This window comes from Rhinolophus sinicus, chromosome 17, assembly GCF_057876585.1.
Source record: "Rhinolophus sinicus isolate RSI-liver-muscle chromosome 17, RSI-T2T, whole genome shotgun sequence".
Taxonomy (NCBI): domain Eukaryota; kingdom Metazoa; phylum Chordata; class Mammalia; order Chiroptera; family Rhinolophidae; genus Rhinolophus; species Rhinolophus sinicus.
The window spans coordinates 131,176,224-131,248,312 of record NC_142517.1 but is presented as its reverse complement, the minus strand read 5'-3'; positions in this window follow the sequence as shown (position 1 = coordinate 131,248,312).

Here is a 72,089-nt window from a genome sequence, read left to right as displayed (position 1 = left end):
GACTTACTAGAAATCTTGATATTAGGGACACTTCTCATGAGGGCTCAGAAAGAAATAAGGAATATTGGAAATTACAGGAAGAGGGACCTTATTACGTAGGAGCAGACAGTTTAGCAACACTGTTAGCTGCAGTTATGTGGAAAATAAAAAATATGCCTCATGAACTGGGTGATTGATTTAAAGAGTGTTTCCAAGTTGATGAAGTTGCTACCTGGTCTCTTTTTGCTGTTTATACGTAGTAAAATGCAAAAGGGGAGAAATAAATTGAGGAAAAGACTGTTATACACACAAAAAAAAATGTTTTGAAAATTTTCAACCTCTCCAGACAGCAAACAATGTGAAAATTAAAAAATGATTGCAAGCAAATGTCAAATCCAGAGCTGTGCCAGGAAAACAGGATCTAAAGGTAAAACTGAGGATGTGAAAGTAAAACTTTTTAAGACCTCAGAATGATCAAAGGTGTTGCCTAAGAGTCTCTACAGTCACGTAAAGGGCTCCTTAAAGAGGAAAAGAAAAACTCCTGTTTCCCTCTACTTACAACACTTCTGACACCAGATGTGTAGGTTTTTACACTGCACATTCTTGGAAGACACTGACTCGGTCTGCCACCATTTAACTCAGTTCTGACACTAACTGCCTGTAGTCAGGGCAGACCCCACCGGTTAAGGGCTGGGCCCCAAAAGGCTGCCTACCCACCCTCCACTTCAGGTACCAGTCACAGTGCCAGGGTGTCACCTGTACTTTTGAGAATCCAGCTATAAATTGGGGTTCCCACAACCCCTTACTCAGGTTCAGTAATTTTCCAGAATGGCTCAGAGATCTCTTGAAAGCACTTTACTTATTATTACCCATGTATTATAAAGGATACAACTCAGGAACAGCCAAACGGAAGAGATGCATAGAGCGAGGCATACGGGTATCACCTCCCAGCACCTCCATGTGTTCACCAACCCAGCAGCTCTCTGAAACCCTTTGGTTAAGGTTTCTATGAAGGCTTCATTACATAAGCAACGTTGATTAAGTTATTGGCCATGAGTGGCCCCTGGAGATTGGGAAGTAGGGCTGAAAGTTCCAACTCTACATAGTTGGTTCCCCCGCCAAAAGGCCCCCCCATCATTAGGGGCTTTCCAAAAGTCACCTTATTGACATAAACTTAGGTGTGATTGAAAGGGGCTTGTTATGAATACATGTTCCTTTTACTTTTATCACTCTGGAACTGTTTTAGGAGCCAGGGACAAAAAAAAAAAAAAAAAAAAAAAAAAAAAAAAAAAAAAAAACAAATATAATAAAGATGCCCCTATGCATCGCTCTGGCCAGGAGCTGGGGATAAAGCTGAAACACATGTTTCTTATAATATCACAAGAGATTAAGGTCACAAATCCTCTCAAACTATAGGGTCTCTAGGAAGTTAAGGCTATTGGACCTCAGCCATCTCAGTGACAGCAAAGGGGATTATCACAAATAAATTTGTAGGTATGGCTTTTACCTAATGGAGGGAACCCCAAAAGTATTCACAGGAGACTACAAGTTTCTTAAAAGACTTATATTTGTAGAAATGTTGCCAACTTAAACCGTGGGGGACAGAGATGGTATAAAATAAGGAAATGCTTTTCAACCACCAGAAATCTACTGGCAGGAAGCAGGCGGAGAAAATGCTGCTCAGCTGCAAAAAATGTGCGAAGTACTTCCATAACAAAGGAAAGATGACTAAGAGGGCAGAAATCACAGCCCAGGGAGTGGTGCCAAGAGCCATGGAGAATTAACCCCAGGCTTTGGGATCTCACTGAGGAACTTCTGACATTGCTTGGCTGGCTTTCAGCATTTCTATGGACCCATGAACCCTGTGCCTCTGATTTTCCACCTTGTTAAAGAGGAATGTCTTCCTGACCTACAACTCTATGTTGGGTAGATGCGGGCCAGATAATCTATCTCTTTAGCTCCATAGGTCTCGATCAAGAAGATCTGTATTTAAGGTACTATACTGGAGGCACCTCATCCACACCTGAACTTGATTTAGATGCAATTCCCAACTTTGAACTGATGCAGTGAGATGAGACTTTAGGGACCTTGGTATGGGAGGCGTGTATTGCACATGGGGGAGGGCTGTGAATCATTAGAGGTCAGAGGTGGACTGTGGTAAACAAGTCTACGACAGCTGAGCTGCCCTCTGCTATTCAGGCCCTTGTGTAATAACCTCCCCCATGAACGTGGGTTGGACCTAATGACTAGTTTCTAACAAATAGAACATGGGAACAGTGTTGTGATGTCACTTCTGAGATTGGATTATACAAAGACTGTGACTTCCATCTTGGATCCCTCTCTCTTGCTCTCTCATTCACTCTGAGGGAAGCCAACTGCTATATTGTGATTAGCCCTAAGGAGAAGCCCAGGTGGCAAGAAACTGATGTGTCCAGCCAAAAGCCAATGAGGACCCGAGGCTTGCAAACAGCCACATGAGAGAGCTGGCAGGTAGATCCTTTCCCAGTTGAACCTTGAGATGACTATAGCTTCAGCAACACTGTGATCATATCCTTGTGAGAAAAGCAGAGCTAGAGATCCCAGCTCAGCTGTACCTGGATTCCAGACCCCGAGCAACTGAGATAATAAATGTTTGTTGTTGTAAGTTAATGAGTTTTTGGATAATTTATTATGTAGTAAAGGATAACTGAGACAAATTTCATTCCCTAATACAGATTTGATTTCCTCAGGGGATTAAAAAAAATTGGTTTTTAATGTAGATTTCTTCATTATTCAGAAGAGTTGTCATCCTATTTATAATTACTTAATTGAGTGATTGTAAACAGCCAACTGCAGTTTCTCCAACTAAGCCCTCATTCTACAGAGCTTTTTGTCTGATTCTGGGCAAGGGTATGTGTGAGGTGTGGGGGTTTAAAAAGTTACACCCCTTGGTTTCTAAGAGTCGATGTCTCTTGGGGAGGCAGGCTCGTGGAGCAGGATAGTGTAGGGTGATCTGGACCACGACGAAGGCAAGTACAGGGAAGAATAGGAACCCAGGGGAGGACGTCATGAGGCCTGCCGGGCGTCACCGTGAGGATGTACTTAACTCGGGGCTCAGTGACACAAAAACATCTAATTCGCTTAAGCTCAATAACAAAAAGTTCCAGATGTTGCACATGTTTCCAGCACAGCTACATTTGGGGGAGCTCGGATGCTGTTATAGAAATCCAGTCCCCGCTACTCTGTCTCAGCTCTATTTCCTCTGTGTTAGCTCTATTCTCAAGAAGACAGTCAGGAGCTGAGCTGCCAGGTGTCAAAGTAGTAGATTAAGACACGAAGGCAAAGTGAAAGGAACAATGAAGCCTTTATTTACTTACTACCACAGCATAAGGAAAAGGCTCAAGTGCTGGCTCCCCCATGTTCCATTTTTCCCCATAGAACAGCAGCTGAGGAGGGTCAGATGTATCAGCACAGACGGGGCTAATCATCTCACTGCTGAGGGAGCCCCAAATAATAGGATCCTGTTTTTCAGTGGATCTAGGGTGAGAGGGAATGGGGATGCCCAGGAGTAGAAAAGTCCTGAGTACTGAGTCAGAGTGAAGAAAAGTGTCTTCGAGGTTCCCCACTTCCCCCATAGGAAGGTTTCAGCTGAGCACCCCACACACCCAATAAGTAGGCCTCTGAGGGGGATGCCTGGGCCAGGAATGCAGATATCCGTAACAGTACGGCTTGCCATGGGGGTCTGAGGCCTTGACTGCAATTACCATTAGAGGCTATGGTGTCCTGGCTGCGTACCAAGTCTGATGTGGGGAGAGCATACTTCCTCTGTGAGGTTTGCCAGTAGTGTTATACACTGTTTGTGTCCCCCCAAAATTCACATGTTGAAACCCTAACCCCCAACATGATAGGATTTAGAGGTAGGGCCACTGGGAGGTAATTAGGGTTAGATGAGGTCATGAGGGTGGGGCCCCATGGTGGGGTTAATGTCCTTATAAAGTGAGGAAGAGGTACCAAAGTCTTTCTCTACCTGTGCATATACACAAAAAGGGCGTGTGAGCATACAAGGAGATGGCAGCCGTCTGCAAGCCAGGAAGCAGACCAGAATAGAATCTGCTGGCACCTTGATCTTGGACATCCCAACCTCCACAACTGTGAGAAATAAATGTATGTTGTATAATCAACTTGTCCAATGGTATTCTGTTATAGCAGCTCGAGTTAACATAAAGCTTTTGTAATAATCAGTTATGGTCAGGTCTGAAAGATCACACATAGGTTTTTGGCGAGGAGTTGAACCCTCACTCTTCCTTTATGGTGGTAAGATGCCTATCAGCAGCTCCAGAATGACATCCTAGTCCTTTCAGAAATACCAGTGGAAAAAGAGTGCTCTGTCATAGTATTTCCAGCAGAAATTGTGGGACTAGTTCTTATGAGACTGGCATGGGTCCTGTACCATGCCTGAACCAATGACCTTGATCAAGTGGTATACTGTGGGTGACAGACAATAAACATGTCCAGCAGATAAAATATATAGGCTGTTAGTGATAAGGGCGAAAAATTAAAGCAAGAAAGGAGGATAGGAAGTATACTAAGTCTTCACTTAACGTTGATAGGTTCTTGGAACTGTGGCAAAATGACAAATAATGAAACCAATTTTACCATACACTAATTGATCTCAACAAGAATTAAGTTCCTAGGGCATCTCATCAATGTTATAACAAAATGGCGTGGAACAAAATGATTTTATCCGAGAGCCTGCCAGACGTGTACGAGGGAGGGGTACCCAGAAAGGCCTTGCTGAAGGCAGTCAGAAAATGAGCATTGCAGAGAGCTAGGGAAAGGAGATTCTGGACAGAGGGAACAGCCAAGACAAAGCCTCTGAGGTGGGAACATACTTCTTGTGCTCAAGGAACAAGAAGTACAGGTTGCCAGACAAAATATGGGATACTGAGTTAAATTTGAATTTAAAATATGTACATTTTTCATATATACAACATATGTATATACAACAGACACATGTTTTGCATAAGTATGTCTCAAATATTGATTGAGACATACTTACACTAAAAACTTATTCCACGCAACATTTATGACATATTCTTACTAAAAGAATTATTTGTTGAGGATATAGATCCACAATGGTGGATTAGGTAAACGCTATGCCTACTGAATCCCAGGATCACACCAAAATTTCAAATAGATTATAGAACAATCAACCTCAAGAATCATCTGAAGACTAGCTGAACAGAAACCTTATAACTAAGGACACAAAGAAGAGGCCACATTGAGGTGGGTAGGAGGGGCGCAGATGCGAAACAGGCTGACCCCAAGCCCACAGATAGTGGTTGAACACTGGAAGGGACTCCTTGGTGGTGGAGGTCCCCTCTGAAGAGGGAGGGGTCCCAGCCCCACACCGGGCTCCCCAGCCCAGGGATCTTGTGCTAGGAAGAGAAGTTCCCACAGGATCTGGCAATGAAAATCAGCAAGGACTCTGTCTGCCCATCCCAGGGAGATGGAAGGCGGCTGGAAACCCAGACATCCTATTACAGAGCCTGCACATGAACTTACTCACTTGCAAACACTCACCTGGTATCTAGTGAAAGGGTGACAACTTAAGAGGCCCAGAGATTTACAGGGAAAAACTGAGTTGTGTGGCTGTGGGGTGAGGGCTGGGGGTTCAGAAGCCATTACTGTGCCTGTGAGGAGCCTGACACACGTATAGCCTACACTATAGTGCCATCTTTTCAGTGTTGAGCCCTCCCCCAAAGGCCAAGTCTGGGACTGCATTGGTCTGGTGGAATCTGTGCATGAACACTGCCTTGGTGAAACCCTGAGTCCCAGCCCCTCCACAGAGCTGGTGCTGCTTCACCCGGGATACTCTTGTTTCTGAATTCTTACAGGAGAATTCACCCTCATGGACTCTTGTGCTTGTTGAGAGCCTCCTTGGGGTGTGCTGGTTGTGGGGTTAGCTAGGTAGTTCTCTGGTTTGGTCTGAAGCTGGCCTCTGGGTATGTTGTTTCTGGTGTCTCTTGGGTGGGGCTCCCATGCAGGCCAACTTAAGCCTTGCCTGTTACAGGTCTGTGGCTACCTGGTAGGAGCCACAAAGCCATGTCGTTGGCTGGTGCCTATGCTGGACTTCACGTAGTCACATAGTGGAGTCACATAGGTGTGGCCTTGCCATGAACCACTACCAGCTCTCACCAGTATTGGGCCTGAGGCAGCTCAGCAAAAGGCCCAGTGTTCCCCAAGCTCATTGCCGTGCACTGGCTGCCTGTAAGGCCCAGTCATTAAAAGAGCATTTTTAGGTGCACAGCCTGGGCTTGTTGACCCAGTGCTGAGAGTGCCCTTGCAGATGCAGCACTAGCTAGGTGGGGTGGAGCCCAGGGAGTCATGAGACATGGCTGGTAGTTTTTACAAAGTTAATGCAGCTTCAGTTCTTGCACCAAAGCCCGGCCTGTGACCACTTTGCACAGCGCCCTGAGAACACTGTATTTGCCTCAGGGCAGTGCTTGACCTGTGATAACTTTGAGAAATGCCCTTAGAACATTGCAGCCAGCCACCACTTGCCTCGGGCTCACAAATTCCCAAGAGCTGCCCAAGAGTGGCTGTTGAGCAGGTTTTGGGTCACTGTCAAGCTCTCTGGCTGTCATGGGCCTTCTATTATTGTAAAAGGCTTCTGCAGTTTGTAGGGTAGGGCTGTCCACCCAGGTGCCCAGAGTGCCCTTGGCAATCAGCTGTAGGTGGGTGGGGAAGGGTTCCAGGGAGCTAAGGAGTGTGGGTAGTGGTTTCTACAAAGTCAGTGCAGTCTCAGTTCCCACACTGGTTCTGGCCTGCGACCACCCCACAAAAATGCTCCAATAACACCACGGACAGCCACCACCTGCCTCAGGCCCACAGGTCCCCAAGAGCTGCCCAAGAGATGCTATGGTGCAGTCTTGTGTCACTGCCCATCAGCAAATATTTTCCAGGCCACCAAGGGCTGTCCACTGCTGTAAAACAGCTTCTGAAGCCTGTGGAGCAGGGCCAGCAGCCCAGCTTCAGACCAAACAAGAGAACTACCAGCTTCAGACCAAACCAGAGAACTACCTAGCTAGCGCCACAACCAGCACACCCCAAGAAGGGTCTCAACAAGCACAAGAGTCCATGAGGGTGAATTCTCCTGTGAGAATTCAGAAACAAGACAAAAATGCCCACTTTCACCACTTGTACTCAACATAGCACTGAAAATTCTAGCTACTGTAATCAGACAAGGAAAAGATATAAAAGGCATCCAAATTGGAAAGGAAGAAATAAAATTGTCATTATTTGCAGGTGATATGATACTATATAGGGAAAACCCCAAAGGTTCCACCAAAAAGCTATTAAAATTGATAAATGAATTTAGTAAAGTAGCAGGATACAAAATTAATATTCAGAAATTAGTTGCATTTGTATACACCAAAAAGAATTATCAGAAAGAGAAACTAAGAAAACAATCCCATTACAACTGCATCAAAATACATATTAAAAAAAAAAACCGAGGAATGAATTTAACCAAGAAAGTAAAATACCTATACTTAGGAAAGTATAACACATTGAAGAGAAATTAAAGAAGATACAAATAAATGGCAATGTATACCATGCTCATGGATAAGAATTAATATAGTTAAAATGTCCACACTACCCAAAGCAATATATAGATTCAATGCAATCCCTATCAAAATGCCAATGGCGTTTTTCACAGAACTAGAACAAATAATCTTAAAATTTATATGGAACCATAAAAGATCCCAAATAGCCACAGCAATCCTGAGAAATAAGAACAAAGTTGGAGGTATCACACTACCTGATATCAAATTATACTACAAAGTTATAGTAATCAAATAGTATAGTATTGGCATAAAAACAGACACATAGATCAACGGAACAGAACAGAGCCCATAAATAAATCCATTCTTATATGGTTATTTAATCTATGACAAAGGAATTGAAAATTTACATTGGGGTAAAGACAGTCTATTTAATAAATGGTGCTTGGAAAACTGGACAAATACATGCAAAAAAATGAAACTGGACCACCTTCTTACACCTTATACAAGAATAAACTCAAAATGAATTAAAGACTTAAATGTAAGACCTGAAACCATAAAAGTTATAGAAGACAATATAGGAAGTAAACTCTCAAAAATGACCCTTAATAATATTTTTACTGATACATCTCCTCGGGCAAGGGGAAAAAAAGACAAAATAAACAAGTGGGACTACGTCAAACCAAAAAAATTTTTTCACAGCAAAGGAAACCATCAAAACAAAAAGACTTTCTACTGAATGGGAGAAGATATTTGCCAATGATACACCTGCTAAGGAATAAACATTCAAAATTTATTTAAAAAACTCATACAAATATTCCAATGAAGAAGTGGGCAGAGGACCTGAATAGACATTTCTCCAAAGAGGACATACAGATGGCCAACAGACATCTGAAAGGATGTTCAATATCACTAATCATCAGAGAAAAGCAAATAAAACTACAATGAGATATGACCTTACATCTGTCAGAATGGCTGTCATCAATAAAACAAGAAACAACAAGTGTTGGTGAGAATGTGGAGAAAAGGGAATCCTAATGCCCTGTTGGTGAGACTGCAAATTGGTGCAGCCACTGTAAAAAACAGTATGGAGGTTATTCAAAAAATTAAAAATAGAACTACCTTATGACCCAGCAATTCCACTGCTGGGTATTTATCCAAAGACATCCAAAACACTAATTTGAAAAAAATACATGCACTCCTGTTTATTGCAGTACTATTCACAATAGCCAAGATATGGAAACAACCAAAATGCCCATCAATAGATGGTTGAATAAAGAAATTGTGGTACATTGATACAATGGAGTATTACTCGGCCATAAAAAAAGAATGAAATCTTACCATTTGCAACAACATGGATAGACCTAAAGGGTATTATGTTAAGTGAAATAAGTGAAACTGAGAAAGACAAATAACCATATGATCTCACTTACATGTGGAATCTAAAGACAGAATAAATGAACAAACAAAACAGAAATAGTCTCATAGATACAGAGAACAAACTGATGGTTGCTAGATGGGAGGGAGGTTGAAGAATGCACGAGAAAGGTGAAGATATTAGGTAGTACACAAAATAGTCACGGGGATGTGAAATACAGTATGGGGAATACAGTTAATAATGTTGTAAAGATTATGTAGGGTGTCAGATGTGTACTAGACTTCAGGGGGATCACTTCATAGATTACATAAATGCCTAACCACTGCACTGTACACCTGAAACTAATATAAAGTAATACTGAATGTCAACTATAAATATGGGAATCCTAGCAGACACAGGCGAAGTGCTTGCTTCTTTTCGTGGCTGCTCAGTGGCTGCTGCTTTTGTCAGCTATCGACCCCCCTTCCTCTGAGCTGCCTCCTCTTCCCCTCCACACCCTGGTAGCAGCACCTCCATCCCTCTGCTTTCTAGGGGCTGAATCCAACCCCTGTGAGGGGCCCCACCCAGGCCTGCCCTCCCCAGTGCACTTCATTCCTCATCAAAACCTTCTGGACAATGTCCCATGGTGGAATAGTGGCCAGAGCACTGAATTGGGAGTCCAACAACCTGGTCTTGAGTCTTGAATTACTCACTAGCTGTGGGATCTCAGGTTAGCCTGGAGACTCAGTATCATATATATATATATATATATATATATATATATATATATATATATATATATATATACATATATATATGAATATGGAATATAGTCAATGGTATTGTTAATAGCTATGCATGGTGTCAGATGGGTAGTAGACTTATTGGGGTATCACTTCGTGAGAAGTGTAAATATCTAATCATTATGTTGTTTTATATACCTGAAACTAATAAAATAAAAGAAAAATAAAATTATTTATTGTTTACCTGAAATTCAAATTTAACTGGGTGTCCTGTATTTTTACTTGGTAAATCTGTCATCTCTAGACCAGTGTGACTGAAACAAAAATGAAAAAAGGGTGGGGGGCAGTTATGGGTTGAATATATCCTCAAAAAGAAGGACTTCAAAATGGACAAAGGACCTGAATAGATATTTCTCCAAAGAGGACATACATACGGCCTCTTCGAAGTCCTAACTCTCAGTACCTCAGAATGTGACCTTTTTTGGAAACAGAGTTACAGCAGATGTCATTAGTTAATATTAGGTCATACTGGAGTGAGCCCTGATTCAACATGACTGGTGTCCTCTTAAGAAGGTGGCCATGTGACGACAGAGGCAGAGACAAGTGCTGCAGCTGCAAGGCAACAAATGCCAAAGATAGCAACAACCACCAGAAGTAAGAAAGAGGCAAGGAAGGATTCTGCCCCTTCAAGTTTCAGAGGGAGCACAGCCCGACCAACATCTTGTTTTCAGACTTCTAGCCCCAAGAACCATCAGAGAATAAATTTCTGTTGCCTTAAGCCACCATAAAGTTTGTGGTGCTTTGTTACAGCTCTCCCAGGAAACTAACACAGGGGAGTAGCAGATGAGGACAGAGAGGTAAGGAGGGTGGTGGAAGGGTCCTGTAGGGCCTTGGAGGCCATGTGAGGACTTGCTTGCACTCTGAGTCATCTGAGAGTTTGGGGGAGAGGAGTGACATCTGTAAAGAGATGTCTGAGCAATCCGGGAGGATACCTGGGAAAGGAAATGGCACATCATGCTCCGAGAACTACATGCAGTTTAGTCCTGCCAGATGGTGTATTGAGAGCCGTGGGGACGAAGACGGGAAAGGTGAGCTAGATTTTGAAGGGCTCTTGGTAACAAAAAACAGGGAAGTGCTTCCCCCTGTAGGCAATAGGAAGCCAAAGGAAAATTGAGCAGGGAGATGGAATCAAATAGGCCCACCCACTCTTCATGGTTTTTGTTATTCATCAGACTAGAGACGGGTGCAAAAAGTTCAAGAATAATGACTGAACAATGATGGATTTCCAAGTACCATGATTGGGGAGGGAAAGGGGGGACCTTTTCCTTAGATAAGGTACCTTAATCCAAGCCCTGAAATCACACTGTTGAGACCGCCCCATTTCCACACACCCCTAAAGTAACTTGGAAAATACCTAAGATTTCTCTGGAACATTAGAGATTCCACCCAAGATCACTGATATGTAGAGGGACATGGATTTCAACCTGCAGGGCAGGGTTTGGAAGAGCAAGTAGGTGGTCTAAGAGAGACAGCAACAGATTTGCTCCTGCACATTCTGAATCAAGAATCCAGGGGCCCAGAGATTGCAGACTGATGCAGCCACTATGGAAAACAGTATGGAGGTATCTCAAAAAATTGAAAATGGAACTACCTTATGACCCAGCAATTCCACTCAGGTATCTATCCAGAGAAATCCAAAACACTAATTTGAAAAAATATATGCACCCCTATGTTTATTGCAGCACTATTCACAATAGCCAAGACATGGAAACAATGGAAATGCCCATCAGTAGGTGACTGGATTAAGAAATTGTGGTACATTTATACAATGGAGTATTACTCGGCCATAAAGAAGAATGAAATCTTACCATTTGCAACAACATGGATGGACCTAGAAAATATTATGCTAAGTGAAATAAGTCAGACAGAGAAAGACAAATACCCCATGATCAAACTTATATGTGGAATCTAAAGAACAGAATAATTGAGCAAACTAAACAGAAATAGTCTCAGAGACACAGAGAGACATGGTTGCTAGATGGGACGGGGGTGGGGATAGGGGAGAAGGTAAAGGGACTAGAAAGTACAAAGTAGTAGCCATAATATCACCATAGGGATATGAAAGAGCTTCGGAAATATAATCAATAATGTTGTAAAGAGATTGTAGGGGGTCAGATGGGCACTTGTCTTATTAGGGAGACCACTTCATGGATGGTGTAGATGCCTGACCACTGCACTGTACACCTGAAGCCGAAGCTGAATAATAATGAATGTCAACTATAATCAAATATATATATATATATATATATATATATATATACATGTATATGTATATGTATATGTATATGTATATGTATATACACACACACACACATATTTCACGGAATGTAGAGTACAGCATAGGGAATAGAGTCAATGGAATTGTAACAGCTATATATGATGTCAGAGGGGTAGTAGATTGGGGGGGAAGGGTTATCACTTTGTGAGGGGTACAAATGTCTAACTATTACATTTTATACACCTCAAACTAATTTAAAAAAAGAAAAAGAAGAATCCAGGGTCCCAGCCCACTGACTCTCAAAGTTCAGCATTCCAAAGAAAGTCAGAGAGCTTCTGGAAAATTCAGATTCCTGGGTCCCCTTCGGGCATCTTAAATAAAGGTGGTCCTGGAACCAGTCTTTGAGAAACTCTGCCCTTGTGAGTGACTTGAGGATGTTCATGCAAATAGTGATGGAGGCAACAGAGAAAGTACAAAGTCGAGGAGCAGGGCAGGAATGTGTGTGGGTGAGGAGGGATGAAATGGTGCGACTTTGAATAAGGCAGCAGGTAATGTCACTAAGAAGGTGGCATTACAAGCTGAAGTTACATGCAAAATTTTGTGAGTATGTCCATTCCTAGGGAAATGAATACAAAACTTCCAGGAGATTCTTAAAGAGATTCCAACCCAAATTAGGACCGAGAACCACTGCAGGTTAGTTAGCAGACATTTTCTGTTTTTAGATGGAAAGCATTTTCTTTCACATAGAAATTTAGAATATGCTTTTATTTTAAGTGTCCATAATATCTTGACCTTAAACAGTGGTTCTCCACCTTGGCTGCACATTAGAATTACCTGAGGGGCTTTAAGGAGAAGAAAATACTAATACCTAGGTCTGAGTCCCAGAAAGTCTGATTTAATTGGTCGGTGGGTTTGACCTTGGAATTGGGATGTTAAAAGCTCCGTGGCAGATTCTAATTGCAAGAAAAGCTGGGAAAGACTGACCTAGGGTTACAGATGAGCCTTGTTTTGTGCTGGGAGAGCTGAGTGATTATTCTAGGTTACTGACTAAGAAATCGAGTGTCCAGAGTGTGCATGACTAACCTGAGATCCCACAGCTAGTGAGTAATTCAAGACTCAAGACCAGGTTGTTGGACTCCCAATTCAGTGCTCTGGCCACTATTCCACCATGGGACATTGTCCAGCAGGTTTTGATGAGGAATGAAGAGCACTGGGGAGGGCAGGCCTGGGTGGGGCCCCTCACAGGGGTTGGATTCAGCCCCTAGAAAGCAGAGGGATGGAGGTGCTGCTACCAGGGTGTGGAGGGGAAGAGGAGGCAGCTCAGAGGAAGGGGGGTCGATAGCTGACAAAAGCAGCAGCCACTGAGCAGCCACGAAAAGAAGCAAGCACTTCGCCTGTGTCTGCTAGGATTCCCATCGCTCAGACACCAACCCAGTCAGCACTGGCCTCAGCTGGGCCAGCGCTGAGCAAAACATCGATGAGAACAAAAACCTTCTGAGATAAATGACATTAAGTAGTTTGTGGCTTCCGATAATCCCATTCCTTCTTCAATCCGTTCTACCAGCCAGGATTGCTGATGTGGGTGGGGGGATGGGTGATAAGTATACCAGAAAGTAGTCACCATCCGAAAAGTACTGCCTCCATCAGCTCAGCAAAATCCTAAAATGCCTTCAACTAGAACAAAGCTTTCCATTGTCCAAGTGGTAATTAGTAATGACTTCAAAGGCAAATAAATGTCCCTAGGAGAGAGAAGACCTGGATTAATAACTCAAGGTCTTGGTTTTCAAACTTCTTTTTAAACAGAATCATTTTGACAAAAACATCTGTATATGTATAGTTATATATTAGGTTGGTGCAAAAGTAATTGCGGTTTAAAAGGTTAAAAATTGCAAACACTGCAATTACTTTTGCACCAACCTAATATGTATATATAGTATGCATGTATATGTCTTACCCTGTTTCCCCAAAAATAAGACTGGGTCTTATATTAATTTTGCTCCAAAAGACATTTTGGGCTTATGTTCAGGGGATGTCATCCTGAAAAATCATGCTAGGGCTTATTTTCCAGTTAGGTCTTATTTTCGGAGAAACATGGTATTACATTGTATGTATTATATGATATGCTATGTATGCAGATACAGGAATATAATGTATTTTATATTATGTGTATCACACATAATATGTATGATATATATATGTAGCCCAAAAATGTATACATGTTTTAAGAAAGGAAAAAACTATTAAAATTGTAATACTCAGTTTTATATCCCACATATCAGTGAAGTCATGTGGTTTTTGACTTCTTCTGTCTGATTTATTTCGCTTAGCATAATAATCTCAAGATCCATCCATGTTGTCACAAACAGCACTATTTCATCTTTCCTCATGGCAGAGTAGTATTCCATTGTGTATTTATACCACAACTTCTTTATCCAATCATCTATCGAAGGACACTTTGGTTGTTTCCATGTCTTGGCCACCATAAATAAAGCTGCAGTGAACATCGGAGCACATATATCTTTACAGATAAATCTTTTCAGGTTTTTGGGGTATGTATACCCAGGAGAGGGATTTCTGGGTCATATGGTAATTCTATTCTTAATTTTTTGAGGAACCTCCATACTGCCTTCTATAGCAGCTGCACCAATCTGCATTCCCACCAACCCTGTGATATGTGGGGATATAAAACTGAAAGCAACAAAGGAACAAGACAAACAAAGAAACAAAAACTCATAGACACAAACGATAGTTCAGTGGTTAGCAGAGAGTAAGCAGGGAGTGGGGATAGAAGAGGGTAAAGAGGGTCAAATATATGGTGATAAACAGAGAACAGAGTCTGGGTGGTGAACACCCAATGTGATATACAGATGATGTATTACAGAATTGTACACTTGAAACCTATGTAATTTAACTAACCATCATCACCCCAATAAATTTTAATTTAAAAAAAATTGTAATACTCAATATATACCAATAACAAAAGATGAATACAAGTCATGTTTGACTTCTGCAATTACAAGAGGTGCTCAAAGTGGTTACCATCAGCATCCAGACACTTCTGATTACGGCGAACTACTGCTTGAGCAACGTTGACCAACGTGTCCATTTGTATACATATTTTTGGCAACTCCTATATATATATATATATATATATATATATATATATATATATATATCACAGTATAAAACAGATAAAAGTAAACTTGCTGTGGACAAAGAAGAGCTGAATCTGGAAATTACCTGGTGGATGGGAGGTGGTTGAAAAGGTAAATGCCCCTCACTACACACCCTGCCCGCCCGTCTGCCCTGCAATTAAGCTGGATTGCCCCTGAGCCACCTCTGTCAAACCCTAGGACAGTTTGAAAGAGCTGCAGGAAAGAATTCCTTAATCCATTGGATACATGTTAACACCCTGTATGCTTGGCATTGTGCCAGATGCTAGGACCAGTGAAGAGGAATAACAGCTCCTTTCTTCAAGGACCTCAGCATCTCTTCAGGGTCATGGACCCGAAAAGGATAACTATGGAAAAAGTGATAGGAGCTGCACAGGGGAAGTTGCAGAGCACTATTAAATAGAATGGGAGCCCTGAGGAAGCACACCTCACTTTGGGTAGGAGGCAGGGAAGGCTCTTTTAAGGAGGAGACCCCCAAAGTTAAGGTCAGTTCCAGTTCTCAGAGTAGATTTTGATAAGACGAATGAGGACAGGGGAGCAGGAGAAATTTGGGGATCTCAGGAAAAATGGGGCAGAGCCAGACAGAGAAAAGGGTAAGATACCTCGAGGCACCAGAGACCAGGACCCCAGAGACAAACCCTGCTACCTCCCAAGCTACCCAGGAAACCCCAGTGCCAGGATCCCGGGCTGTCCGTGCAGGATGTAAAGAAACGACCTACAGCCTAAGGGGCAGGTCTGGGGCCGACAGCCTGGGGATCCGCGTGAAAAGAACTCCCTTTGAAGTAAAAAGATCAAAATGGCTTTGGAGAAATCAGATCTCCTTGGCTGGATTTCAGCCCTGAGAGCTGGCGCTGCCAAAGGCAGGCAATAAAAAGAGAGCAAACGTTCCATAAAATTCTGAGGGCCAAAGGGAAAGCGACTCATCAGACGCCTTCCTCGGGCAGACCCTCCCCCTACAAACATTCAAGCAAAGCCAAGCAGAAGGGGAAGGAAGGCCAGACCCTGAGCCAGGGGGTCCTGCAAGGCAGGAGAACCGGACCACAGACTTTCCCTCTGAACAAACAAACTCCTGGGGTAAGAATGAGGGTCGTGACAATTGTCGGCCGGAGGCAATGGAGACAAAAAGGAGAGAGTGGTGTGGGTGTTCCCGCAAACCTGCCACCCATCCTTCACAGTGTTCCTCTTTACTCCAAAAAGAAAACAAAATCACAGGGAATTTTAGAAGCTTTTGCTTTTCTCCCTGACCTCCTGTCTACTCAAAAACTGCTTTTTTCTCTCTCCTTTGCCCCTTCATTTTTCTCCTTCTTCTCTGGAACTGTCCTCTCTCCCATGACACCATGACAAAGAAAAATGCCTTCCTGGGCCTTGCTTTCAAGGTCCAATCAAGGCTCTATGCTTTTATCTTGTTCTTAATAGCACCTTGCACCGATAGAGCCCAGCAAGGCTTTGTGGGCCTTAATTATTTCCCAAAGATCGATGGGACCCCTCTGCCTCCCGGGCAGCAGGCCTCACCACAGCAGCTTTTCCAGATGGATGAGCTGTGTATGAAGCTGCCGAGCATACTCTACACCAGCTGCCTCACAGGCAGGCCGAGCTTCCCTATGTCTTGCAGACATCTATCTCCGTTTCCACCCCCAGGGGATTTTTCAATGAGACTCCAGACTTGATAAGGTACCCCCCAGTTCAGCGGAGAGGAAACCGAGGCTAGGGGACTTCCCGGTGGCCCAGCCCCAGCCTGTGGCAAGACAAGAGCCCAGCAAAAGGATTCCCCTGCCCGGTCTGTTATGTCTTCTTCTGGGGATTCTCAACACAGTGGGCTGTATTTATAAACAGCGTGGGACAGTCAAGGGTAGGACAATTTGTGGACAGAGGAATAGTTCCTTTTTCTGTTCCATTGCCTCCCTCTGCAGCCATCTGAAGCAGGAAAGCAAAGCTTCAGGGAGAGTTAGCTGATGAGCTTGCCATTCACACTAAAGAGTGTGTATCAAGCACCTCAAAGTGCCAGGTGCCATCTGGAGCAGACTGTAAGCCACAGACTGTAACACTGTGCCCAGACCTGGGGGAGGGTGCAAGAATGTGCGAAACTGGAGGGTGGGGGGAGGCCAGGCCTTTGATGATCTTTACTTGATAAGAAATCATTTAAGAGCATTAGAAGTTAGAAATAATAGCAGCTAACTTTCACTGAGCTCTTCTTCTGTGTTCTTAAAGACTCTCTTTCATTTAAACTCATAGCACCCCATCTATTCTCTGTGGGCACAGAGAATTGAGTATCTTGCCAGTAAGCAGAAAGCGATAGAGCTGAGATTTGAATCCAGGCAGTCTGGCACCAAGCCCATGCTCCTACTCCCTTCATCAGGACATTCAGCAAAGTTTTAGGCCCCCTGGGATTCATGGTAGAAGGCAGGAGAGTCTCAGGTACAAGGCACATGACAGCGCCTAATTTCCTTACCCTCCCAAAGGTGTCTTCCAAGCTGGACAAGAGACACACATTCTCCATGGCAACCCTCCAGAAAGGAGCAGGCTGTGTGCTCCCTGAGGGCAAGGACCAGATTTGATTCTTCTTTGCATCTTGAACATGTAAGTACAGTGCCTGGATCAAAGCAAATGCTCAAAAAGTCCTTGTTGACTCCTGACTTAGCCACATACAGACAGTGCCATCAGAGACAGGCTACTGAATTTTTCTGGGTTCCAGTTCCCCAATCTGTTAAATGGGGATAATCATGCAGCCCTCCCAGTGTTGCTGTATGATTAGAAGCCATATGTATAAAGTCCTTTCCACTCTGCCTAACATATAGTCGGTGCTCAATAAACAATGGCTGTCATAGCTATCTTCAAAGCCACAATGTCAAGGGCTCAGACTGGGATTGGACAGACCCATAGCTCTTCCATAAAAGCAGGATAGGGCAAGATGAGATAGCTCAAGTTATTCCCATAGGTGTTTTTCATAGCCTTCCCTAAAAGTTCTCTATTAGGATTTTAGAAAGCTCTGAGTCCTTCGCATCTCAAGGAAGGAAGACTCTTGGGAGACTTTACTATACTAAATACTTTAGGTGTCCCCCTCTCTTTCCTCCCAACAGGACCCCGAGGTTCTGCAGGTGGCTAAACTCCTCAGTAGGGTCCTCTGCTCCCAGGAAGTCTGGCTCCAGCCCCAGAGGATTAGACATGATTTGTCTAAACCTATCATGATGGTTTATGGCCACGTCAGGGATTAGTTTAGACATGGGCATAGGACATGGTACGGCTAATGAAAGATGAGAGAACATCAGTAAAAAGCTTCTGGAAAGAATTTTCCTTGTAAACCAAAGGGATGTATTCTTCTCTTTGCTCCTCTTGGACACTGTCATGATGATGTGACACCTGGAGCTATGGCAGCCATCTTGCACTTGTGAGGAAAGCTGATGCAAGGACAAAGCCAATATACTGAATATGGCAGAGAAGAAAAGAAAGAACTTGGTCCTTAATGAGAAGCTAGAGCTACTGAATTAACCAGCTCTGCAGATGCTATCTTAGGACTTCTTGTTCTATAAGATAATGACATTCCTTACTATTCAAACCAGTTGAGTCAGTGATTTCTATACCTAGCACCCAAGAGAATTCTGACAAACTTGCCATCTTACAAAGATAACCTCTGAGAGGAAGTAATCTTTAAGGTATCTTGGGAGAGAACCAAATAGCAGTTGAATGAGAACCCCTAGGCTGAAGGTCAAACACAGGTGAAGCCAATCACATTACACCTAAGTCCAAAAAGGTAACTGCGGTCTTAGGAGGGAGCAATCAAGGCTTCTGATTCTGCTACAATCCTGGCTTCTTGCCCAACAGTTCCAGAAACCTGAAGACAGCAGATCTGCAGAATCTGTCCAGATCAGAGCCACAGCCTGGCTCAGGAGGACTCCTGGTTTTCTCCCAACCAGTGGGCAGCCACTTTCCACCCTTCGTGAGCAGATCACAAAGGTTGCTACAGGGTTTAGGCAAAGTAACACTCAGAACCAAGAGAATAGCTTTAGGAAACATGCAAGAGGTCCCACATAGCCAAGAACCCCACAAGGCATGAAATATCTTCAAGTTCTCTACCTGCTGGGGTTCACCAGTGGGGAAGGAAATAAAGAAGGGCTCTCAGAGGGATATGTGAGGCATCCACTCAGACACCATATTATTTAATGCTGTGTAGCAGACACTGTTCTGGGTGCTGGCGGGAGATGAAGCAGTTGAAAGCCTGCTGCGCCTGCGCTCAAGGGGCTCTCAGAGTGGGTGTCGGTGTGTGGGAAGGAGGTGAGGGGGAACAGTCTGGGCACACAAGAGCACGTTAAATGATCCTTACAAATGCCAGGCAGTAAATGCTAACTGCCGAGAAGGTCCTGCTGGAGCTGTGGGCATTGCCAGGGGAACGGAGTTACCAGGGGCTGGAGAATCCGTCCGTCAGAGGATCCAAGGAGGTCATGTGACTCCTCAGTGCTGGTCCACATTTCCCAATAGGGCTACCCAGCTCTGGGACTCGCTGCTGGATGCCCACCGTCAGACCTCAGTGGCTTTAGTGCGGAGAGCAAAATAGTCCAGTATGTTGTCACCAAATACTTTACGCGAAGCAGGGATGGAGGGCAACAATGGTCCCAGGCCAAATCCAGCCTGAAGCCTGTTTTTTTACTCCCCATGAGCTAAGAATGATTTTTACCTTTTTAGCGTATTGCTAAGAAGGAAGAGAACACAAATAAGAAAAGAACAAGCAGCGGCAGCAACAGAGCAATCTGTGGCCTGCAAAGCCTAAAATATTTACGATCTGGTACTTTACAGAGTTTTTCAATGCTTGGACTCGACCACAGCGGCCGAGAGTGTAAGCCTTATTTCTCAAGGTTTACTTGAGGCTCTCTTGGGAAATTCTGAATGCCGTTGGCTGCTAAGACCCTCTCCTGGTCTATCCAGGTGCTCTGGATGTGAGAGTGGCCAGTTCAGGGGCTGAGAGGTCTGAGCGCCTGCTAATTTTCCTCTGGGTTAAACCATGCGGGTCTGTTCCAGCCTGCCACGACTGCCATGGTCATAATTCATGCATGACAAAAGGACATTCCAACGTACTCCTGGCATCCACCACCCCAAGTATCAGGCCTCAGGAAAGCCATGGACAATTCAGCCCAGCACACAGCCCACCAAACAGACATACACCTCCTTCTCCTCGTGGACCAGGCAGGTGAAGAGAAAAAGGGGCCTAGATACCTGGAGGTCTAGGGCACCCTCCAGCTGTTCATGTCAAGGGGACCTTCTGGGCTGGAGACTGCAGGCTTCCCAGCCCTGCTCTGTCCTTGTTCCTGGGGCACCAGCCCCACCTGCCCTGGCAGGAAGCCCTTCCAGAGAGACTGCCCCATGTTGGGACGAAAGATCTATTCTAGGGACCCTTATCACCCAAGAACAGAAGCAACAAAGGAGGCCAATCCTGTTACATATTCTAAATGCAGTTCGCACAATCTAAGTTTTTGAAGTCTTCCAGCTGGCTGGTATTCTGAGCAGTAACTGACAGAGGCAGTTATTATATCAGCTCAGAGAAGACACTTTTATAATCAGTGAAACTCATTATATTCAAATAGCCAATTCCTGCCAATGCACAATTTAAATAATCATTTCAAAGTAATTTATTATGTAATTGAGTCTTTTATATATTACACATATATAATTTATATAATTTGCTATATAATTGAGTCTCTTATAATTACAACCCCTTGAAGACGCAGCAGCAATTTTTATTTTTGGGATCTGAGGATCAGATTTGGCTGGCAAAGGGACTTTCAGTGGTCCCTGTACACCTGGTCACAGGCAAAATTGGTAACAAGAGGGAGGTGGAGTGGCCCTGTTTGAGGGTTTCCTGGCTATTCTGTCCCTTCGGCTTGAGGGGTCCACTATTAACCTAAGGGCACATTGAGAGAGAGATTTATTTTTGGCAAAATGTTAATAGCCTTTGAAGAGCATCTCTCTCAAAGACTCAATAATGGATATGTATTTTATAGTGGAAAAATATATAATTCAAATTTTTAAAGAGAAATAAAGGCGCTGTCTTGGTGTAAGAGGTATGTGATGTGAACCTCACTGACGAGAATGCCTTCTGCTGGGGTGGCAAGTGGCAGAGGACAAGGCAAGGCTGTTCCAGCACCAGTGACTTTGGCTACTTAGCTAAACCCCAGGGTCTATGAAAAAGGATCTTCTGGCCTTCAACCAAGGGGAATCCAATTCTTAAAAGGCCCATGTCAGAGCAGCAAGATATGGCAGAGTATGGAAGATTCATCTTTCCATCTGTTGAGCCATTTATTTTTGTCAAAGGAAAAACACAGATGTCCATAGGGGTCAGGCAGGTAACATAAATGAGGGAAATGAACAGGTACAAGGCAGTAGGAAGTTTGGGGAACTGTGACAAGTTGGAGAACTCTCCTCTCTAAAGGTGGCAGCTACTGTTCAGCCCCAAACCAATAATGACAAGAAAAAAGGGCCAAGGTTGCCGGATCATCTACCCTTTTAAATAAAAGTTAAAAATTCAGATTTTATGTATGTTGCCTCATTTTTGTAATTATTTCACAGGCCAATCAAAATATGTCAGTGGGCTCTCTACAGCTTCCTGTCTCCAAAAAACCTGACAGTGGTACCTGTCACATGAGAGTGAAAAGAAAGGGTACTGTCCTAGGTTGGGTCTTCAATAGCAGATGCGATGCTGAGACACAGTGTGAGGGACAAGATGTTTACTGGAAATCCACACGTGTGGAAGGAAGGAGGCAGAAGCAGGATTGGACAGAGACAGAGGGTAAACAGTGACACAGACCTGACTGAGCTCTGTCAGAGCTCTCCAGCATCCAGTACAAAATGGCTGGACTTTTATTACCCGTCTTGCTCAGTCATCAGATACAGGTTGTTTTAGGAAGGGTTTGACCTTGAGCGAGGCAGCTCTCAAAAGCTGAAGCAGACCCTGAAGGAGCAGAGTACTGGAGATTGCTTACAGAACGCACCCCTCACAGCTGGGTGGAAGTACCCCTCACCCCTTGAAGGACATCTGCACAATACATCCCATGTCTATCACAAGTACAGAATCAGAAACCCAAACACAACTGGCCAGGCCTATAGTAGCATCACAGGGTCCAAGCCCACCTTTTGAATGGTCATTGAGATGGCCTGGTCTGTAGGAACAAAATTTGAACTGATGACCAGAAGGCCTGAGAATCAATCCCAGGACTGACACTTCTCTGTTTTCTCGTCTTGGAAATATAGACAGTAACCTTTTCTTTTCCCCAGTTCTGCAGCGAAAATCAAATGCTATGAAAGTTCTCATAAGAGTTAAAAGCACTTTGCAGGAGTCTTTGAAAGACAGTTACTCTTAAGCTACCCCCAGGCCAAAGACTGTCATACTTTCCTTAACTGTGTATGGTAATCAGCAGATTGGGTTTTTTAGTAGAAAGTTCTCAAAGCCTAGGATTCTGGGTTCTGAACCAGCCAGACTTCTGAGTTCCAATTCAATATCCTTTATGGATACAGATAACAGGACTACCTTGGTCCATTTACTTAGATTGCTATTATCAAAAATAAGTCGTATATAGAATGTGGTTCTAAAGATTGCCTGCTCTGACCTGGGCACCAACCTTCAAATGCATAATCATGCCACCCTTGGCAACTCAAACTGGGTATCTCCAAAACACACACAGCAAGAGAATGAAGATGCCTAACAAACCTAAATTACAAACAAAGTCAAGCAGCTGACAGGCCCTAGGTCACACCCCATTGAGAATTCATGGCCCCAGGACCTTCATGCCAGCTCCTATATAACCCAGAAAGCAACAAAGATTTTCTGAGGACTTATATAAGACCTGGGCTCTGAGCTCTCTGGAGAGACACTAAGAAGCATAAAATCTGATCCCAGCTCGCAAAGAGCCATTCAGCTCATGGGGATGGCAAAACATGAATCCATGACAAGGATGTCAAGAATCAAAAGAATTAGAGGGATCACCTCTGAAGTCCCTTCCTCCTCTGAACTTCTGGAATCCAACAAGTCACTGTCCAATTTATTTAAATATCATTTCTCAATAAAGTTAATATTTAATAGTAATAGCACTTGCCTGTTTTCTCCTCCATATCAGTTATTTATTGCTACATACCAATTCCAAAATTTTGTGACTTAAAATTTTTCTTATTTGCTCATGATTCTCTGGGTTAACAATCTGAGGTGGGCTCAGCTGGGAGATTCTTCCTGTGATCTCACCTGTGGTCACTCATGTGGCTGCAGTTGTCTGGAGTTTGACTTGGGCTGGACATCCTCACATGACCCAAGAGAGCTTGCTCCCTTGTCTGCAGGTTGATGCTTGTTCTCAGCTGGTGGGTCCAGGAGGCCTCTGCTGGCATGGCTTAACTCTGCTCCATGTGGCTTCTTCATGTGGCCAACTCACAGCAGCATTCCAAGAAGACAGAGCAGAAGGCTTCTCAAGAATTAGGTTCCAGGAGAGAGATCCAAGATGGTGGAGTAGATAAACACTGTGTCTGCATCCTTCTGTGAACACATTAAAATTACAACCAAATTATAGAACAATCAACCTGAAGAACCATCTGAAGTCTAGCTGAACAAAAGTTTATAACTAAGGATATAAAGAAGAAGCTACATAGAGACTGGTAGGTGGGGTGGAGATGCGGAATCGGCTGGCCCCAAACCTCCATGTCATGGATAAAAATTGGGAGGGATATCTTGGCCATGAGGTTACCCTCCAGAGGAGTGAGGGACCTGGCCGTACACCAGGCTTCCCAGCCTGGAGTACCAGTGTGGGGAAGAGAAGCCCCCACAATATCTCACAGTGAAACAGCAGGGAGTCCAATGGTCCCACTGAAACAGAAGACTGTGGGAAACCCAGACATCCCCTTAAAGGACCCATGCACAGACTTACTCACAGATACTCACCCTGGGCTCTGGTGGAGGGACAGTGACTCAGAGGGCATCAGAGCCATACGAGGGGGAAACTAAGGTGTTTGGCCTTGGGATGAAGGCTGGAGGACATCACCATTTTCCCTGTGTGGGGCCCTTGACCCAATTGGAAGGAAGTCACCATCTTTCCTGGGTGGGACCCGCCCCCACACAGCCAAATCTGAATCTGAATTGGTCTGGTGAACTCTGTTGGGACCCTCCCTACCCAACTTCCCCAATGCCAGAGGCACTTACTCTGGGAGCAGCTATCCCCACCTACACAACTGCATTCTTTCTTGGAAAACTATAAGGATCCACAGGCCCTAGACGGGTGGCGACTGGCCTCAGTGAGCTATGAGACTTTTGCTAAGGAGCTCCAGGCTCAGCACTGGCACCAAATTGGAATCTACATTAACCTGGTGACCACAACTCTTCCACTCCAGTGACTCCCTGAGACTGCTCCTCACTCAACTCACAGACCGCATGAGGCTGTATCAGTGGCTGAACATTAAGGAAGTCAGCAGGTTGCAGCAGGCCTTGGGTTGTGGAGCTACCCCAGGCCTGGTACTGGTGGCAGCTGTCCTCATTCATAGTGTGGCCTCTCCCATGCACCTCCAGGTTTAGCACAGGCAGCAAACAACTGTGGATTGCTTTGTAGCTCCTAATAAGTAGTCTCCTTCCAGTTACAGGTAGTGGTTGACCTGGGCCTGCATCAGAAGGTCCCAGAAACAACATACTTGGAGGTTGGCTTCAGACCACAGCAGAGCACCACCCAATTAGCCCCACAAGTGGCACACCAAAAGGGTAGTCTCAGCAGGTTCCAGAGCCCACAGGGGTAATTCCCACTCAGTGGGGTAAGTCCCCAACACAGCAGCCCATAAGCTGTGGATGTGGCCAAACCCCACAGCCAGTCAGCCTGAGGGTCAATCCCACCCACTGATGTGATAATAGCAATCGAGGCTCAACTCTAAAAGGAGGGCACACACTACCCACACAAGGGACACTCCTGGAGTACCTGACTCAGGTGACCAGGGAGACTGTGCCAGGGCACTACAAGGCACCTACTACATAAGGCCACCTGGCCAAAACTGTGAGATGTAGTAGATCTACTTAATACATAGATACAAACACAGGGAGGGAGCCAAAATGAGGAGACAAAGAAATACATCCCAAATGAAAGAACAGGAGAAAACTCCAGAAAAAGAATAAATGTAATGAAGGCAAGCAACCTACTAGAGACAGAGTTCATAACAATGGTTATACGGATGCTCAAAAAACTTAGTGAGAACTTCTACAAAGAGATAGCAAGCACTAAAAAAAAAGAACATAGAAACCATAACAAAGAACCAGTCAGCAGTGAAGAATATAATTACTGAATGAAGAATGTATTAGAAGGAATCACCAGCAGACCAGATGAAATAGGATCAAATCAGCGATTTGGAAGACAAAAGGTGGCAGAAAACACCCAATCTGAACAACGAAAAGAAAAAAAGAATAGAAAAAGAGGATAGTTTAAGAGACTTCTGGGACAACATTAAGCAAAACAATATTCACATCATAGGGGTACCAGAAGAAGAGAGAAAGCAAGAGATTAGGAACCTATTTGGAAAAATAATGACTGAAAACTTTCTTAACCTGGCAAAGAAAATAGATATACAAGTCCAGGAAACACAGAGAGTCCTACAAAGATGAACCCAAACAGGCCAACATTAAGACACATTATAAATAAAATTGCAAAGGTTAAGGACAAAGAGAGAATCCTAAAAGCAACAAGAGAAAAGCAACTAATAACTTATAAGGGATCTCTCATAAGATTGTCAACTGATTTCTCAACAGAACTTCGCAGGCCGGAAGGTATTGGCAGGAAACATTCAATGTAATGAAAAGCAAGGACCTACAACCAAGATTACTCTACCCAGCAAAGCTATCATGTAAAATTGACGGACAGATAAACAGCTTCCCAGACAAACAAACAAACAAACAAAACAAACACAACTAAATAAGTTCATCACCACAAAGCCAGTATTACAAGGAATATTTTAATATTAAAAAAAATCAAAATCATGAATAATAAAATGGCCATAGCTACATATCTATCAAAAATTAACTTTCAATGTAAATGGATTAAATGCTCCAATCAAACGACATAGGATAGCTGAATGGATAAGAAAACAAAACCCTTACATATGCTGCCTACAAGAGACTCACTTCAGATTGAAAGACACACACAGACTAAAAGTAAAGGGGTAGAAAAAGATATTTATACCAGACAAAATAGACTTTAAAACAAAAGCTATGACAAGAGACAAAGGAGGACCCAGTAATCCCACTTCTGGGTATTTATCGAAAGAAACAAAAAAATGCTACTTCAAGGGGACACGTGTATCCATATGTTCATTACAGCATTGTTTACAATGGCCAAGATGTGGAGGCAGCCTGGGTGTCCATCGATTGATGACTGGATAAAGAGGACGTGGTACATATATACAGTGGAATATTGTTCTACTATGTTCTTGCCATCTGTGGCAGTATAGAAGGACCTGGAGGGTATTGTGCTGAGTGGAATATATCAGAGAAAGACAGATGCAATGTGATTTCACTTATATTTGGAATATAAAGTACAAAGTAAACAAAACAAAAAAACTCATAGATACAGAAAACATTTTAATGGTTGCCAGATGAGAGGGGGATTTAGGGGTGGAAGGAAAAAGAGGAAGGGATTAAGAAGTATAAATTAAATGTTACAAAGTAGTCAAAAGGATGTACGGTATAGCATAGGGAATATAGTCAATAATATGGTAATAACTATGTATAGTGCCAGGTGGGTACTAGACTAGTGAGAGGGATCACATCTTAAATTCTGGATTTATCATGGTGATCACTTCTTTTTTTTTCCTTTCTTTGTTTTTGTTTTCTGGTGATTACTTCTTTAGGTATATAAATGTTGAATAACTATGGTGTACACCTGAAATTAATATAATATTGTATGTTAGCTATATTTTTAATAAAAATCTTAAAAAAAAAAAAGAATTAGGCTCCAAAGTTGTACAACTTCCACTACATTCTGTGGGTGAATAATGCCTAGTCACAGAGCCACACAGATTCAACGCATGAGATAATAAGTTTCATCTCTTGATGCAAGGAATAACAAAGGTCACTGAAACTGAACTTAAATTGTTTCCAGCTTATTTTGACATTATTTGCTCCGTAGCTCATTAGTCACCAATACCAAGGAATTATGTCTGTGTTATTGGAAGCCCACTCACACAGTAAAAATAAGATTATTTAACTACAATCACAAAATGTGATTAAGCTTAGTGAAGACGTTTTTAGAAAACTGCCTTTTGCTTTCCCGCACAGGAAACAAATATATATATCTACCATGTTTCCCCGAAAATAAGACCTACCCCAAAGATAAGCCCCAGTTAAGATCTCAGCCAGACAGACGCATTTAGTACATTATGACGATGTTCCAGAAGAAGATGACATGACTGTAACTGAATAAATGTAGATTGTTGTACATGAAAAAATAAGACATCCCATGAAATAAGCCCCAATGAAGCAAAAATTAATATAAGACCCGGTCTTATTTTCAGGGAAACACTGTATGTAAATATAGTCCACTTCCTCACTTTATACCACACTTGATCCAATACTTTTACAATGCCCACCAGAGTATTCCAAACAAAACAATCAGGCACTCTCTTTGCAATTCTGGAACCAAGTCCAATAAGCTTTGACTACAATGTTCCAAATCACTATTGGCAATTGAAAAGGTAAATTAAGAATAGTGCATGAAAGAAAGGCCAGCTGGTGTTCATAGTTCTTGAATAATCCTAGATGCATTTTAGTTCTCAAGGCCAAGTAATTTTTCACAGTTACACTAGAACATCATATTACAAGTAAGTCGCCTATAGGCCTGTCATGGGGACTGTCTGATTAGTGACCATATGCCTCAGGACTTTATCACTTTACAGCCCCCCAAATATTTGCAGGCAGTAATCCAAGTAGCAAGTCATGGATTAGGTTGCTGAGCAAATCACAGATCTGAAACAACTCATAAATCAAAATTGACAAGAAATATGTAGACTAGCTTAGACAGTAAAATTCTTATCGCATCTTCCAACTCAGAGGATTGCAAACACTTGATACCCTTTGATAAGATAGAACTTGGCCTTAACATGCAAAGCCTCGAACAGCAAAGGCACTCATTCAATCTTTGTACATCGCACTGAGCCAACCTTGTCAAAAATGAGACCCTTCCAATGACACCGCACCCAAAATACCTGCAGCTTCCCTCAGATTCTTGAGAAGGCACTCAGAAAGAAAAATAAGCTCAAATCTAGTTTGGTTGAAATTTGCCACTTCCTCAAAATTTACTCAAATCATCATTTAGGCAACTTCTCTTTCGAGTGTTTGGAATTTGTTCATTCTATCATTTTAGAAACATTTCCTCTGGGGGAATGAGAAAAAACAAAACAAAACCTAGACCCTGCCTTCAAAGAAGAGTGGAGCTGTGACAGTGAGCATTTTTATATACATTTTCTTGTTTAATGCTCACAGCACCCTTATGATACAGGCATTCTTACCCCCATTTTAAAGATTGAGAAACTGAGTCTTCAGTTAGCAAACAACAAAGCCAAGATTCAAATTCAGCGAAAAACAGAATGAAAGAAGCAGGGTTGGGAGGGCAATGGAACTCAAATGAAACATTGTCAGTAAAGCATTTTCTAAGCAATAAAGGACTTTGCAAATACTGTTGATGGCAATGACAGTGAGTACTGGGCATAGGTGGGACAACTGGTGGACAATATCCGGAAATGAAAAATCAAAACCTGAAGAAGAGTTGAGAGGTACTGAGAGAATGAAAATGAAGAAAGGGCCCAGGGATGAATCCTGGGTGAATCCGACATAGGTGGAAGGAAAAACACAAGTTAGAGAAAGAAAATCAGAGTGGCGGAAAGAGAACCAGGAGCATCTACTAGCCCAGAAGCCAGGAATGTCAAGCTTTAAGAAAGAGTTAAATGTATCCAAGAGGTTCAGTGAGGAAAGGCTTGGAAAAAGTCACTGAATTTCTGAAAGTGGGAGGCCACTGGAGACCATCGAGAGAGACTGAGGGTATATGACAGAACGTAGGGATTAGAGAGTGTGTCGGTGACGAGGAAGTGAGGACAGCAGTGTAGATTCCCCTTTCAGAAAGCTTCTCAAGGCAGGGATGAGGGAAACAGAATGCGAGGCTAGTGTAGCAGATGGGAAGATCAGAAGAAGGAAGGGCTCCTAATATCCAGGAACTATGGGGGAGGGAGGAGTGTGCGTGTGGAGATTTAGTATCATTCCCTACTTCCTCTTCTACAGAACTTTGGAATTGTTTGTGTAAAGAGAGATTTCTATCATTGCTGCCACACCTAATTAAAAAATATATTCCTACTTTTTCATTCCACCATGTTCCATTAATGCTTCCTGTTCAGTGTCTCTTGGGTTCATCTTCTCTTTTCTGCTCCTCCACCTGAGAACAGGCCTCTCGTCTAGAACATTTTGTCATCCGGTTGTCTGGCTTTCCGAGCTTCCCACGCCCCTCGATTTGAATCTGAACCAGATTTATCCTACCATAAAAGCTAGTTTGCAAAACATGAAAAGCACCCAACGGTGAAAGCACCCTAATATGCACTGGCTCAAGTCCAAACTTCCAGGCCCAAAATGGAAGAGATTCCATCAGGAGTCTCCATTCTTCAAACTCAGCCTTTATTTGTACCCCTTCTGAGTGACTTGACAATTCCAGGACTGCCCTCAGCCATGTTGCACGTTAGACTTGTCAGGGGAGTTTTAAAGTACCAAAGCCCAGGCCCATTCCAGACACTCTGATTCATTTGGTCTGCAATAAGGTCGAGGGAGGGTATATTTTAAATGCTCCCTCCTTGATTTTGTTTTTCCTGCAGCTCTTTCCTGTTCTGTGGGATACTCAGAAACCCTGTTTTGAGCCTTTTCTCAGCAATGCTACTCATGCCTGAAATGCTCTCCTTCTCCCTTCCCATGAATTTAACTATGCCGCATTTCCCAAAGGCCTAATACAAGCCTGACTCTTGTTTTAGGATGTTTTCCCAGCCCACCCCAGATCATTCATTCTTACCTCCAGGTCTGATAACAGCTTACAGATAGCCCTGTGAAATCCAGTTCTTAATTCAACAAACTTGTGCCAGGCCCTCACTTAGTTAATGGGGGTTCATACAGATGAAACGTGTTTGCAGCCCTCGATGAGTTTACCACTGAGGTAGGGTATGGTTTTGGGGGTGCTGCCTATGCACACAAAGCAGAGAGAACTGCTTGTGGAAAGGCAGGGCAGCACGGACACCCAGCAGTCAGGAAACCCCTGGAGGTTCAGGTGGCAGGACATGGGATCTGGACCTGCAGTCTGGGAGAAGATGGAGAAGTGCCTTGCACACCAGCAAAAGGTTGGGTCCTGCGGGCCTCAAACCCTTGTCTGCGCAAATGTCCTCTGAGGCTGTACCTGTGACCTGACCCCATGCTCACCTAGCTGCCTTTCCAGTTCCAATCCACCTCCCCTGGGCTGGGATAGAGGTTTCTTCCCAAATGGCAGCTGCAAACCTCCTTCCAGGAGAAGAAAGATCCCTCACTGCAAGTTACCAAGATTGTTAGTCACTTACGATTGTGTTTATCTCAAGGCACACAACTCTGTTCTGGTGATACCCTGCAGAACAACAGGTGGGCCTCCTGCTCACCACCCCACCCCTCAGGTAGGGCCAAGGGAGCATCACACAACAACTAGGGCTTCAGAAACCCAGTTTGAAAACCATTATCACAGGCCACTGAGGGGCTATCAAAGGTACGAGTATACGTTCTATATAATTATTTCATGTACACAAATCGCACCTCCAGCAGGTTTATAAACTCTTACGGGCAATAAACCTGCCTCGTATCTTTGCATCCTCTAGCATGACATTCAGAACATAGACGATAATAAGAGTTAATACATGAGCTTGAACAGAGGAGGCCATCCACAGTCAGAAAACATGGAAGACAGAATTTTCAAAGGGTTATTAATTATGTCAAGACAACTTAAACATCTAGATGTTACACAAAAAATAGAAGTGAAGTGACTTCCAGGAACCTGCAAATGCAGTTGCCCTTGGAAAATTAGGTTGGTGAACTTCACGCACAGAGGGTGAGGCTGCTGTTATACTAAAACAAAGGGGGAAGAATAACCTAAAAGTGCCTCTGCAAGTGTGTGTCCCAAGAGTTTGGGAACACCTAAGACTCCCTTCAAGGTGACAGGAATGAGATACCCGTAGAGCTAGCAAAAGGGGAGTTACTCAGCTGTTTTGTATACAGTCTGGGGAAAGAGAAACAGGAAGAGGGTGAGCTCATGGAGGAAGGGAAACTACAGGATCCCAGGTTGGCAGCGTTTACCCCTGACTCCCAGGGAAGAGGCAGACAATTAGATGGACACAGCCTCATCATTAGCGGGCTGTGTACCCTTTGTGAAGCAAGGAGGGCTCCACACGCCTAACTAGGACCTATGTCCATCAAGGTTTTTGATGGCATACACAGCAACTGACACGACTCTTTCAGGGAAAAGGGGGCTGGGGTGAGATATACTGTATTAGAAGGGAGAATAGACAAGCACAAAGGATCAACACAGGGGCTAGCAGATCAGGCTTGGAACAGATGAGACCCAGGCCACTCCTGGAGGTCTTGGTCACAGAAGGTGCTGTGTAGCCTCACCTGGGTGCTGTCCCCAGTATAAGCTCTGACCATTAGTCCTATTCAAGAAGCAAAGTCCTGGGAGAGAGAACAGGATGGAGCAAGTAGAGGTCACCTGTCGGCTTCTCAGCAGAAGGCTCCATTAGGGTATGTATTGGGCCAACCAGTCCCAAAGCCTAAACATGATGGAGGAGAGATATATCCCTAGAAGGGAACCAGGGTCCTATTGGGAAATGGGAATGGTCACTGGGCCATCAATAGCCACAACATGGTGGGAGGGGATGTCCTCTGAGTCCACCCCTGTGCCTGTGACCTGACCCCATGCTCACCTACCGTGTTTCCCCGAAAATAAGACCTAGCCGGACTATCAGCTCTAATGCGTCTTGTGGAGCAAAAATTAATATAAGATCCAGTATCATATTATATTATATAAGACCCGGACTTATATATTATATTAAAATAAGACTGGGTCTTATATTAATTTTTGCTCCAAAAGACCCATAAAGCTGATGGTCCAGCTAGGTCTTATTCTCAGGGAAACATGGTAGTCACCTTTCCAGTTCCAATCCACCTCCCCTGGGCTGTGGCAGAGGATTCTTCCCCAGTGGCAGATGTAAACTTTCTTTCCAAGGAAAGAAAGATCCCTCACTGTAAGCAAGCAAGATCATCAATCACTTCTGATTATCTCAAAACAGATCTCCTGAGTCGGGTCTTGGGACACACAGTGGAGAGTGCCAGGCTATGACAGACAGCTGGCCTTTCCCATAAGCTCCACCTAGCAGCATACCCCTCCAAGCTGCGGCCATGTCTAGTCCCACAATACCAATTTGGATCCAGAGAGCTAGCATGAGGTTGACTTTCTTTGCACATATTCTTTTTTATTTCAACTTTCATCCATACGTAGTTAAAATCTATATACAAATTCTACATTACATAATACAGCGTGTCTTTTCCAATTATTCCTGGACCACTTGTTGCTACTTGAGTGATTTGTCCAGTGTCTGAAGGTGATTGCTCCCTAATACATCGCTAACCATATTTTGGGAAAACTGGTCCTGCAAATATGATATTCAGGCAGGAACAAATGGACCCATGGCAAGAGACCAGCCTGCTGACATCTCAGAATCAGAAAGCCTGCTGTGACGATGTTTATCTTTTTTATTTAGAGCTGGAAAACCTTTTTACGAACACTTGGTTCAATTTCCTTCTTTCTCACATGAGGAAGCCCAGAGAGAGGAAGTGACTTGCTCAATGTCACACAGCTCAGAGATGGAAAAACTAAGATAAACCCTGATCTCATTTGTCCTTTTCATTATGTCATTACATTATCTGGAAAAATGAGAAATTTCATCAACTTTCCAGGTCTCCTAAAAGTAAAATGGGTGTTCTCCTCACTGTCTCCTCTGCCTTTCAGTTGAGGGCGGTAACAAAAGCAACTCTGACCCTTGGGACCCAAATACCAGATGGGATGCCTCATTTGCCTCAATATGAAACACTAATCCTCAGACAGCTCAAGAACTGTGGTGCCCAGAGAATTCAGATTTCTGGATATCAACTGACAAGGAATTGGTAAGACCTTTTTAAAAAAGCACTTACTGTTGAAAAGATTTCTAAATTGTATATGTAAGTTGAGAGAGAGAGAGAGAGAGAGAGAGAGAGAGAGAGAGAGAGAGAGAGATTTTCTACCTTACTAAATATCATCAATGCCAAGCTCAGCCTCTGAAGTGAGGGCCCCTGGAATTGCATTTCTGCTGCATTACCTTGGGCAAGTTCCTTAACCTCTTTGAAGGTCAGTTTCAACTTCTGTAAAATAAATAACCTACCTCGGCCTGCTGTTCTAAAACTTTTATTAGATAATCTACAAAAAACACTGGGACAGTGCCTGGCCTGTGATGAGCCCCCAAGTGTTCATACTGTTATTAGTAACAAAATGAAATTTTTGATGTTTGATATTTCTCCACAGGGCCCTAAGAATACATGGTCCTGTGAAAGGTGTATTTCCCTGACATTTCAAGGCAGGGCATTGGTTCTCAAACTTGGCTTGTTTAGAATCACCGGGGGAGTTTTAAAAAGTATAGATGCCTGGGTCCCACTCCCAACGATTCTGGTTCAATTAGTCTAAGATACACCTGGGACAAGGCTCCCATTACATAAAGCTCCCGCGCGATCCTATATGCAGCAAAACTTGACAATCACTAATCTGTAGAACTGAAACTATAACTAGAGAACAGGTGAGGCAAGGCCCATCAATCAAGCAGCAGAGCTCACAGCCACTGCAACATCACGTCCCCTCCCTATTTCGATCACCACTGAGGAAACCTACAGCTATAGTACCTCAGACTCGGCCATCTCAAGCTTCTCATTCTATAACAATTAGAATGAAAAAGATTAGGCTGAAGTTGAACTAATTCCAGACTTGCTTTGGCAGCTGATTTCTTTTTTTTCAACCAAATCCTTTATCATTTTCTCCAAAAAAACAAACCAAACAACAACAACAACAAAACAGCTAAACAATGAAAAAACCCAGCTCTTCTAAAGTACAGAGATAATGCTCCTAAAAACTAAGGTGGCCACTGCTTTGTTTGAAATATGAAGAATAGGCGTTATATAAGTTTTTTTCTACTTGTGAACCAGGCCTTGAATTTGGATACATGTTAACAAGACACAAGAGAATCAGAGGAAGCTTTTTTTAGTACCAGATTTTCTTTTAAAGACTAGGCAGGGCAGAGGGGAATCAGGCATGTGACCTCCTTTTCCAGCTGACTCCACAAAGGACAGGGAAGAGGAGGGCACCCTGGAGGGTCCCTGTGAGTCACTGACTCAGAGCCTGCCCTTCTGCTGGCCTTGCCTTTAAACATGCCAGGGTACTAGGGCCAGGCTGCTGCAACTGTTCACGTGCTCGCATTTGGGGAAGTGAGGCCTGGGAAAGCTGCAGTGCAGCGGCACAGTTTGCTACACATCAACGGAATTTTGCCATGAGAGCCGGGCTTCCTCCTCTCAGACCACCAGTCCTGGCAAGTCCCTTCCCAAACCAGCCCTTTCCAAAGAGGAACGCCTGAGGGCTGGCGCCAGCCCTGCAGCTTCCTCTTTCTTCCCTCCGTCTCCTTCAAAGCCGGCCCCAACGCCCCTGATTTCTAGCAGTTCCGAGATCCACTGTGGTGAGAATCTTGATGGTGGGAGGTCAGAACTGGGACCCATGCCTGACGCCAGCAGGAGGCCGATTTCAGTGTAGGCAATAACTTTCCAAGAGTTCCATTTGGGGGAAACCGCAGTAGTTAGAGATTCTGTGAGGGCAGGTCTTCAGACAGGGCCGTAGGCAAGTCGTAGACGATAGTCTGGAACCCGACAGAGGTTAACCAGATGTCGTCAAAGGCTCTATCCCTACTTGAACGTATATTTCTACGAATCATAGGTTGGCATCAGGTATCCAACACAGCAGTACGTCTAAATACAGTTTTCTTGTCAAATCTATAAATGTGAACTATTTCAATCATACTGAGTAGAGAAAATAATAAACTATATACCTTTATAAGCCCATCACCAAGATTAAACATATTTTACCATACTTGCTTCAGACCTCTCCCTCTTTCTCTCTCTCTCTCCTTTCAAAGAAACACAAATGTCCAGATACAGTTCCATTTCTTCGTCCTTTCCTCCTCCTTCCCCAAAGATAATCATTAGTCTGAAGTTGACCTATATCATTCTCATGTATGTTTTTGTTTTTTTAATAAGTATGAATGTATTAATAAAAATCATATTGTTTATATTATAATATAAATTGCATCTACATATTCTGTAGGTGTAAGTAACACACACGTATCCTTTCACAACTTGTTTTTTCACTTAACATTGTTTTAGAATTTGTGCATGTTGATAAAAAGCTGGTTCATGACATTTATATCACCTCCTGCATAGCGTCTTCAGTTCCATTAACACATGCCATAAACCAGCTTGTGGGCTATGTAATTGGCCTTCTTTTGTGTATGTATGTACATATATTAATACATGTATGCATGTATGTGTATATATACGTGTATATGTAGACACACAAACACAAATATGTACACCTATATGATCATGTCTCTGGACTATAGACCCAGAAGCAGAATTGATATTTCATAGCAGGAATACATCTTCAAATGCAATCAATATTGCCAAATCGTCCTCCAAAGCAACTGTACCAATTTACACTCCCACCAGAGTTCCCTTATGCCGACATCTCACCATCCCTGTTGTCCTCAGACTTAATTAATTTTTGCTAATCTGGTAGATATGAATGGTTTCAATTTGCATTTCCCTTATCATGGGGAACCAGTTATAGTTTTTGAGGCCAAGAATAGAGTCTAACCCCTCCCTACCCACCCACACATGCACACACTTGGTGGGGTGGGGGCTGGGGATGAGCCCAGATGGTGAGGTCCCAGAGACCCAGGGCTGGAGAGGGTCAAGCCCAGATGAGCATGAGAACACAAGGCTGAATACCAAAAAGACAGGCCAAGGAGTTGCTAAGAGAAGGGATAGAATCAGAACTTGGAAATCAGAGAGGTGGACAAGAGCAAAACACACTGGCGTTGATGGGAAAGGGTCCAAGTTATTTTCTGAGAACAAGGGCAGCTGTTTGCCTCTGGCAGCTGGAGAGAGAGCAAGATTGGGGTTGGGACAGCTGAGCAGAAAGGAAGGGTGAGTAATGAGCACCAAGATTCCAACAACTCAGCTTGCCACCGTCAGTGTCTTGGTCAGCATTAGTCTCCACTGTGAAGCCTGAGAGCCCTAAGTAACTCTGTGTACGTCCTTCTAAATGAAACTCTGCATGTCAGGCCACACAATGCGGGCCACTGTTTGAGGGTTTGGGCTTTTAATTTGTTAGCGTAAACAACAACAAAAACACTGCAATGGGTGAATGACTTATTTTTGGCACATTGCTTCTTCTAGTGGCTTCTTTACAAAACGTGTTTTAGAAACATTGAACAGTTCTTCCCATAGCACTGCTTCTCAAGGAAGCTAAATAAAGCCAGATTTACAGACTGACTTCAAGGCATGTGCACAAAAACATGTCTCCTATATTAAAGACACTCGAGTTTTGTGGGAATAACTCATTTCCTTGGGGGGTACTGGAGGGTGTGGGAATCCCGTATATCTCCATGTTCTTTTACCAGGCAAAACTCTGAGGAGCAGAGTCATCTATCAACGAACGTGACAGATATGATTCTTCTTAATGGGGACAGGAAACCACTCTAACCTCAATGGGTCCACAGTTTCAAAGCCAACTTTCCCTTCGGCTCGCTTTGCTTCAAGTAAGTCCAAACGCTAAGGACAACAGCCAAGGAAGCCTCCAGAGAGATGGGTGTTGAATAGTGTGTCGTGGCTGCACAATGGCATCTCAACGGGCTAAGAAACCAAAACTCTAATATCTCTTTTCCCTTACTAGACATCATGGAAGTATAAAGTGGGATGAAGTTCTTGATCCAAATTGGACAGGATTTAATAAAACCCTAGAAACACTGAGTATCTGGAATTACTCTATAAACCCAAGATATAACAAGGGTCAATCCTCACTATTCTGACCCTTTTTAAGATTAAATACATCCAAGAGACACTATATTTCTGATGACTTTTGAGTGATAAGGTCATGCATGACATTGTCAGTCATTTCTAATATTTCTTGGCCTTGAAATCTACCATAGAATGTCTTCCTCTTGGAAGTAAATTTTAGAGCCTGTTTACTAACGCATTTCTCACACACACACACACACACACACACACACACACACAATAGCATCGTTTTTACATAAGAACATTAGGCATGTCTGCTGGGACACCCAAATGCCACAGAGACATTCCATTTAAGATTCTTGGTTGAGTACCTTGTAGGTAGGGATGGATTAGAAGAGGTTATGAGTAAGTCAAGGTCAGCAAGTATGCAGTTTACAAACCATCACAGATGGTTTCTAATGAAAGGACCCCTGATAGAGGTGTGGGCCAGGTTATGGGAACAGACCGAGGATGGCAAGGCACCCAGGGACCAGCCACCAGTAGGAAGCCATAATCATACCTAGGGCAGAAGGGATTCAAGGAGGAAATAGCAGAATGACTGCCCAGTGGGAATTGTAGCCATGGAAGGATGCAGCCACTGCCTGCGACTTAGAACAGAAAAATAACCCAACCTCTCTCTCTTCCCACCCTGGGATCTCCTGGTGTGTTCTCCTATTTGTTGAACCCATCTGGAAGCCAGTAGGTCAGGGAACCTGGGTGATACAGTCCTTGGGAGTCAGCCCACTCTGAGCACAGAGTGGGGTAGAGAAGAGAGGACACTGGCTCAGGGGCTAGAGGGAGGTGGGGGTGCCAATCGAAAATAATCAGCATAGCAACTCTCTTTCCACGCCATGGTGTTTCCTGTTTGAATGGGCTGCACCCCTCCATCAGAAGTCACATGCGGGAAAACTCAGTACAAATCCCCTCTTGATTTCTTGATTAAACAATTCATAAATCCTCCTGATCCAGGGTCAGTCTCCACATTTCTGAGCAGAAAGATAGTCCAAGTCAGACTCATTTAACTAAGGAGTTAACCAAATGGGAGTTTCCCTCAGAACGTGAATATGGTCATAGCCAATTATGTGGGCGAGAACCCACACCAGGCTCAAGCAGCAAATTCCACTTCTCCAAAACAACTTGCCACTGGTTTTCAGCAGAGAGACAAGAACTCTCTATTCATTCTCTGGAGACACAGCCTCAGGCAAGCTCCAGGCCAATGGCCCCAGTTAACCATTATGTGAATAATAGCCAGCACTTAACTTAGCCTGTACTAGTGCCAGGCACCCACCTACAGGCTTTGGGTGTATGCTGGCGAGTCCTGTTTGCTGAGGCACAGCATCAGAGGGTGAGACAGAAGAAGTGGGGGAACTGATTCCCTGTTCCCCCTGCTGTTTTGGCAGGAAGTGCATGCTTCCACCTATGCTCAGAGCTCCTGTCTAGGAGCCCCTCACCCAGGACTGCAGTTCTCCTTGGGTTTGAGGAAAAACTCCCTCTGCTTGCCCCTCCAGGCCCAGACTGGTAACAGCTTCCTCTCCATCCCTCGTGTGTTCCCCAACCCTACCCACACCTCCGTAAATTGTGTATTCGCTAAGCTCTCCTTCATTATCCCTGTGAGGGTTCCTTCTGCCTCCTGGTGGGTCCCTGACTTGTAGCAGGCATGTAAACTCAGTTAATGATGCTGCAGCTCCCAGATTGAGAGTGTTTCCTTCACAAGGCCACCATGGGAACTAGTGTGGGCAGGGAGGCACCAGCCTCCTCTAGGGACATAGTAATCTAGAATAGGGAACTGTCTTCAACAAAGACACAGTATAACTTCATCTTCTTGCTTCTTATTTTCACAAGGAGTTAAGTCAAGCATTTTATAGAGAACCCAGAAATAGGCTGAGCAAGTGCTATCCTGAGAAAGCACTTGGCTTGCAGAGAAACATACAAGCTTTGATGTCAGCCTTCTGACCATTGGGGTCCCAGCTCTACCTCTTACCTGCCTGCTGATACAGGGCAAGTTACCTCTCTCGGCTTCAACATCTTAATCTATTAAATGTGGCTACAAATACCTACTCTATAGGGTCATTAGAAGGCAACAAATGTTAAATACCCGTTACAGCATATAGCGTCAATGAATCTAAATTTTCTCCTTGTTTACTTTAAGGAATCTGCTGTTTTCTCTTGGATCCGGTCCTAGCTCCACGGCCTCTGAGCCTCAGAGTCCTTCTCCTGGCCCCCTCCCTCCATGAGTGAGTTCACTTTACCTCTCCATCTGGAATCCATGAGTCCCAAGGGCCTTACTCCTGGATGGGGGTGGGAAGATGGCTTTCTTGATGAGACCTCAAGTTCTGGGTACAGGCAATTTTCCCTCTGATGTAATGCTGCATGCGTGCACATGCGCACACACACGTGCACGCACAAACACACACACACACGGGTATATATGTGCGCACACACACTGAAATCCAATCCAGGACAAGCTTATTCCCACTTATGACTCATGCTTGCATTCAGATAATATTAATTGGTCTCTGGAGAGCATCACAGGGGATAAAATGGCAGGGATAACAAATGGGGGATGAGAGTGAGAACCGCTTTTGGAAATAATAGTCATTAAGGGTCCAAGGAGCCGATGCCTGGCTTGCTTAGAGTTTAGTGGGTATTTCTTCTAAGGTAATTTTGGGTTAATGCTCAGTCCTTTGTGGCAAAGTCAGGAGCATTTCCAATTAGTTTAGTCATGACCATGGGGTAGAAAGAGTCCATGCTTCCTTTCTCTTCTAGTGCTTATGTCTGAAATGATGAGGCCTACAAAATTTCAATTTGGAGTTCTCCAACAAGCCATTAGCAGCCTATATACTGTAACAATAGACTTCAAGCAGTGGGTTTCAAACTTCCACACGTACCAGAATCACAGCCCAGAATCATAGTCATATACCCCATTCAATGATGTTAAATCATTGAATTTTTAAGACGTTCCCCAGATGATTCTGAGAAATACAAAACATGGACAACAAATGATGTGAAGAGACTTGCTTGTCACATCCCCCCCCCCCCGGCCACCTGCCAAGTGAACACTTGCATGCAAGTTGCCACTGGCCGATGCTTAGAAGTGATAGCAGGAATGACGCAAAAGGCACTTCCAGCTGGCTTTCCAAAGAGGCTTCTCTCAGATTTATTTCTGGCAAAAGATTCACCAGACACATACAATACAAACTTCTCACATGTATAATTTCTGGTGGGCAACTGAAGTATGTTGCTGGGTGAGGGGGGGAAGTTGGGGGAAATATAGGCAAGAAGGTGGCTTCAATTTGGAGAGTGAGGGAGAGCATTCTGGGTGGGGCAGAGAATGAGTGTATGGGAGGAGACGTCAGAGCCTTGCTGAAAGTCTCTAGACCACAGAAATTCTCATTCCACCTTCGTAAAACTGCCGTGCCTGCATATTACCTAGACCCACACTGCCAGCATGATAGCCACAAGCCACATGGGGCCATGGAGCCCTTGAAATGTGTCTAGGTCAAATTGAGAAGTGACGTAAGTGTAAAGCACACATCAGATTTTGAAGACTTATTACCAAAAAAAAAAAAAGAATATAAAATATCTCTCAATAGTTTTTCTACTGGTTACATGTCAAAACGATATTTTAGATATATCAGGTTAGATAAATTATCTATTATTAAAATTACTTTCACCTCTTTCTCTTCTCTGTGACTAATATAAAATTTTAATTTACATATGTAGTTCGTATTTTTGGCTCCCACTGTAGTTCTAGTGAACAGTGTTAACCTATACTATTATTTACCTTATTTTTCTTTTTCTTTACATTTGACTCACCTTTTTCAGTTAAATAAACTTAGCCTTCTCCCAGGCAACAATAAACATGAAATTACAAGCTGGATGTGCCTGTCAAACTTTGTTCTAATAAGCAGTAAAATAAATATATAAAATAACTCATCCACACACTACCTAAATTCAGCTTGTATGTGGCCAGTGGTACACAAAACCACATTTTCAGAAACACGAATCTAGTCCAAATGAAAAAGACCTGTCCACAGTCACTAATGTGATCCAAGGCAGAGAAAGCCCAGTGCTATTTAGTAAGCTCTGTGGATGGGATGGGGGTAACTTGGGGCACCCACACAAACAAGCTCCCATATCACTCGCAGGCCTGGACTGGAGATTGCGTGATCTTCAGCACAGAGGGAGGGGCATCTGGTCACACTGTCTGGGTTTCCACTCTGCCCCCACATTTCACAAGACAGGTGCCTGTCTTAAAGGGCCAGTAGGAAATACAGCTAGTGCCATTGAGTAATTCTGGAGGCGGGTGGTGCCCTTCAATAACCCACGCCAACTCAGCTGACTGCCCGACCTTTCTCTTCACCCCTCTACCCACCACCCCTTCTTCCAGGTGGTAGCCGCCATTGCCCACAATTTAAGGTCCTTCTGGGTCACAGCTCCTGCCTCTAGCTGCCTCCACCAGCTGCCTCCCCCAGCTGCCCTGTCTGACCTCAGGGAGAATCAAAGGACCACCACTCTTCTGAGGGGCCCTTGTTGCTTTGGCAAGAGGTAGGGACCCTTAAGCAAAGTGGAGGAGCCAGGCAAGAGCTCTTGTCCTGCAATTTCTTATAGCCCTAACCCAGCAGGTGCTTAATAAATGCTGGTGAAGAGCCACCCTGTGGGTGTGAGAGTCCTGCCATTTCTACCTAGAATCCTTCAACTAGAAGTGTTTCCTCCAGAGGAGAAGGAGATCTGGGATGATTTCCAGCAGCCAATGCTTAACACAGGCGCAAGGTGAGGGGACTCCAGACTCACTTCAGAGGAGCCTTCTAGGGCATTCTGGGCCTCTGCAGGAGATCCAGAAAACTTTCCTCACAGACATCATTGTATGGTCCAGCCATTATCTTGGGCACCTTTCCTTTTCCTCAGTCTTGCTGCTACTCTTCTCACCTCCCTAGCATCCAGATTCCTCATAGTTCCTATCTGCTCTTGGCCTTCATATTTCACAGCCTATTCAGATGTTTCTTTTTACATAATAGGATTTTGACTTTCAACTTGTGGCCCAGGTTTAGAGCTGCTCACGACCCCAGATGAGATATCCCCTACCCCAGAGTGGGCCTGAGGACAGCTAAACAATCAGACCAGTTTCTGCCACTGCCACAGGACAGGAGAAAGCCCCACCCAGAGCCCAGCACGTGCCCCTCTGAAGAGAACCTGGACAGCTGAGCCTACACAAGGCTGGTGGGACTGTTAGTCTCTCATCAGACCATCTGATCACCAACGTGTGAATCAGCACCAGTGGGAGACCTGGCCTCCAATCCCAGCTCAGCCTCCGTTTATTCATCTTTAAATTCACTAGAATGTTACAAGGCCAAGTGGAGTTAAAATGCTACTGAAATGAAGAAACATCAGCAAGGAATCCAAGTTGTTTTGTGCTTCACCTCCATAAAAATGCTCAGAACAGCTGATAATCATTCAGCAATTACAGCATGCCCGGCCGTGTGCTTAGCAGTGTGTTTTCTTATGTAATCTTCCCCACGACCCAAGGAAACAGAAGTAGAGAGATTTAGTAACTTGCCCATGGTCACACAGCTTCAAGGTGGCAAAGCCAGTCAGTGTCCATAACCCACTCTGTGTCCTGTCTCCTTTCATGCCCCCTCTGAGTGGTGGCACAGAGGGAGAGAGGCAGCCAGAGGTAAGGGGGGAACCATATTTAGGGCAGCTGCACAGAGTCCCTCAAGAACAGACACAGGAGGGCTGGCATAGACTAACACAATGGGCTCTTGGCCCAGGTGGCTTCTGCTCATTTGTCCCTCTTATCACCACAGTCCCACATTCAGCAGAGCCCCCTCAAGGTCGCCTGCCCCACGTGTGTCCCCAGGGATCTGTGACAGGCTTTCAGGGTCTGTGCGGTTGACAGCTTGAATTTGACAAGATCTGTGCTGAAAACAGAGCCCCATAACTGACTCGTAGAAAAAAATGCCCGCAGCCCTCTCCGGGGACCCCTGTGATGGATGGGCCTCTCTCTGAGAGCCCCAAGGGGCTGCCTGGGGAGGACTGAGGTCTATGGGGCCTCACTCTAGCTGCCAGGAGGTCAACTACCATTTTAATGACTACCCCCTAGCCGCCTCTCACTTGCTCAAAAGCTCAGCCCAGGCCGATCTCTGTCTATGGCAAACTCCACACTTCCCAGAGGGCTAGGCACACTCCTGCCCTAATACTCTCCTTTGTCTTGGCAGGATCACAGACTCAGTTTTGAGCCCACATTCTCCTCAGAGGCCAGGCTTAGAGGGAGGCCCACTGGATGACACAGCTGATGGAGCCTCCCGTCTTAGCATGGTGTTTTCCCCATCCACCTCCTAGACACCAATATGCACACAGTATCATGGAAACAGTGAGCTGAGGGACCCATCAGGTACCTAAAGGGACTTGGGAATTCATTCATTCATTCATTCATTCATTCATTCATTCATTCATAAATATTTACTGGCTCACTATTAAATAGAGGCCCTGCTGTAAGTACTGGGGACACAGCAGTAAGAAAACCACTACATCGTCCCTGTCCCCAGGAGAGGAGCGTTTGGCAGCAGTTTTATACCCGAGGACACCAGGAAGAAGCATGGCAGGATTGTTGGAGGCCCGTAGGCTCAGATGCAAGGGAGGAGAGATAAGATAGGACAATATTTCCCTTCAGCAGCCCTCTGTCTTGGATTTTGTGCCTTCTCAGGACATTTGCTACACCATGAACCTACTCCCAGACCTGAGGTTCTCCAAGGTGACTGTACACCAGAGTCATGCTGAGAGCATCTGTTTACCATGTTTCCCAGAAAATAAGACCTAGCCAGACAATTAGCTCTAAGCGTCTTTTGGAGCAAGCATTAATGTAACACTCAGTCTTATATTATATTACATTAAATAAGACCTGGTATTATATTTATTATATTATATAGTAAAATAAGACCAGGTCTTATATTAATTTTTGCTCCGAAGACGTGCTAGAGCTGATTGGCCGGCTAGGTCTTATTTTCAGGCATACACGGTAAACATAGATTCCCACAGACCTGCTCCTAGTGAGGCTGCCTCTGTAGGTCTCAGGTGAGGTCTAGGAAGCTGTGTTTGTAAAAACTGTTCTAGGTAATTCTAAGGCAAATCCAGGTTTGAGAAACCTAACCCCTAATTGTGAGTTCCTTATTTATCAGATCTATAGGACCTAAAATAGTGGGGGAATGAATGCATGAACAAATGAAAACATGCATGTTTGGAAGCTTGCGTGTGCCTGTGGTCAGCAGTATGGGCCCAGCCCCAGGGGCCTGGGGAATTTGTGTGGCCTGGAACATCTGAGTGAATTAGTACTACATAAACGGTGTGCAGGATGGGGGCAGGATGGGGGACTCCATGCCAGATGCTGGGCCTGGGCCATCCTGACCATGAGAGGCAGATGAGCTAAGAGTACACAGAGTGCTGATGACTCAGATGACACAGTCGTGACATCTCAGGCCGACTGTCTGGGCCAGGTAATAAGGGATAGAGGCAGGCAGACAGCGTGGGGTGGCACTGCACCCTGAAACCCCTGCTGTCATCATCTTGCATTCATCAGTTACTAATTTTACACACACTGGATAAAGATCTACCATGGGCCAGGCAAGCCACCAGCACTGAGAAGGTAGGGACTGACCCAGCCTCTGGCCTGAAGGATGCCTGAGGCTGGTGAGGGAAGACAAGCATGGAAAGAGGCAGAGGTGATAGAGGTGAGGACAGGAAGTCTCTGGACATCCTGGCTGAGGACGAAGCCACACACCCAGAGAAGAATGAGATAGTATCCCCAGGGTTGAGGTAAAACATGTGTCGTATAGGGCTTAGGTGAGAAGCAGTGTGGAAGGATCCGGTTTTTACCATTTACTAGCTGTGTGACCTCAGACAAGTTACTTAGCCTCCCTGAGCCTCAGTTTCCTTACCATAAACGGGAAATAACAATAATACCTACCTCATAAGATGTGTTGACAAAGTGAGAAATCAGGTGTGAGAACACTGAGCACACAATAAAGGGTAATGAGGATGAGCATTAATTGGGACCTTTTCATACAAGTCTCATAAATACAATACAATCTGAAGGAGCTGCTCTCAGGCCCGGCTTTCCTATGAGGAAACAAACTCAGAGAAGTGAACTGTCACAGAGCAGATGAATGGTGAAGCCAGAACATGAACCCAGGTCTGCCTCATTCCAGAGGCTTCACTGTAATACTGAGCTATATGCAAATACATTTTTGAAAGGGAAGATGTTTAAAAATTGTAGTTCTATGATTATCAAAGTAATCAAAAGTGGCAATTATTGGAATTTCACATAGGATTAGGAAAATTGGACTGTATTTATCCAGTAGTCTACTAACAATAGCATCCTGTATTGAGTGCTTACTAGATACCAGGCACTCTTAGAAATCCTTACAAAACACCTGTCTTAAAGACCCAGTGGGATTTTAAGGGATTAAGTGCCTAGCCTGAGGTCATTCAGTAAGTAAGAATGGCTGAGCCAAGATTTGAACCTTAGGCCCTTAACCACTTTGCTGTACTATGGATTCCCACGACAGAGCACTCAGCAGAAAGCCCAGAAGGCAAGACTTCTTAGACACAGGAGGTATTTCTCAGGTGACGTCCTCTCTGGGATCAGACCTGGTGTGAGGGAGGGGGAGAAGGCAGAAGCAATGGGGGGAAAAAAGCAGAGTCCAGCCCAGGGTGAGCTGCTACCTTCCTTGCAGGCACCAAGGAAACTCCTAACGCCCCTGGCTAACTTCTGTCAGAGCTGCAGGGACAGGTGGAAGCAGGAATTAGGGAGACTCTAGAAAGCCTCTGTTCTGCCCCATATGTCTGCCTGCCCCCTTCTAGTAGTGCTGATAATTTTGGGATGGCCCCATCTTCTTTAGATGGCTTCACTACAGCAGCTTCAGTCACATCTCAATCTTTTGTCTGTCTGGGTACAAGGCTGACTGTTATTGTTTGGTTTTGTTAATTTGTCAACCAAAAATGAAACGTAAGTGTTTCAAACCCACCCTGGACTGGGAAGCCCACTGACTTTAGAAGGGTCCCTTCCTTCTCCATCTGAACTCTCCCATCCACCAATAACGCTTGTCTTTCTGACTTCATGTGGTGGCTTCAGAGAAGAAATTAGGTCACTTAAAGCATGACACATAAACAAGGGTTTTTTTGCTTTGGGATTTTGCTGGGTTTTGTGTTTTTGTTTTGTTCTGTTTTTGCTGTTTTAAGTCATGACACAGAGCTGTATTGCCTCTCTTTCAGTGAGCTCATGGAAGCACTGGGTTTTGAGGAATTTTAACAGCTGAGTTTATTGTGCTGTGAGCATGCGTATCTCGCAGATGGACAGATTTCCAACACACCCCTCCATCATCACCCACAGAAAGCCAGGGAAGGGAGGAGTCAGAGACGAGAGGGGATTTTCCGCACTCTTGTGCCAACGTTGGCAGAAACACGAGGCCCAGACATTTTCCCAGGCCCAGTGGTCCCTCAGCCTGAGGTAAGGTAGAGTGAGGGAAGATTTGGCCTCCATCCTTCATGCCCCTGGAAAGTGGAACCTCTGGGAACTGAGCTTTTGTGAAGTCCAACTACAACCTCAGGAAACGCCAGCAGAATGCCCACAATGCTGTCCTGAGTCTTCACAACTGCTACGTCCAACTCCTCCCTTGTTCAGCAAAGGCTTCACACAGAGAAGGAGCAGAATGTCAGGCCTCAAGTGCTTCTTTCCAAGTTTTTATAGATTTCACCGCCACCCCCAAAAGCTGCCATTGCCTTTAGAGAGGAATAAATCTCCTGTCTCCCCATTACGCTAGAAAATTCCCTGAATCCATTACTCTACCTTGACCAGAAAAGAAATCAGGTAAGTCTGGTTCAGCTCAGGCCAGCAGAGCTCCTCTTCCCAGAGGGCCAGGAAGCTGTGTTCATGATATCAAAAATATTCTATTTCTTGATATAAATGTCTTGAGGCTTTATTCTCTTCTTCCCAAGTCAGGCCATTCTGAGGAATGTGTAAATTTTAGTGACCACGATATTTCTCTTTCTTCAGCAAAAATAAGCAAATCTGCATTTAGTAACTTCTTTTACTGGCCTGACTAGAGGCATTTCCTCACAGCTGACCCCTTTGAAGTGGAGAGAAAACGGGAGAGCAGTGAACCCCAGGATTGGGAAAGGATACAAGAAGAGGCATCAGGAGGAAAGTTAAGCCTATCCTGCCTGAAGCAGCCTCCTTCTGAGAGCTGGACCCATAGGGCTCTCGAGTTCTTGTTCAGAGAGAGAGAACAAATATTGAATTGGTGGGTGTGGGGGCAGGGTGGTCACCGCACCATCACCATGTCCAAACAAGGGTGAGAAAGTCCCAATGTCTGAAAAACAAAAACCCGTAAATAGGGAAGTATCCGAAGCTGAGAAAACCAGCAGACACCTGACAGCTTTCCTTACGCAAATCTCAATTAGTACACCAAAACAAGTGACTAAAGCCAGCTCACTTAGAAAGAAGTTGACCCCTGGTTTCTACAGTCTGATGACTTGAGTCAGAGACTTAAAAAACAGGAAGCGCCAGATGTAATATCAAATGACCCAGACAGTGGAAAGCAAGGCAGAAAACTAAATTGGAAGACAGGAAGTCACAATCACACCACAAACAATACAGATATTTGTCTGAGATATGCTTGGCCTGGTGCCCTATCATGGCCAGAAAATGGCGGAGTAGAGCCAAGATCAAGATATTTACCAGAGGTAAGGCTTCTAGAAATGGCCAAACTGATAGATACCCCTCCTGCAAAACCTCATCGCTGCGTTTGAGTAAAAATTCAGAGGTTATATTGCTGGGTTGAAAGTGCAACTTGCTGATCAAGGGCCAGTTACCATTACTAAGCCCTGGGGCTTAGTTCCCAAAATAAAAGCTCTGGCCTCCCCCAGACCCCTCCTTGCTCAAGGTAAGAGTAATGGGCATCCATTTATTATATCTGGCAACTATTCTCTTTCCTCCTGGTAACAACAGTATATTCACATTTGCTACCCCTCCCGAACTCTGTCTCCATTCAGCTGGTTTGAGTAGAGCCCACCCCTCCCTGAGCTGCTAGAGTCTGGAATGGCCCCATCATTCTAACAGCACTGTCAACTCCTGACCACAGAGAGGGTGACCCTCTTTGAATCCATGAACATGAGTCCTGGGATTCTGCTGGAACTATTAGAAAATAGAAGCTCTTTATCAAGTGAATTACTAATCTGATAGGATAAAATCTTAGTGCTGCCAGAGCCACTATGTGGATAGAATCTGCTGGAGAATCAAAGGCCACACAGAGGGCCTGACACCAGGGTAGATGTTTCCAGAAATAAAAGGAGAGGGAGTCTTTCTTTTCCCCTACAGAGGGCCTCTCCCCTGCAAGGAGGACAACATGGGCAGAGAAGAGGACATGGGAGTACAGGTCCACAGGCTGGGGTTTGAAGCTCACCATAGACACTGAGCCCACCTCTGGAAAGGATTAGCCATTATGTATGGGAAGGACCTGGTACCTGAGAGACGGCTCATGTTAAGGCTGTGCCCTGAGCAAAACGGTGACAGGCACAAGGGCTGTGATGGTGCCCTCCTCCTCTTTTGGGCCCCCTCTTCTACACCTTCTTCCCTGGGACCCATAGACAAATACCAAGCCCAGATCACAGCCCGCCTGAACTGACATCTTCTTCTGTCTGTTAGCCAGCACACGTGGACCCAGGGCCAGCCCCTGAAGTGATAACTGGTGCTTCCAGGCACCCCAAAAGAGCCTTGGTGTTGAATGTCTTCCCTTCCCTCACATCCACATCACACAATCCCACTGATATTCCAGCTGGAGCATGGTGAAGACCTACTGACAAAAGACAATAGGGCTGGATCAGGCCTCCACGTTCACCATGAGTCATATCCCTCAGAGGACCTTCTCAGCTCCACTGTGCTCAATTAAAAAGAGTCATGTATGCCTGCCACCTGTGAATGTCAGAGTGGCAGGCAAGCTTGCAGATATTGTCCTTTGGCTTGGAATAAAATTCTCCACTGAGAAGTCCACTGGTTATAGCAGGAAAATAGTACCCGTCCCAAAAGTAGTTACATATTAATTAGGGATAATTTAAGGCACACCATCCAAAGGAATAACTAATGTTCTAAAGAGTGTGAGGTATTTGATTTGCTTTGCCAGTCCCATTTCAGCAATTCTCGTCTTTCCTAATCTTCTTCAAGGACCATGTCTGAAGTTTGGCCAAGAAGAAATCGTTGTGATCCCTTCAAATTCTTCACTGCCTTCATGGTATAAAATAGCCTGATAACCATCACTCTCATACCTCACTTTCCCCCAGAGAAGCTCTGGCTGATAACTGGGAAATACTAACAGAAGAGGTGTTGTAACTAAATGCTACTGTGTTTATATTTCTCTGTGTGTCTTTTGCAATATAAGATAAACAAACTAATCTTCTTCACCAAGCTTACGGGGATAACAAACAAAAATTAGAGTTGAGGGCAGACGGGTGGCTCAGTTGGTTAGAACGTAAGCTCTGGGCAACGGGGCTGCTGGATCGATTCCCACATGGGCCAGCGAGCTGCGCCCTCTGCAACCAGAATGAAGCCAATGAGTTGCAGCTCAGCTCCCGGGTGGCTAGGTGGCTCAGTTGGTTGGAGCGCATCCTCTCAACCACAATGTTGCTGGTTCAACTCCCACAAAGGATGGTGGGCTGCACCCCCTGCAACTAACAACAGCAACTGGACCTGGAGCTGAACTCACGCTCCACAACTAAGATTGAAAAGACAACAACCTGACTTGGAAAAAGTCCCGGAAGTACACACTGTTCCCCAATAAAGTCTTCTTCCCCTTCCCCAATAAAATCTTAAAAAAAAAAAATTAGAGTTGAGTTACCTGCTAATGTAAATATTTCACAAAAGCGGGAGTGTACGACAGGAGTGGGATTTTCCAACAAAGTTCTGCCTGAAGTACTCTCACGCTCACCACTTAATGGAGAAATTTCTTGTTGTTTTTAATATTTGGCTTCAAACTTATTACCCTTTTACCACACTGATGTACTGAGTATTAATTTGCATATAACAGTTATTTATTAGGCTCCCATGGAATGTGCTAGGCATTGTGTTAAATATTTTACTGGACAAGTTCTTAGAAACATATAACCTTCCAAGGCTGAACCATGAAGAACTGGAAAATCTAAACAGACCGATCACCAGTAACGAAATTGAATCAGTCATCCAAAACCTTCCCGAAAGCAAAAGTCCAGGACCAGATGGCTTCACTAGTGAATTCTACCAAACCTTCAAAGAGGATCTAATACCAATTCTGCACAAACTCTTCCAAAAAATTGAAGAAGAGACAGTACTCCCTAACTCATTTTATGAGGCCAACATTCCCCTGATACCAAAACCTGGTAAGGACAACACAAAAAAAGAAAACTACAGACCAATATCTCTGATGAATACAGATGCCAAAATCCTAAACAAAATTCTAGCAAATCGAATACAACAATGCATTAAAAAGATTATTCATCACGACCAAGTGGGGTTCATCCCCGGGGCACAAGGATGGTTCAACATCCGCAAATCCATCAATGTGATACATCACATAAACAAAATAAAGGACAAAAATCATATGATTATATCAATTGATGCAGAAAAAGCATTTGACAAGATACAACACCCATTTATGATTAAAACACTTAATAAAATAGGTATAGAAGGAAAATACATTAACATAATAAAGGCCATATATGACAAGCCCTCAGCTAATCTCATAATTAATGATGAAAAACTGAAGCCCTTTGCTCTATGTTCAGGAACATGACAGGGCTGTCCCCTATCACCTCTGCTTTTCAACATAGTATTGGAAGTCCTTGCCAGAGCAATCAGGCAAGAGAAAGAAATAAAAGGCATCCAAATTGGGAATGAAGAAGTTAAATTATCACTCTTTGCAGATGACATGATGCTATATATAGAAAACCCTAAAGACTCCAACAAAAAGCTATTAGAAACAATCAACAAATACAGTAAAGTTGCTGGCTACAAACTCAATGTACAAAAGTCCATTGCATTCCCATATACTAACAATGAAATCTCAGGAAAACAAACACAAAAAACAATTCCTTTTGCAATTGCAGCAAAAAGAATAAAATACCTAGGAATAAACTTAACCAAGGATGTGAAAGACCTATATGCTGAAAACTATAAGACATTTTTGAAAGAAATTGAAGAAGACACAAAGAAATGGAAAGACATTCCCTGCTCATGGATTGGAAGAATCAACATAGTTAAAATGGCCATAATACCCAAAGCAATATACAGATTTAATGCAATCTCCATCAAAATCCCAATGGCATTTTTTAAAGAAACAGAACAAAAAATCATCAGATTTGTTTGGAACCACAAAAGACCCCGAATAGCCAAAGCAATCTTAAGAAAAAAGAACAATACTGGAGGTATCACACTCCCTGACTTTAGCTTGTACTACAGGGCTACAATAATCAAAACAGCATGGTATTGGCAGAAAAACAGACACATAGACCAATGGCATAGAAGTGAGAATGCAGAAATAAAACCACATAAATATGGACAGATAATTTTTGACAAAGAAGCAAAAAACATACAATGGAGAAAAGACAGCCTCTTCAATAAATGGTGCTGGGGGAATTGGATAGCCACGTGCAAAAGAATGAAACTGGACTGCTATCTCTCACCATGTACCAAAATTAATTCAAAATGGATCAAAGACTTAAGCATAAGACCTGACACAATAAACTGCATAGAAGAAAACATAGGTACTAAACTTATGGACCTTGGGTTCAAAGAGCATTTTATGAATTTGACTCCAAAGGCAATGGAAGTAAAAGCTAAAATAAATGAATGGGACTATATGAAACTTAAAAGCTTCTACACAGCAAAAGAAACCATTGACAAAATAAAGAGGCAACCAACTGAATGGGAGAAGATTTTGCAAACAGTGCCTCCGATAAGGGGCTAATATCCAAAATATACAAGGAACTCATGAAACTCAACAACAAAAGAACAAACAACCCAATTGAAAAATGGGCAGACGACCCGAAGAGATATTTCTCCAAAGAGAACATACAAATGGCAAATAGACATATGAAAAAATGCTCAACATCACTAATCATCAAAGAAATACAAATAAAAACCACAATGAGATATCACCTCACCCCAGTCAGAATGGCTATCATCAACAAGACAAATAGTAACAAGTGTTGGAGAGGCTGTGGAGAAAAAGGAACCCTCATACACTGTTGGTGGGAATGCAGACTGGTGCAGCCGTTATGGAAGGCAGTGTGGCGGTTCCTCAAAAAATTACGAATAGGCCGGCCCGGTGGCTCAGGCGGTTGGAGCTCCGTGCTCCTAACTCCGAAGGCTGCCAGTTCGAGTCCCACATGGCTCGAGATCCAGTGGGCTCGCAACCACAAGGTTGCCAGTTTAATTCCTCAAGTCCCGCAAGGGATGGTGGGCAGTAGCCCCTGCAACTACGATTGAACACGGCACCTTGAGCTGAGCTGCCTCCCGAATGGCTCAGTTGGATGGAGGGCATCCTCTCAACCACAAAGTTGCTAGTTTGATTCCTCGACTTCCGCAAGGGATGGTGGGCAGTGCCCCCTGCAACTAAAATTGAATACGGCACCTTGAGCTGAGCTGCCGCTGAGCTCCCAGATGGCTCAGTGGGTTGGAGCGTGTCCTCTCAACCACAAGGTTGCTGGTTCAACTCCTGCAAGGGATGGTGGGCTGTGCCCCCTGCAACTAGCAACGGCAACTGGACCTGGAGCTGAGCTGCGCCCTCCACAACTAAGATTGAAAGGACAACAACTTCTTGGAAAAAAGTCCTGGAAGTACACACTGTTCCCCAATAAAGTCCTGTTCCCCTTCCCCAATAAAATCTTTTAAAAAAAAAAATTACTAATAGAATTACCATATGACCCAGCAATCCCTCTCCTGGGTATCTACCAAAAAAAATCTGAAAACATTTATACATAAAGACACGTGTGCTCCAATGTTCATTGCAGCTTTGTTTACTGTGGCCAAGACATGGAAACAACCAAAATGTCCTTCGATAGATGAATGGATAAAGAAGTTGTGGTATATATACACACAATGGAATACTATTCGGTGGTAAGAAAAGATGATATAGGAACATTTGTGACAACATGGATGGATCTTGAGTGTATAATGCTAAGTGAAATAAGTCAGACAGAAAAAGCAGAGAACCATATGATTTCACTGATATGTGGTATATAAACCAAAAACAACAAAAGAACAAGACAAACAAATAAGAAACTGAAACTCATAGACACAGACAATAGTTTAGTGGTTACCAGAGGGTAAGGGGGGTGGGAAGTGGGAGATGAAGGTAAAGGGGATCAAATATATGGTGATGGAAGGAGAACTGACTCTTGGTGGTGAACACACAATGGGATTTATAGATGATGTAATACAGAATTGTACACCTGAAATCTATGTAATTTTACTAACAATTGTCACCCCAATCAATTAATATATATATATTACATGGATTTATCTCCTTTATCCTCAGAGCAATTCTATGAGATGGGGCTATCATTATCCCATTTTGCACATGGGGAAACTGAGTTTCTAATAGGTAACACAACTTGAAACCAGGAATCAAACCCAGACAGCATCACCCAGAGCCCACGTTCTTAACCATTTTTATGCCACATTCCAATGTATGGGGTGATCCTCTCTGGGCAGTTACATAACATCACCTCCTCTTCTGAGAGCCACCCAAGGGCTCCCCACCATCTCCCAATTCAAGGTGACACCTTTCCCCTGTTCTCACAGCCCTCCCAAATCTGGCCCATCCCCAGCTCTCCATTCTAATTTCCCAGTCTCCCTAACTTGGCACCTTCCATTCTAGACTGCACATTTTCTTCCCTGTTCCCACCTGTCACTCACTTCCCTGCCAACCCCTGAAACTAACACACAGGCCGACTTTACTCCTAAAGCCAGGCCTTTCAGCAAGCTGTTTGCCTCCCTGAAGGAGCTTCTTCTCCTCTTCGCTGTTGGAGTCACTCCAAATCCCATCGCAAAACACCACATTCTTACACAGCTTCTCACTCTCTCTCCCTTCTAGAAACTCCCATGCCTCATTTGGTCTTCTCTGCCATTCATTTCAAGCTTAAATACTGCCTTGTGATGTTGGCTAGCTTCCAATGCACACAAATTATTAGCCTAACTAGATCAGCCTTTTAGTGGACACAAACCATCTCTTGGCTCCTTTGACTCACCGTCGCATTTAGCACAGGGTCTGGCCCATCGCTCAGCGCAAACACCCCCCCCCCACTTCCTGCAATACACCCCCCAAACCCCACTCCTGTGAAGGCACAGACTGGGGTCAAGAATCCTGAGTGCCTCCTAGCTACTGGGACATTAGTATATGAAACATGCAACGTACATAGTGGTTTGTGCTTCATTGCCATGACACAGCTCAAATCAATCCCTGGAAGGGAGCAGCCCACACAGCAGGCTCAATCCTCAGCTCTGACACCCATGTGGCCGCCTGTCACAGGGGCGTGGCCCAGCTTGAGGGAGAGATCAAGGAAGAGTCAGCTGTTCCCACATGCCAGAAACTGAGAGGGAAGATGCTGCAATAGCCTTTAGCATAGAAATCTGTTCAACACGCTCCTCAGATCCTCTGATCTGGAATGCCCCAAGGGGAAAAAAAATACCATTTATAGTTTTATTTTTCTGATCCTTTAACTAGTACCTATTCATGATTTTTTAAAAGGAAACTATTAAAAAGTATACAGAATGACATTATCAACCATTATCTCACCATTGTTGTCTTTTTGATATATTTCTTTCCAGTCATGTTTCTAGTCTGTCTGTCTGGCACTGTGCTAAACAATGAAGATAACAAATGTAAAGACCCAGCCCAGCCCTCTAGGCCCTTACAGACTAGTGAGGGAGACATGCAAGAAGATAATAAAGTGTCATACAATATGAAACCGGAGGTAAGTACAAAGGACAAGGCCATGGAACTTTCCACACAGAGAGAGGAGAAAGGACAAAGACCCAGAGAACTCTGAAAGGGTCGGCATTTGGTTCTTTCCAGCACAGTGACTGAGATCCTGCTGTGTGTCAGGGTGGTGGAGAACAGAGGAGACAGGAAGTGACTTGTTCAAGGTCACTCAGCTAGTTAGCTATTTCCATAATACTTGTTCTAAAGATATGTTCTGAAACCACAAGATTCTAAAGAAGACTTCATGCAAATAAACCCACAAATCATGTGTATGTGTACGTACACATATATTTCACACATACGCACACACACACTATATATATACGTATGTATATATATATATATATATATATATATATATATACACACTATATATATACGTGTGTGTGTGTGTGTGTATATATATATATATATATATATATATATATATGTATATGCCCCTTATCAGACTTTATGTTTATATAAAATAAACTGCCTTTATTGAAAAACCTCAAACTACATGAATTAGGGACCATCTTGGAAAATTTGGGACACATGGTTTGGTCACCCATAATTATACCACATGCTTTTTCTCAATCCAACAGGGATTTCCTAAAATAGCCTTGCATTCCAGCAGGATATAAAACCCTGTCGAGGATGCCTCAATCTGGAATCAAAGAGTCAGAGTGGCTGGAAACAGATCTGGTTCACTTCACCCTCCAACTAAAATAGGATGCAAAACTAAACAATGTCATTAGGGAGACAGAACTTCATTTCCCCCAAACAGTCCTTTTAACCTAGAAAGCAAAAGGGCCTGGGCCTTTAACGAGCAAAACTATTTCTTTCTATTTTGCATTTCCTTCCTCTAAACTACCTTTAATAGTTTGAACCTTGGGGGCTCAAAGCAAGGGAGAAGAAAGAAGGTGAACTAAAATTAATTTTAAAGTTAAATAACAAAAGTCAGCCCCGTGAGAAACCTCCTCAGCCCCAGAATTCTACATGCTTCCAGGCCAGGGCTCACTCCATCCTGACAAAAGGCATGGAGAGAGCTGGGCTCCGTTCTGCCTGATTCATTCAACATTGTTCAGAAAAGGTTGGTCCACATGGTTAGAACAACTAGATGATAATCACAAAGCCCTCAGTGAGTAGTTCAAAATGAATTTGTCTGTTATGTTCTCGACGTCTACTGAGCAACATCAAAGGAGCTCGGGGCACAGTGGACTTTGTGGGGTAACCGGTTTTAAGTAGGGTAAAAAATGAACATTTTCCTGCCTGCTAACTCTAAAAGCCCAACGTGTGTTCTCGGAGTCCAGAAGAATAAATCACTCGAGCAAAGAAATAATAATAGTGAAGACATATGGTGTGACTTCGAAAAACCTATCATGTGTCAGTCATTAATTATTATTCATAACGCCAATCACCACCTTTTGATTACTTTCTTGGAGGGACAAACTCAAACGCATTTTCTTTTTCCTTTTGCCTTTGTAAGATTAATTTCTTAAGAAACCATTTAAGGCAATGTGTTGGGCAGCACCTCCAGGATGACCTGGTAGGAGGAATTCCCAACAGAGTGAAAGCTCTTTCCAACCTCTGGAGCCGAGGAAATGGGGCATTTGGCTCATTTTCACAGCAGCGTCTCAGCATCCATCCAACTCACTGACTTCCTGCTTTGCTTTATTGCATGTGTTGCTATTTTCCACACATCACTGGCTCCAAACTTTCTCCTCCCTGAGTCCCTTTTATGTCATTCACCTTCTCTATTACCTTCTGATGGTGTTTTCTTTCCTTCCCAGCCTTCATTAATTCAACAAATATATATTAAGCACCTAGCTGTTGCAAAACACAGTATCACGTTGTCTCTCTTTGTAGTACTCCAATACCCATTTTCCTCTGTGAGCAAAGCTGCCCTCTTGATTTTCAATATATTCTGTGTGCATAGGAAAGAGTATATAAGTTACCATCAAATATTTCAGACTTACAAAAAAAAAAAGAAACCCATAATGAGTAGTATAAGAGATTTGTGTAACTACTGTACACCTTAAAGAATAAAACATTAATATAATTGATATCTTGTATGTTCCCTACACTGCTCACATCCCCCTCCCTAACTCCCCAAAGGTAACCACTGAGCTAAATTTGGTTTCTATGATGCTCATGCATTTTTAAACATTTTTACTACATATGTATATATCTAAACACAATATATAGTATTGTCTTACATTTTCTTGAACATTATAGGAATGGTTTCGTACCACATATTTTCTTCAGTATTTTCTTTGCTCTCCATTGTGTAGTTGAAAACCACTCATGTTAATACTTCAGCTCTAGTTTATTCTCTTGTCATCACTGTCTATTACTCTACTGTATAAATGCAGCCCAATTCATTTAGCTAGTCTCCTCTTGATGGACATTTAATTTCAAAGTCTTTGTTATTACAAACAGTACTGCTGTGAATATTCTTGCATATGGCTCCTTGCACTCATTCCCAATATTGTCATTACCTTAACCTACACATTGAACCAGAGGAATTGCTATTCCTTAAGTCACCAGTGACAGTCCTTCTGACAGAGCTATGTGTGCCTCAGCCTGAACTCCGGCCCTTTTCTATCTCATCGATGACTTAAAAGACACGGGCAGGCTACTTTGATCAGTGAGGCCTAAAAGACAGACACCAGTAGATGCCACCCCCAGGCTCCCTGGCCTTCGGCTCTGCATTTCGTCAACATGCCGCGGAGCCAGGGAGGTAGCATTCCCATGCTGTGAACCTCGGCAAAGACTCAAGTGGTTGCTATTGGGTTTTACACGACACATCTGACCCACTGTTTGTTGCTTTACACAAATGAGCCGATGCTCTCCTGAGAAATTAATTTGGATTTTCATTACGCTTGAAATTGTAAAACAAGAATGAACACATCTCAGCCTGGGTGGTCTGTCTCCCAGCTTATTTTTCCTAATCCCTCTCCCTACAGTTGGGCTAGAAGTACCATTATCCACTCCTTGTCAGGGTCTGGGATGCCACATCCCAGGCTTATTCTATTCTCTTGGTTTGCTTTATTCCCTGCATCATCTCTTTTGTCTGTGCTTCCAGATGTTATTAAATAATCCTCTAGATATGCCTTTAGGATTTGCTGTAAAGACAGTTGAGATAAAATATCTGTCAGAACCAACCTGGTAAGAATAAATGGGAAATATATGGTATAAGAGTCAGAACCTTCCCTCCAGCAATGATTGCACCAGAACAAATCAGTTTCCAACTGAAGACAGTCTCCTTTATCAAGACATTAAAATCTTCCCCTTACTTCCTGAAAGTCAAATCTCCTTTTTCTCATTTGCCTGGATACTTAGGGTTTTTTAAATTACTTTATAGGATGCATGTGGAGGGCCTGAATAAAACCGTAATAGGAATAAGATATTTGAGAAATAAGGATATGGAGAAAGAATACCCAACTAATAACTAAGAGCAATAAACTGTTAATAGCTACAATCGTTGGCATTCCAGGCACAGATGACAAGGTTCTTTACAAAGAATGGCATCAACAAAGACAACATGAGGAACTATTAATAGCAAAGACTGTATCAGGCATATAACTGAAATATATATTCCCAAAGACCTTATGTATTATAAACCTGGTATTGGGAAAGAAGGCAATACCTTCTAAATTTCCCACTTGAGAATCTATGTGGATATAGAATTTATCACCATAAGCATGGAGGGAAAGTCTGTCCCGTAGAGTATGTATTCCCTGATTTACACACAAACATACACTCACAAAGTATGGACGCATACATGGAACATGTGCCTGCAGTTTGCAACCGTGTTGAATTTTTGCAAGCTAAACAATATTTAAGTATTTTAGATGTGCTTTGTCTTCATTGCTGGACCAATTATGCGATTGTTTTCTATTTAGTGAGCAGTTACTATAGTCACACATTGTGCTAGTTACTCTTCTCTGAAGCTTTAAATATATGCCCAATTCATTTGCTCCTCACAAGAAAATATTCTGATCCTTATTTTTCTGATGAGGAAACTGGATCTTCAATGGGTACACAACCCACTAAAGTTCACTCAGCTAGTGAATGAAGAGCAGGACTATAAACCCAACGCTATCTGTGAGACTCTAAAATTGAAGAATTTAAGCACTACCCTAACCTGGCTTCATACAAAACACAAATATGATACAAACTTTCAGTCCCCACAGCACCTTGAACATAGTAGGTGTGGATGGATGGATGGACGAATGGATGGATGGATGGATGGATGGACGGACAATGAACAGATAAACAATGGATGGTTGGAGACAAAGATGCTTCAGATATCAATGGAAAGATGACTCAATAAAGAGTGTTTTTTCTCTCCATGATAAGGGACGTATATAAACATACATCCTTCTAGACATGGAGAGCCTCTATTACTATCTATGAAAATAGATAGAAGATAGATAGATAGATAAATAGATAGATAGATAGATAGATAGATAGATAGATAGATAGATAGATAGATAGATAGATGATAGATGATGATAGATAGATAGATAGATAGATAGATAGATAGATAGATAGATAGATAGATAGATAGATAGATAGATAGAATGTAAACCAAAATCCTTTAATTTATCTGTTTCGTGAATTTAATTTTCTCATCTGAATTTTCTTTAACCTTTATATCTGGATCCACAGAACAGGAGGAAGTACTTGGAAATGGGGATTTCCTGAATTGGGCCGTCATACCCAAACGTGGTTGTTGAACACATGAAAATAGCAAGGCCAGGGTTTAACCCTTACGCAGATCTGTTGGTTTCATCAGTTCCTATCATACAGCACAGCCAGCCACCTCTCTTGGACAGGAGGGGTCAATCACAGCAACCTCCAGGAAAGAAATACTGGATGGAACTACACACACCATATTTGCTGTCCACCAACCCTACGTGCCTCCGTAGATCCGCAAAATCCTGTTTGTGTTAGTAAGGTCAGCATTTTCTTAGCACTCCAAACCTTGAACATGAAACTAGGAAACTCAAATAAGGAAGAACAAACGTGCAAATGAGCTGCACAAAGCACAAGTGCCCGTCATATGCTAGGACCAAGGTCTAAACTGTAATAATACATGTGCCACAAGTGACAGGATCAATACAAACCAGGTGCTCTTGTGTAAAACCCTAGTTGTGAGTTCCAGAAAGGTATTCACACACATCATTTAATGAATCTTCACCTTGCTGGAGCTTCTATTGTATTGATCCTATTTTCCAGCTAAGGAAAGTAAGGTTCTGAGAGGTCAGGTCAGAGCCAAGATTCAAAACCTAGATTTCAAAGCTGGAGCTCTTTCAGACACACTGAACTCCTCACAGCTCCTTTCTGTTCATAGTCCATCCATCTGTCATCCAGCTGCACAGTACCGCTCTCCTGGTGCACAGTAACGTGAGACTTAATTAAATAACAGGGTAAAGACCCGCATAAAATGTTTATGGCCATATTAAGTTTTCCTCAGTGCCAAGTGACCGGGTGCTTCCTGCATCTGATGACCATGTGGCTTTGGGATTTAACCAAGACTGCTCAAAGTGCACAGATATCACCCTCGGGAGAGTGGATACTGTGTTGGAGACAAGGAAACGGCCGGTATGTTGCACTTTGTGTACAAGATGTGATGGCCCTAGACACGTCAGTCCAGTGGGTCTCCCTGAGATGGAAAAAGGGTTGAGCATGTTGAGACACCTCCCTAGGAAGCTGGTCCATAGCTTCTATCCATTTCCCAAAGGGGGACTGTGACCCACAAAATACAGGGAGAACTACCTAAGCCACATTTTAATGTCCTGGGTATTGTTCCAGAGCAGCCGTGGGGAAGGCTTGGAGCCAGCACCTGGTTGGGATTCAAGGCCAAACACAGGCTGTTTTCTAAGCCTTCTGTGTTTGGCCTTCCAGGAAATGCCGATTAACATCCTAAACAGCCCTTCTCCAAGTTCTCACCCACGTCCCTGTCTGAAACACTTCACCACAAGCCACAGTGGTTGCAAGCTGAGTTTCTGGGTTCTGCTCCTTACTAGGAGCACACTTCACAGCTGATTTCAAGTGTCCATGGACCATACTGTGCAGGCAGCCAACAACCAGTCCTTAGCTGTTAGCCAAAGAGCACAGGTTCTCAAGGAACAGAAGTTGGGAAGGAAGCCACAGTAAGACTTACATTCAGAATCTAAATTCTGACAGTGCTGAGAAGGTCCAAAGGCCTCAGCCCTTGTGTTCCGGCAGACCCTGTTTCACCAGAAAACGGAAGGATGGCCCCGTCAGTTCAAGCAAATGTTTCCAGGACATTGTAGCGTTCCCAGAAACACACTGTGTGTCAAAACAGACCTCAAAGGTGTGGGCATCAGGCAAAATGGACATGAGGACCAGGAAGCCCAAAAGAAACAATGTGATAATAACCCCCAGTGAAGCCTAGAAACCAGGAATAAACAAACACCCAGTGTCCTTGGGATGTCACATCACAGCACTCCTGCCAGGGCGTGCTGAGGGGGTACAGAGTCTGCCCATCCCCCACCATCTCTTTGTACTCACCCACCCCTGAATTCAAGGCAAAGGCTATGCTCCCTGCCAGCGAACTATAAGGGAAAGAAACATCTTTAAACTTCCATGGGGAAAGTTGAGACTTCCAGAACCAGTTTAAATAGCCAGGGGATTGACAGAGAGCAAGTGAAAGGAAGAAAGTCTCCCCCATAAGGTATCAGTCAGGACAACAGCATCATTTGTCAACATAATGGGAAATTCAAGCAGTAGAAGACATGCCTCCAGCTGAACATTTTTAATAAGAAACCCCATATTGTATACACCAAAGCCAATAAATTAATTAGGAATACCATCACACTGATATATGGTATTACTCACTTGTTAATTTAATTTTTTAATGAAAAAATAATAGAATGGGCCATCTTGCAAGGAGGCCATTGAGTCTCTCCAAAGCAAGTTCTGGGTACATTTGCTGAAGAAGTGAACTCTCATTGGGTTTCACACTCATACACTGGATTTCACACTTGCAGTTACACAAGGTGGTAGGTAGCTTGTGCAGGAGGCAAGATGATCAAGTACAGAAGACGGGAACCCCCAAGAGAACCTTTATGGATCCAGGGAAGGCTGTTTCTAAATGCAAGAAATCTAAAATCTCTTCTGAATATTTTCCGAACCATCAGAAGGCAATGAACCACAGGACAGTTTAAAAGTAGCCATAGCTGGCAAGTATCTTCTGGGCATCTCTCCTATGGTCATCTGTTCAGAGAGTCACAAATCACATGCTAGTACTTACTGAGCGTTCACTGTGTATCAGGCCCTGTGCTCAGTGCTTTCGGTATACTCACTCACTTAATCCCTATCTCAACCTTACAGAGAGGATACCTTCATGATCTCCATTAGACAGAAGTGGAAAGTTGGGCTGAGAGGTCTAGGCACTTCCCAGAGTTCCCATGGTGTGGAAGAGTGCAGTGGGGTTTGCTGCAGGCATTCTGACCCCCACATTCTGAATTGCCACACATTCCTCCTGCCTCTTAACCTGGGAGGGTTTAGCAATAGACACTTTTAAACCAATCTGGGGATACACAGGAGAACATTACTGCTGTTGAGTGCTATGTAACACTTACCCTAGCTCACTTTGGAATTCTCAAATTCAAAATCTGAGACCTGTATCTCAAATTACCACTACTACTATTAGAAGTAGTTATAATAATACTTGGCATCTACGTGGAGTACTATACATTTACACACTACTTCATTTCTATGTTATGGTCTCACCACATCCCCAAAAGATCCCGGTGAGTGACAGGTAGACTGGGTGTAAGAGAGGTCAATTTGGGGACAGGAGGATGGAACTTTTGTCTTTTACCCCGTTTTATTCTATGATGTATTACTTCTTATCATAAGCACGTATTACTTTTATATTTCTTCAAAATAGTCAATAGATGTATGAAATAATAAAAACTCTATGAGATAGATATGAGTGTTATTGCCACCATGTTCTGTGGCTCACCCAAGACCACACAGTCAACTGGTTGAGAACTAGAACCCAGGTCTTCTAACTTAACTGTTTGTGCAGTTCACCCCACCAGGGATATCTATAATAGCTGCCTGAATTTCAACTTCTTATAAAATCTTTTAGAGAAGTAAAGGTGGTTTTGTAGGCCGGGTGAGGTCAGGTGACTCCTCTCAGATGTCAGCCAAGGTGGGTGGAAAAGCCAGTTAAGTCCATGCCTCATATATACTCTGCAAAAACTTAATGTTTAGCTTCCTAGACCCTGAGCACTCTTCTAGGTCTTGGAAAGACAAAGGCATTAAGAAATGGTCCCTGGTCTCCTAAATGCTCATGTAGCAGAGGAAACAGAGGAGAGAATTAACAATACTATGTGAGTGTCCTGGACGGTGGTGGGTGTAGGAAGCACTAGCAGCATTTAATCAATGTTTACCGGTCCTACATTAGGCCAGGCCCCCTGGATTTAGGAAGAGTAGGAACAGGTCCTTACCTTGGAGGAGCTCTCTAGCCAGGAAAGCAGATTAATTGAACATAATGTGATCATCAGATAAAAGTTTTAGTGGATTTTTCAATAGAGCTCAGAGGAGCTCACTCTGTGCGTGTGTGTGTGTGTGTGTGTGTGTGTGTGTAGGAGGAGGAGAGGGGTCCAAGTTGCTGGACAACTGGTATTCACTGAGTAATTCCTAATGAACGCCCACAGTCAGCCATGTCCAAACGTGCCAACCTCTCCTCGCCATGGTGCCACCTTTAGGGAAGCAGTCTCTTCACAACAACCTGAAAAAATTGGTGCTCCTCTATCTTTTCCCTCTAGTTGGTAGAATCACTAATAAAGTTCAGGGGTTCACTTCAAAGCAGTTTTCCGCATTGTTGTATTATTCTTGAGAGGTAATCCTTTAGCTCTCTGTTTGTCTTCTCCTTATCATTGTTTTCTCTGCCAGGCCTAGTGGAGCCTTCAGAGAGAAATTCATTCAGGAATAGCCCTCCTCCCAGAGAAGTCCATCAAAGGGAGCGTCTTTGGGTAAAAGGCTCCGCAAGCCGAGGGCAGCTGTAAGAACCACAGCAGCTGTTCTCCTGGGTCAATAGGTCAAACCCAACAAAAAGCCAAGCTCACATTTCTGACCCTGGGTGGTTCAATAAACTTTTGAGACCATTTTGGGTATGGAGGTGACACATACAAAAAAGAATTAGAAATGCGATAGTTCTACTGCGTGATAGCAAAGTAAAATTCAAAGTGAGTGACTAGTGGCTATCTTTGAGTCAAGTGATCTGAAAAACATACCAGAAAATAGGAAAATGCTTTTGAGATGCAAAGAGTTAGAACTGTGGATTCTAAATAGATCCACCAACACAAGGAATTAGTTGAAGTTTAGAGATTATCCCTAAATCAGAGGGGATCTGGATCCTCAGTGATCTGGAAGACGGGTGGGAAGAAGGAAGCATGGGAACATTTGTAGGGCCTTCCAAGTGTTCTTCACACAGCAATAACATCAAAGATAATGGTGAACACTTTCCAAAGCTTGTTTCCTTAAAGTAAGCAAACTGCCTTGTTAATGGTGGATCCTACTAAGCATTGACTGAATGAATATTCTAGCAAGATTATTTTCACTAAAAGTAAATTTTCACTGCAAATGTGGGTGGGCCTATTGATATGTCCTATATGACTTCACGTTGTTTTTATAAAGGTAAACTAAAGAGTGAAAACACTGAACTCGGAACAGCCACAAGTGTCTCTGAGGAAGGCCCCAAACAACAACACTTCTTTCATTCTATTTTTTCCTTCAGTGACAGGAAATCCGAAATCACTGAGCCTATGGCAAAGGCAGCCAATCAATAGCTCAGGAAGGAAAAAGCCCATCTGGTAAAACTTATACAACAGATCCAGCAGAAGGGAAGTAATAAGAGTTTGTTTCATGCCTTGTCTCTACCGGCCCAAAATACTCAACTTTGGGAATCAATATAAGCAAAATAATCTAGTAGATCACTATAGCAAAATTAAAACAAGGTCCAGGAGAGGGAATAGTCTGGTGGAACTCAAGTGCTGTTGATTAATCATCTCCTACAAGGACAATTCCAGAGAACATGGTGAGGTCATCAGCCATCAATCATTATATAATTCACCTCTTTCCCCTCCCTTCTGGCCCATCTACACCCCTCCCCCATTATCACAGCTGTCTTTTTTAATTTCCTCAGCAAATCTTCCCAGCATTAACCTCAACTTTCTTTATGCATCTGGAGATACAGCCAAAGCTAAAGACTATGTTCAGTTCTGTGGAGAAGAGCAATCAATAGGTAGTTCCTGTATAATAGAGTGACTGGAGACAGAATAATCCCTCCTTTCCCCACAGCTGTCAAAGCTCACTGCAAAAGTGCTAAACTGAAGACAGCCCAAGATAGCACCAAGAGTGATTTGGACAGTGGGATGATAATTGCTCTCAGAAAGAGGACAACACTGGGAACAATGAGGCATATTAAGGACATTTATAACCAAGGACAGTTAATCCCTTTTTCTGGGAAGCGTGGTAAGAAACAAGAGGTATTTAACCTAGTCCTCTGATTTGGGTAGCAGAGTTGTCTGTATGTGTGCATGTGGGCATTTTTTTTTAGAGGGAGTGCATAACTGTCATCAGTATCTCAAAAGTGTCCCAGAACCTTCCTTTCCCCTTCTCTCCACAAAACAAGTAAGAACTATTAGGAAGCTACCCAAGAATCTAGGCCAAATGTGAAACAATACACAATGAGAGAATTCCAAAGCTGGAAAACCAGAGGTCTAACCCTGCCTTTAAGGGCAAGTGTGTGGAGATTCTTGGCCCTGTTGCTTCATTTATCTCCTTCATTGGTCTCCATTCCAAATTAGTCAGAAACTCCTTGGTAAATTCTTTGTAAGTACAGTTGGAAAAGTGCATCCAGATTTCCCAATACCCCATCCAAGGACTTCCTTCACCTGAAGCCACTTCTTTCACCCTAACATAAACACCTCAAGCCACTGAAGAGGAAGACTTGAGAGTTCCGAAGTCTGCCATTGGTTATCACTTACTGTAGGCTCAGATCAATAAATACTTGTTCAATGAGTAAGTGAATAAATGGTGAACTGGAGAAAGAACTTGAACATTCCATTATGTGAATGACCACAACCAAAATTATTCAAATTTCTAAAGTTTAAATCTGTTTAATTCTCAGTGAGTTGCCCATTGTAGTTATCTGCAGCTGAACTCAAAACTGAAAGCAGTCACGGATTGCTGACAGGTGGTGACGTATAGGACAAAGAGCTTGGGGATCAGACTCAGACTGGAGTAACCCTGTGACCTGCATCAAGGAGGGTGACCTATAAAGTGGTGACCTGTTGTGGGTGCTTCCCAAGCCAAGTCTGAACAAGAACTTTGGTGCAGACCTTTTGGTGGTTTATTTGGAAGGTGATCATAGGAAGCCAGAGAGAGGTGGTGAGACAGGGAAGGAGGGAAAACCAAAAAGAGTATGCTATTGAGCTGGGCACTACTATGGGCAATTCTTCTAACTGCTGAGGGACTTTTAAAGGAAACCCTGTAAATACTTCCTTCTGCAAGTGTGGTCCATGAGCCAGCAGCCTCAGCATCCACTGGGAGCAGGTTAGAAGCAGGATCTTGTCCCACCGTGGACTCCCTGAACCAGAATTTGCATTTTAATGAGATTCCCCAGGTAATTCCGGGGCACATTCAAGTTTGAGGGATCATAGTGTAGAAGGTGCCTCCCTGGTGAGCCTCAGAAAGACAGGAGGCCCTTATCTCTCATTGGTTGAGGAAGCATTCACTCTCCTGCATTTCCAGGCTGAACAGAACTCCACAGCTTAAGAGAAAATCCTAAAGAAGAAAGGCTGGGAGACTCAGCTAGCCCTGAGGTGGAAAACTTCATGAGGGAAACTGATGACCCAGGCTGAGGGAATGAGGTGTGTGTCTCCAACAGCACCTGTTACGGGGGCAGTTGTAGTACTGCGGTCACATGGACACTGAAGACTTTAAAGGAGCTACCGTATATAATAGGATAGCTGCCCAATTGCTTTTGCAACCATAGTTACAACAACCAAAACTGGTCAGAAAGACATATTATAAACAATATGATAAAAGCCACCCTGTGTCTGTCTAACTCCTGAAGATAAAGAGAGCACAGTCTCTGACCTCAAGGGACTTATAACCTTCACAGGGAGATAAGGCTTGGGTACATGAAGCAACACAAGACCAGGGTGACACATTAGGTTTTAGCAAATGTCCTTATGAGTGCTTACTACGTACGAGGCACCATTATAAGGACTAGAAAGAGTGTGTGAGTGTGTGTGTGTGTGTGTGTGTGTGTGTGTGTGTGTTAACTCATTTGATCCTTATGAAAACCCAGTAGGGAACGTACTGTTATTAGCACTATTTTACAGATGAGGAAACTAGACACGGAGCGGTCAAGTGACCTGCTCCAAGGCCACACACTTAACCTCCATACTGCAATTAACACTGTTAGAGCTCCACACTGTTCAGCACCTTTCCTGCAGTGAGCCCAAGACTGATTTTAAGCATATTCTCTGTTCCACACTTAATTCTCCTGCAGGTGAGCAAGCAGCCTGATGCTGTCCTCTGGTAAATGGCAACTAGAGTTCAGCAGGGTTATATTTTGGAGCAGAGCAGTGGCCAGGGCTCCATTTTAGACTTCAGAGGAGCCAAAGCCAGCTGAGTTCCCATCCACCAAGAGGTCAGGGAGGTGGACAGTGTCCAGACTTAGAAGCAGCAACACCAAGTCCTGAGTCTAGTCGCGCCACTAGCTAAAGCACGTTAACAAAACATTCAGCCATGTAAGTCTCATGGTTCTCATCTATAACCCAAAGGTGGTGGGAGTCGCCCGTACGCTAGGGCTGCTTTAAGCTCTAATTCCTACGGCAGGATGACCTTCTGAAACTCTCTCGTCAATTCTCAACCCTCCGAGGAAAACAGCTAGAATGCAAAATCTGAAAGTAGAGTTTTCCTCATCTGATTTGCTAAAATGCTCTTTCACCAAAGATGTAAATATTGATAGTTTAAGAAGCTGCAGGTGAACTCAAAGCCCACATAATGATATCTAGAAATAGTCTATAGATGTCACCTCCCGTATAATTTTAAGGTATATGTGCTTTTAAAACTATTTTCTAATTTTACAAAGCATTTCACTTGAGCTAACCTGGCCATCCATTTTATACTCCGCGAGTCTAATTGACTTGTCCCCTCGGACTCGATGTGGCCTGCTGCAGCACCCTGCTCCTCCCACAACCAAGCACGTTACTTCATCATTGACACCGAGATGTGGAATAGCTCCTGCCACCTCTTACCATGCATGCCAGGTGACTTTGTTGCTGCAGTGACACAATCTTCTTATTAGTGTGGTTTTTAAAATGAATCAAAGATCATAGCCTTTTTCCTGAAAAGTCACCCTCCAGGTTCCAATTTTTCAAAAAATCCATCTTTGAAAATACCAGTTGGACAACTTCAGTGCAAACAGAAAAATGCCATTCTGCAGGCTCCAGGGAAAATATTTATGAAGGTGCCCTATCCAGTCAGTACTCTCTTCGTGCAGACACAATTTTCTTCCACCCTCAAGGGAGGATCCTATGAATTGAAAGGGGATTCAGCCCCTGAGAAAAAGCCCAGGAAGGAGGTGGGATGAATGGCACATTGTTACATTCTGCCAACTGCTCGAACTCAAGGACCACAGCTCAATTTCACAATCTCTCCCCTTCCACTCCCCTTTTCTACTTTTCCTTTAAAGCAGACAAGACATCGGCAGGACTCTCAAAATAGCTCAACGGTCATGTTATAAGCATCTCACATCCTGAAGGATACTGTGTCCACCATATGAAAAGCACTGTAGAGATGCAAAGAGCACAGACCCAGTTCCTGTCTCTCTAACCTCAAAGATAAAGAGAGTACAGTCCCTGACCTCAAGGGACTTACAACCTTGATAGGAAGATAAAGCTTGCGTACATGAAGCAATACAACACACGTTAGGTAATAACACACTCACATGAGTATCCCCCAATGTTTGAAGGCAGAGTTTCCCCTGTTCTCTTTTACCCTCAGTGCCTTCATTGTCTTCTCTTGAATCAAAGTTATTTGTGCCCAGTGGAAAAAACTGCTCTCTCCTATGAACAGGCAGCAGAGACAGGGACTCTAGCTTCTCTGAGCAGCTTGAAAAGCAACAGCTGCCAGTTGGTACAAACTAGGATTGAGCACTTGGCAGGAGTGTAAAAGATATCATTCAAAGCCACAGGCGTCATTCTCAACATCCATTGACTTAAATTCCAGAGAGAAAAAAGGAAGAAAGTCACCACACTGGAAGTTCTTTTGAACATACATCAAACAGTTTCTAGGGCAAAAGTGATGTATTCCTGAAACACATGTCATTCCTCTCCCCTCCTGCACCTATGGCAGACATCACTAATTAATGACAGAACTCTTTCCTGCTAAGCCCTGTGGCCTTAAAACTGTCCTCAGCACAACACTCCAGGCCTCCACTCCCAATTGATCAAGGTTGCCACATGAGATGAACCCTCTTTCTACCCCAATTGGTGAAGAGCAGTGAGGACATCTAAGGCTGCTCCCTGGGTCCCCTCACCTTCCCACAAACAACATGCTCATTCGCACCTCCAAATCATCACATGTCAGGACTTTGCACTTGAATGTTCTTCCTTCTGTTTTATTCAGAGCAGAATCATCCTTCGAGGCCTGGCTTAAATTCCATCTCCACCCAAGAAGATCCTCGGATGCCCCAAGCCCTCATAACTCCCCACTTCTCCCATATCCCAGGGCTGGCTTCTACCATACAATGGAGCCCTGTGGTAGGCCCTCCAGTTTTGTTCTATATTACTCTTCCCTTCTCTACTAGATTTTAAGGCTTCAATGTTTTCCAAACTTAAAAAACAAACAAAACCAAAAAAAACTGTATTCAAAATAAACATAACAGAATGACATTGGGTTTATAATAGAGTACCTGGTGAAAAGAGATTTTAGATTTTTTTTTTTAATTCATTGAGGGAATTTTTATTTGGGAAGGGGGTTGGATTGTAACTTTAGTTTCTAGAAGCAGAGGTTGCCATTTCCTTTGGAGCCTTCTTTATTTGTGGTGTGGGGGGAGAAGGCGGGGCTCCTAGGCCTTTCAGTTTCATCAGTGAAAGACAAGTCTTCACCCATTGTCCTTGGAGGAAACTGTGTGGTTTACCTATACTTACATGTATGTGCTATAGAAAGAGAGGTAAAGTAATCTCTGAAGCCATACCGTGTGTATGAAAGCAGAAGAAAAGTGGCTGTTCCTAGACAGAAATTCATACTGAACTGTCAGCTCTCCTAGTCCCTAGCCCCAGCAGGGTGGTTTAAGAACAAATGCCTGAGAAATAAGAAATGGGCTGTGGAACAGTAGGCTGGGTCATGGAGACTGCCCCCAGTTAGACTTCAGGAGGGGAGAAAGAAGCCTACAGCTGGGCTTGGAGCAAATCAGGAGAGGCTGGTTCTCCCTGGGGGCTTAGGTCAGGGTAGCCAGGGTGGCAATGAGCAGAGAAGTTTGCAGCTGACCTAGACAGCCAGGGTTTCAGCAGTGGTGTCATGACAACCCTGACGGTAGTGAACGGTGAGCCCTTGGGTAGACTGGCCAGACTCCCTGCCCATAGTAGTCAGGCTGATGTCCTGGGACAGGTAGCAATGTTGGAGGTCCCCAAAAACACCTTCGGAGAAAATCGGCTTCCCCAAATCCATTCAATGGAGATAGAGGGGGAAATGGGGACAACGGGGTCCCTCGTGTTCATTGACTATTAATAGAGGGATGACTGTGGGTCACACTGAGCTGCAGCTGGTGACCTGTTTCAGAGCTGGGTCCTGCTCAGTTGCAGCCTCTCTCTTCTTTCTTACTTCTCCTATTTCCTAAAGGGCAGCAATTGAAAACTATACATTGTCATTCAAACCTCTTATTTTATACCTAAAGGAAACGGCTGAGAGGCTGAGAAAATTGCTCAAGAAGATATGCCACGTCCAGGACAATACCAGGAAGTGCACCAAGTCTCCTGAACCCTGAGCCAGCTCTCCCTCCAGTTCACACAGAGCCTTTCAATTCAAGTCAGAAGCAAGGTTTCACTGGATGCCCAGCCTGTGCCTGGCCCTGGGCTAGTACTGAATGGAATGGGCAGATGTGTCTGATAAGTGCTGACCCCCAAGAAGTTTCAGTCAGTTGGGGACCCTGACTTCGTCCTCATGCCATGGATGGCACTGGAATTAATCTTCTTGCTTTAGATTTGTGCCATCTACACTCATGAAAGGGTAATGCAACATTGGTATTATTACTATAACCTAGCTCAAGAGACTTCTAGCAATCCTCCTCCCCCCAAGTCGGTTACCAGATAAAATATAGGCATTTTTGTATGTGGCCTACTTATACAACACTTATGAATTATCCAAAATTCGAATTAACTAGGCATCTTGGATATTTTTCCACCAAAGTCTAACAACTCCATTCCCAATTTCAGATGTTGGGAGAGCTTCCACTACCATTGCCCTTTTCTTGAGTCCCAAAGTGTGCCGGGGTAGAGGATGCAGAGAAGAGCTACACAAGGTGAGCTGTGGGGCTGAGCAAAATCTTGGAGCATGGATAGATGTCACTCTGCTCAGGGGCAGTGACAGGTCAAAGGTGCCCAATGTGGATGAAGAGAGGGCCTCACCAGATACCTACAGAAAATTCTGCTAGCACTGTACCTGGGCTCATCTCAAATGCCGTGGCTCAGTTTCCACAAAACTTCTGTTTGAACAATACTCCTCTTGCTAGTCTTTTGCCAGCTCTGCTCTCACATCGTTCCTTATACCTTCTCCCTCCTTAGTAAATTCCCAGGCTCA